At 36.5% G+C, this 72,089-nt stretch overlaps 1 long non-coding RNA gene across 1 annotated transcript; it reads left to right on the top strand.

Annotated features, from left to right (window-relative positions):
• The first annotated feature begins 34,860 nt into the window (after positions 1-34,860).
• On the top strand, positions 34,861-39,112 carry LOC147652608 (uncharacterized). The gene is made up of 3 exons (XR_015288293.1): positions 34,861-34,955; positions 36,580-36,623; positions 38,545-39,112. It is a non-coding gene; the product is annotated as an uncharacterized LOC147652608 (long non-coding RNA).
• The last annotated feature ends 32,977 nt before the right edge of the window (positions 39,113-72,089 follow it).

Genomic DNA, 72,089 nt, shown 5'->3' with positions numbered 1-72,089 from the left:
AGAAACAAAGCTATTCTGGTTTTTCTTCCCCCCAAAGATGAGAGATTGGTTGGATGTGTTGCCTGTGAAGCTTGGTAGTACTAATTGTGGGTTACAAGTTGGGATGAAAGCAAACTGCAGGAAGGAATTCAAAATGTTCCTCAACTGCCCAGAGATTGCTCTGACTACATGGGTGTTTCCAGATATCTTTGCTGTCATTCCTACCGAGGGTTTTCCACTGGGCTGAAGAAAAATCATGAGTCACCAGACTGAGCGGAGTGATGAGTATGCTGAAATTCTTTGGAACTTATGAGGATGGAAAACATCCAAAACTTGTCCTTGTTCCATTCTTCTTTGCATTATCTATTTTTTCTACTAATTGTTTTATGTCACTTGCACAGAGAGACTTCTGAGTCAAGAATGATGTGAGTTGTCTTACCTCTGAATTACAGTCATGCTCATTTAATAACTTATGTATTAAAAGAGAAATTTTTATATCCCTCTACAGTAAATTTTGTACATTTCCTTTAAAAACTGGCAGAAAATCAGTAATGGTGAGGTGTTTTCCTTTTTAAAGCAGCACGTTTGAGAAGCAGGTGTCCATCTTTGCAATTCATTAAGTGACTTGCCATTTAGTTTGTACTGGAGATTATTTTGAATTTACTGATCAGATCTAGCTTTAAAATAATTTTCTTCTCTCTATTATGCAACTTAAGGGAAGATGAAACTTGATTTTCATATCCAGCTTTTCAAAGATTGTATAAACTACGTGACAAGCAAAGGGGCTTTTGCCATGTTGTAGAAACTTAGAAGGCTGCTGCACAAACACACAAATTTATGTTGTAAAGGTTTTTACTCTTTTTTTAAGAAAATATTTCAATTTTCAGGGGAAAATCTGGAAAAGCTGCATGATCTGGTACACAGTTTTCTTGTGCAAATATTTCCTTCTGATTAAAAATACTTAGAGTCAAAAACATTCGTATTTCTGCTACTGGTTTAGAAATACCAAGATACTAATGCCGACTGTACATAAATGCTGATTGTATTTAAACTTTCCTATCACTTAGACTGTAAAATCATTCCCTGGGCCAGAGGTTTGTGTAGGTAATATAAGTGGTGCTTGACACTGATACACATGTATATATTCAGAAAAATGCTGTCTGTTTTCTCACTTGTACATATTACAACATGCAGCAAGCATAATCAGGGCTTGTCAGCCTGACGTGATAGGGTGGATTAGCAGAAGTTATCCAGCTAAGGCTTGAGCATTTGTGTGCTAACTACAAAAATAGTCCCTGTATCAAGCTTTGAAAAGAACATATGTGGACATTCTTTTATTTCTACTTGTGGATGACAAAAATAAAGCTGGCTGGGACTGACAGAGGTAGTGACATCAAGGTGACATGTGAGGCTGTCAAGTGGGAAGTCAGTTTAAGACTAAAAATACAGGGCAGCTTCCATTGACTTAACTGGAGTGCACACTATAAGCAGGGAAGTTGTGCTCTGTCCCCAGTGTTTGCTAATAAAATTTGGGATAGGTAGTACTTTAAAGTTGCTCTGGATATCAGATTCGTAACAGTTTTAGAATAAAACAGCAGAAAGTGTTGTGTCCTTCAAATCTGACTCAAATCTAAGTTGTCTTTGTCATATCCTGCCTCTAATTTACCTAAGTTTAACATCCTAAAACTGATGGCTCTTAGGGAAGTTCACAGAAGAGTCAGTTCTGTCAAATTTAGACTTTTTCATATTTGCTATCCTGCTGTAGCTTTCTTAATCAGACAAACTTTTGCCTATCAAAAGGCTGAGTCCGCTAATACTATTTGAAGTTGCACCACAAACCTGTTATGTGGAACCTCAGCTGCTGGCACTGAGGGGCTGCCACTTGCCACTGGCTTCTATTGCTGTTTCTCCACAACTTGGATATTTAGATGCTTATATAAAGTAACTAGTAGCAGCTTTTCAGGGATTTTTGGCTATCATAGTACCAGAAATTGCAAAACATTGTAATAAATATTTTATTACAGACATTTAATGATTATGGTCTTTGTCTCCCCTTACTTTTTCAAAAAATCCCAAGGTTCCTTAACTGTTTCTTTGGATACTGTGTTTTACAGAAAGCTGTTTGTTGGCTGGCATTGTAAATGGAATACTGATTTGCTGCAGCTTCCATCCCTTACTAGTGCTCCTGCTGCTTTCCTCTTCTATCTTTAGAAACTTCCTTTTTAGACGATGGAAACAGGATAAAAAAATATACTTAGTTTGTTCATTCTCTTTCTTCAGGCTGCATCATATGTCCCATATTACGATGACTAATACGACAAATTATATGGCATTGAGACTGAAACAAAGGTACTTATAGGAATTGGAAATACACTTCTACAAATAATTTTTCATTACCTTTTAAACTAAAAGTTCTATAAAAATTCTTGAAGGTTCTTAGTATTCAGCAGACTGCAGTTAATGCATCTTTGTTCAGAGTTGTGTGGGATTTGGCCGCATGATTACAAACAGAATTAAGAGAGCAGCCTGTGTGTATGGGAACCTGATGAACCACCTCACTGTTTCTGTGATTTACTTAAACCACAGAGAAATACTTGGAGCTCCATGTAACTGCACAACAGTATTTTTAAGTGACTAAGGTATGTTAATAGAGTTTTCTGCTCCACTTCTGCAAAGCTAAGAGGACAACCATTACTGAATAACCACAGAAATGTTTTCTAAATTTGTTGTGGAGCTTATTTTACTTAGGCTCAGAAATGTAAGGGCCAAAGAGAAAAAGTTTCTCAGAAACAGCACTTGAAATATATAAAAATACTAATTCTGAGTTTGTTATATGCTGATCTCCAGTTCTTTCTGAACTCATTGCCATAGTCTTTATAAAAGGATAAGCTTTTATAACCATGACTCATTCAGGTAGAAGTTAATTACTTGTGACTTTTGTGAGCAAGTATGAACAAAGGCGAGTAGAACAGGCACAGTCTTATGCAATTTAGAAAGAACATTTCTCCACTTTCGTTTGAAAAGCTGTGTTACTAAAATTGTTACTGCCATTGAAGCTTTCCAGTGTGATGCCACCAAGACTGCAATATTTTCTCTTGCTAGCAGCCTAATCACTGCCAAACAGGAAATCACTTTGAAACAGGTGTTTGCTGTCCTTCTCATCCTTTCGTGTTGCTACTAGGGAATTACAGAGCGTGGGTCAAGCCAACTACTGTTCTGCTGCTCCAGTTGAGAAATAGCTGCTTCTAGCAATGCTAATTTTGGAAATTACCACTAGGGTTAGAAAATGCATCAGTGTTCTGCAGTTTATGAATACTTTTCAAATGGCTGAACCTCGTTAAGAAGATATCATTTTTTGTTGGCTCTTTTTCAGAGCTGTATCAACTTTCCCGGCATTTCTTTCAGTATCACCTTTGGTTCAGTGTTTGGCTTTCTAGAAAACTTACCCAAACCTGTGCAGTTGCAGGGGTCTGCTAGGAATGTGCTGGAGCCCAAGCTGATGTGTGTCTTTAAACTCTATTGTGAAGTGAAAGTGGATTTTAATTCACTGCTAGCCTGCCATGTGTGGCCAAGAGACTGCATACATGTGGACCTTTGGAGCTGGGAAGTACTTGAGTTAGGAGGATCAGGTGCTCCCACTGCTGGCTCTAGTTAGCACAAAGCAGAGAGGAAACCCAAGAAAATTCACTGCTGATTACAGCTATTGTTGGACTCTGAGTCCCTGTCTCTGCTAATCCTGCTGCTGTGATTACAGTGTTTGCTCCTGCAAACATTTTTGGATCAGTAAAGTTACCTCTGCAGTAGTCTAGGGCAAACTCACCCTGTTGGCTCACACTCCTCGAGGTCTCACTTCTCTTGGACTCATTATAACATTCAGAGTCTTCTTTTTTATTTTTTCTTTTTTAGCAACAATATAAGATTTCTGACAGTTTGTGCCACATGCTGTCTCCCTGTGGAGTTTCTTTGCTCTTGAAGGTCATACATTCAAATAGTTTAACTGTATTTTGTTTTAGGGGATGAATACTTATGTTTGGATTATGTATTAATGTATGTTTCAAGACTCAATAAATGTAATTATATGTTTCAGGCTATGCATTTCTCCCTACCTAGAGAGGCAAGGAAGTTCAGACTGTGCTCCTCTAATGGACAACATTAAAAATGTGAGGACTAGGAGCTAAAGACAGTCACTCTTGATTAAATATGCACTGGTCATTGTAGGATACTGGAGAACAGTTATGGAAAAGATACATGCTGGATTCATTCATATGGTTTCTACTTATGTTCAGAATTATAAAGGTTAATTGTGTGTGGCTATAATTTGCATTATTTCAGTGCAGTCACATGTTGATCAGTACCATTTCAATAAAAATATTTTAAAGAAATCTCTGCATGCAGTAGAGATGATAGATGGAGACACAAATAAAGTCCTGCACAATCTCAAGTTTTAAGTGATTTATCTTGCTAAAGGCTGCATACTTAGTGCAGCTAACCACTTTGCTTAGATTGATACAGTTGTTGTTTTAGAGCTTGTCCAAATAGCCTTTTATGCTGCAATCAAGTAATAGATGCAAGATTGACAAGTTACAAAGAAAAGGAGCTTTCAGTCAACAAACAGACTAAAATCCATTATTTTGGTGTGTACACTGTGTCCTGGACCTGTAAACACATCTTCATTGATCCCATAGAAAGATAGAAATATCTCCTCTTGTATAGTTCAATCAAGACCCTTTTCACAGAGGCAAAGTGCAAACAATATTGAAAAAGCAGAAAAAGACTGACATTACAGTCAAACAGTAAATAATGGTTGTGCTCAGGAAGCCTATCTATAACATTTCAAACTGCTGTCAGCTCAGATGAAATGTATAACCTCTCTATTACAACCTTAAGAAAGATCAAAACACAGGTACTGTACATTCCCTTTACTGTCATACCCTTTTTACCAACTGACTAAATCAATAAGAAAAATAATCTTTTTTTCCAGTTTTGCATGTTTGTGGGGTATCTAAGATATGAAAAATCATTGGGAAAAATACTTGCTTGCTGAATTTCTCTTTAATTGTAGTGTCTGACAAAAAAAAATCAAGCATTTTTAGCTCAGTTTCATATGGTTTAGCAAAGGCATATAAAACAGATTACCTGATAAGGCACTGTTCTTTTCATTGTTTTGTTTAATATATTTTATCATCTATATTAAGCTTATATTTAAAATTATATGTTTGGACAGAATCTAATTATGAAATTAATAAAAGGCATATTCTATTAATGTGATTTTTTGTGATCTAGAAATCACACACAATGAGTTAACAGCAAGTGCATCTTCCTGGCAAATGACTAGTTTAGCCACCCCTTTCACTCCTCATCCCCAAATCCCATTTAAATCTTTATTTGAAACCTTAAGTGGAATTGAAATCTAGGATAAGCTTTGGTGTCTCTCAGCAGTGGCAGTGAATTTTGTACATACTGCACAAGGTGGTGCTCATAACTGTAAGGTTCTGCCCACGGATTAAACATGGTCTATAAAAATATTAATTTGGTATTTAAAGTTAATATTGCTCATCTCATCTTGAACTGTAATCTAGACAGTGTGAAGCTGGTCCTCACCTTCTTGAGCACTGAAAAGAGGCCTTTGTATAATGAATAATTACAGCCCCTGGCTAAGGTCACTGGAAATCTGTCCTACAGGAAACTTGTGCAAATGCAAGGAATTATGATATCTTTCAGAAACACTCTTTTTTGAATTGGATTGGAAGGCAATAGCCATTGCTGGCTGACATCTTAGCAGGTACTGCAGGGGACTGTGATTACTGTGCTTTATTAACTGACCTTTGTAGAGGGATTGAAGGCACCTTTACTTTGCAAGAACGTGGTAAAAATTTGTTTGGTAATATTTGGTAAGGAAGTAATAATAGCATTTGCTTGGGCCAAGTAGTCTAAATCCACTTGGCTGGTGTTATGGAATGACAGAGTGCTTGAGGTTGGAAAGGACTTCAGGAGGTCATTTAGTAAAGCCTCCCAGCCCAAGCAGGGCCATCTAGAGCTGGACCAGGACATGTCCAGATGTTTCTTTAATATCTCCAAGATAAGAGATGCATCCACAATCCCCCTGGGCAACCTGTGCCTGTGATCAGGCATCCTCAGAGTGAAAAACTGTTTCCTGATGTTTAGGAGATACATTTGGTATTTCAGCTTGTGCACATTGCTCTGGTCTTTTCACCAGTCATTATAATTTTTCATTATCTTTTATTGCATTGTTGCTTGCTTTCTACCTAGAAAGGGGGTATCTTACAAGTCAAGTCCCTTTTTTTATTAATTCCTTTTTGTTTCACAATCTAAGTGATGCAACTGTTGAAGGAAATTTCAAATTAACATTGTGGTGAAATCCTGGCTACATTGACATTGAGAGCAATGAGACTGCTGCCAAGGCTGCAGCAGGACTGAAAAACCTTTGAATCACCAGATCCTTCCTGCTTATCATTTACTCAACAATGTCTGACTTCCTCACAGGACAGGGGATATTGTGACCCTAGATTAAATTTTTAATATATCCAAATATTTAAAGTCCTTCCAATAGAGCAAAAGGCAACAATTATTTTGTATTATTATTGTAAATAAAAGATAAAATAGATAAAAGCATTTTCATTATGACAATTTGTAGGGAAAAAATTATAGGAAAATGATAGTGTATGTTACATACTGCAGCTGTTTAAAGTGAAGGGGGGTGGGAGTGAGAAATTTGCCATTAGGCAGCAGAAAGCTAGATGAATAAATGAGTGGATGATTAAATAACAACATCAAGAGTCCTGAGCACAAATATGGGTGGATGCCTTCCCAGGCGTTGTATGAATTACTAGATGTGGTGGTGTGGCCTGTGCCAGGGAGCAGTCAGAGCAGGCTGCACGTGAAGACTGTGTCTAATTAGGGCTGAACTTTGCACTAAAGTTTCCTGTTTCCTGTTTATTCGTGGGTGGGTTGTAACAGCTCACTCTTCTGTTCATTAGTAACTCTGATTGTTAAATTTGTTCGTTTTCCCCAGCACCTCTCTACTGAAGGCAGTTCAGATAAAGGGAAATTTCCATGAAGTATAATTTCTGCAGTTGCTTGCACAGTAAAACTCTGGCTATTAAATTAACAGAGTTAATAGGTCCTGGCAACATCTACCGAAAAATTTTATGGAAAAATTTGGGTAATTAATACTTTAGAGCTTTAAAATAGATTTTGGGGGAAAAGAGAAAACCAAACATTTTCAAGGTTAGGACAACTCACAATGTAGCAAACGCCTGCTTATGATGTGATATCTCTGGTAGATGTAAGACCTAAACTGAAGACCCTCTTCTAAATTAATCTGCCCAGCTTGCCTACATTCCATGTAGGTGCAGCAGTAAAATGAATCTTTAATTTTTTACAAAATTGAGCTAGTTGGCAAAGTTTTGTCCTGCTCAGATATACATCAGGATAGTTAAAGAACTTACCTAGAAAATAGGACCCTAAGATTAATCAAAGGCTTAAACAAGTAACTCCCATACCTACAGGGATGTAATGCACACTCTTACTGATATTTGGAACTTAGTGATCTTTCCCTCATTGTTTTTGTTTCTTTGTGGATTTGCCTTTATTTCCACAAAAATCCTTCAAAATTGTTACTTTTTTCTTGTAGAATGTGGAGGGAGAACTGTTAAACCAGAAAAAAATGTTTGTCCAAATCTCAGGCTATAGATCCAGTTAATAAGAACCATGAGGTCTAGAACTGGTATATGACTTTGAGAGTCATGCTCTGCTTGCTTATTTGTTGCCTTATCCTTCCATAAAAATAAACCAGTGAGGAGACTTTTCAGCCATGATTGAACACTGGATAAAAATACCAGAAGTGATGGAAATCCTAACTGGATATTTAAGATGACAATAGCTTTAGTTAGCAAGACTTGACCTCCAAAGTGTCAGATGTGAATTACGTGCCCTAAAATACTTTATGTCAAATTCTGAAATACAAATTTTGAATCAATATCTGCTTGTTTCACATTTCCATTACTCTTCGTTCATGGTAAGTCTGCTATTGTAGGACATGCCAGGGTTAAACTGAAAAAAATAAATCCTGATTGAGGCCTAATTCAGGTTCAGCAGCAGTGTCCTTTATACTTTAGTTAAGATAGTCTTATTAGAAACTGTTAATTTTTTCATTTTCTTTACATGGCCATTAAAATTAACTGTGTGCTGGAATTTGGTTTTGTAGAACTGATTGAATAACAAAGATTCACCATTTTGGATTCTAAAGGGGAAGAGACTGTTCTTAGTTATTTTCTTTTCTTTTATTGCTAAATACATGTACTGTGTTAAAACACCTTAATTTGTTTTCATTTTATACTCTGTGTCTGGGATCCTCTTTCCTCCTCCTTTTAGGCTGTTCCTCAGAAAGAACTCTACAGGTAACCTTTCTAGAAAGGCAGGAGAGTACCAAGTAAAGTCTATCATCAGGATCTAGAAATATATATGATGTTTGATTCTATCTCCTCTAGATAGGTGTCAAGGCCTTCCTTCAAAAAAGTAATCAGGGATTGGTTTTCCTTTAAAAATAACAAGAATGGAGGCATTAGCACTTCTTAAAGCAGTAGTGCAGGGGAAACATGAACAGGGAGCAGTGGGTGTCTTGGTTGTTCCATAACCTGACAGAATTTACAGCCAAGAACCAGCAGGTTACTCAGGGAGAGATGGTTCCTGAAAGTCAGGGGAGATACTTCAGCTGATATCAGTGGGATTTATACCTAGAACCTAAAGAAACTATTCCACACCCTGGCTGCACTGAATGAAGAACAGCTTCTGAGCACTCAATATTTATCAGTCCTGCCTATACCCCACCAAAGTAGATTCCCCAAATAAAATGCCTATTGGTGTGACAGTAAAATATGAATAGGAAAAATAAAGTTATCAAATAAAGTTTTTTCCCATCTGTAATGAGGGTATTATCTGGGATTATTAAAATACTTTTAGACTACATTGAAAAAGAATAAAAATTAAATTGCTGAATGACCATATGTATAAGACTGTAGATATTAGTTGATTTTGCTTGAGAAACAGTTGGTTTGCAAGCACTTATAGACTGATTTCCAATGAAATACCAAGAAGATCAGTGCAAAGTAATGATTTGGATACTGGATTCATTTTCTTTTTCAACTGTTTTTTGTCTTTGTGCTCAGGAAATTGTTTTTCTTATATAATATTGAATATTAACAATTTGTGAGTGTGTTTCCACAGAATGTGTGTCTAATCCACACCACAGGTAACTGTTAAGCATTCAGTTGGTGCACTGAGTGTAGAAACACTCTGAAAGTAAATGGAGGCAGCAGACACCCCAAAGTGTAATTCCATTCATCTGAGATCTGAACTGCCTTTTGGCAGTGCCCCTCAGTCTTCATTGACAAAATCGAGAGCCTCGGGACAAATGTACATCTAAATCCACCTAACTTGGGTGCTCCAGTTAAACACTGAATGTTAAGTGGTATAAACCTGAGCACAGTGAATTGTGTAAATTCTCACTGATATTTAATTCAGTCCTGTCATAGACCAAGGTCATTATAATAATAAAAGTGAATTACAGTCATTTTTCCATAGACACCCATATCAGATAGCCTCAAGCAGGACTACATATAATAATTAAACAGATACTAACCAAAATAGCATATTCAGTTGGAAAAACAAGTAATGCAATGTATGAATATTGTTGCTGGCAACAAATCTTATGTGCATATTTATTTTTTAATTAAGGGAACAAGAAATACATACCATTTTTAACATGAAGGAGGTTTTTTGTTAATTCTGGCCTTTCAACAAATTATATTTTAAAATCAAATAATAGAAATTACTTCTAGCTCCTTTTCCTATTTTCTGTTATGATTTGTTTTTAATCAGCTAACACTAAACCTTCCTATATCTCAGCTTTCATTCACTTTTCTTCAGTAGCCTGTTCTTTACTGTTGTGTGACACAAGCCTAGATAATGGATTTGGGATTTTAGCAATGGACCAGAAATGTAAAATGCAGAGTATAGCATGTTCAACCTCTGGGAGAGAGACACCAACTTAAAATAATTGATAAACTATCTCTGCTGGGTGACCCTTGTTTGAGGTACACTCACTGCTGAGTTCTCACAGAGAGGGTGGATAGCTATGAAACAAAGTCCTTGAAAAATTGCTTGGATTTCATATGACACCCAAGAACAATATGACTTCCAATAGTCAGTTATGCAGTAAGAATTTTGTAGCTTGCTTTCTGTAAAAAATATCAATCATTTGTGATTGAAAAATGAATCTGTAAAGTTAACCTACTCTGTCAGATTTGATTTATTCAGAGGTAAACAACATTCCAAGAGGATTTAGTGAGCCTGTGTTTGGCAAAGGGGTATGTTCAGGTTGTGGCACTACATAGATTGAATGTCCAAACATTTAAAAACTCTTTTATCACTGGCCTGAATACAAAAACGACAGCCTTCATTTGGTGACCTTAGAATGTCCCTGCTATTTGTTATGGGCTTTCTGTATTTAGTTTAACCTTCCATCATGCTGGGGTTAAATAAATGACAAGTTGTTATTTTTCTGATTTTTAGATTAATATTGAGCCATTAAGCTATAAACATATTGAGCAAGATCTCAAGCCAGTGTAAATCAGTGTAGCTTCATTGTTTCCAGTGGAGCTTTGCTGAATTGCATCAGCTGAAGAGTTTGCTGGTTTTTGGAGCAGTGCTGTGTCTTGCTTTCATACGCAGCTTTTGGCTGGAATGTTTAATCTGTAAATCACAATATTGTCACTCTATTTCTTATCCTAAGCTCTGCCTGCTCATTCAAACATGTCTTTACTCTTGCTTACAGCTGTTCTCCCCTTCTCCTTTCCCTCACTTCTGTATATTTGGAAACCAAATAATAATATACTGATATTTTTGAACAGTAGAATTTCAGAGTGGTAACTCTATCTCTGCTTTTATAAACGTGGGCCACATTTAAAGAAAAAAAAAAAATCGAGGCCTGAGGTCAATTTCCCCACTGTATTTACAATTGAAATTACCATAAGCATGCAGGCAAATGGAGTGTCTGAATGCAAAACCAGCGAGATGGGTGTCTGCCTAAAACAGACGGGTGGTAATTACATGCAGAAATGTCACAGAGCAATTGCGCGCAGACCTGTAGCCTCCATTTCAGCTGCATTTAGCCTTTGAACTACTCCCCTTCCTTCACAGGCCACAGTGCACCCTTATGATATAACTTCTTGTCTCGAGGAAAACAAGCAGACGTGCAGATTCTGTCTTCTTTCATTGTTATGTTTATATTTGCAACAGGCAGGTGGTTGCTGTTACTGTCAGGAGAAAAGTAGCAAGAGAATTTACATAGAGACACACTTTTCCAAATCCCTAGCACAATGTGTTGCTGTGCTTGGTATCTTCAAGCTTTTAGGTACTGTTTCCAATTAACCTGGCGTTGCCTCAGATCACACAGAACCCTTTATACTCCTATTGTAGAAAAGTGTATGCCTGGACTGCTGCTCTGAAATTACAGCACATTTCCTCATGGTTCAGGGAGTTGTGGAAGTGGGATGTTTTTATCTGATGAGTGGTAGTGGTCTGTGGTTGTGCTAGCATAAAAGCAGTTTAAAAAAAAATTACATCTGAAAATAAAATGGTCTTTGAAAGCACAGATAAGGAAATACATCAATTATTGTAAAAATTTCTTCTTTTTTTCCTTCATGTAATTAATATCAAACTAGAAAGAGAGCAAGTTAAATTATTGTATTTCTGTTGTTTTTTAATGTTTTTACAATTGTGTTACAGTATTTTTGATAAATGATACAGGTTTATGCTAATTTTAATTTTATCAGATTTATAAGTCTGTCTTAATTTATAAACCAAATTTTCCTCAGAAAGACAAGTTACAAGCTTCTGGTTTCTTGTATTCCCTCCTTCCTTTCTTAACTGCAGTGCAAAACACAGTCTGAGCTCCTTTTTTGGTACTGTATATGACAAATGTCTAATATAAATCTGAATCTAAAAGGAAATACTAACCACCTGCATAACCAGAATTTTTTTTTTTTTAATGCTAAAGCCTTTCACAGTTTAAAAGGAACTCTAAAATTAAGTTGTTTTAAGGAAACTGAGGGGCATGGCTTTAGCACAGGTATATGGCAGGACAAATACTGCATACTTTTGACTACAATTCTGTGAACCTCAAAGAGTGCATGAAATAGATGGGTGCTTATGCTTGCATGTAGAATAATAAATATAAAAATCACACATTTATGAACCTTCTTACTTCTACAGCCTTTTCTCGAGACGATCTGGCTGTACATCTGCTCAAGCTCTGTTCAATAAGGAATCTGAGACACTGTATGGTTTACGTCGTCATCCAATAATGTGACAGTTCTTGGTCTGTGGACCTGCTGGAAAGGCTCCTTTTAGAAGTTAATTCCAATTAGAAGCAGGTGCCAGATATTTCTGTGCCACCTGCCTGGTTCTCTGTGTGACACACAAACTTACCTTTCTGTTTTCCCAGTCAAGGGACGTATTTTATTTATTTCAATTTTTTTTATTTATTTTATTTATTTTTCATCTGGTCTAAACACTCCACTCCTGAGCTGCCTACTTTGCAGCATGATGGACAGCACTCAATAGCCATTACTGTGCTCCTAAACCCCCCAGGTCAAAAATAAATAAAATACTTCAGAGAAAGCAAAATGTTTTTTGAGGAATTTCCATATACCACAGTTGGTCTTCTGTTCATGTGGGTCCCTAAAATGCCTTTATTCATGCAGCACAGTGCCAGGTGCTTTTGCCTAGAAGTGGCCAGACATGGATGGGTCTCATGGGTCAGTATGCTGCCTGGTTCTAGGGGCTGACCCCAGTTTCTTAAAAATATGCTTAGTTTCTACATTGGTACAGTGTCATGTTATGGTTTTTGTATTATCTGGGTAAGAAAATACATTTTTAAAAGTCACTAAGTCTTATTTTTATTTATTTAAATTTTTTTTTTGTTCTTTGGAGTGACAAAAAACATGCTTGCCATTAACATGACATACCTCAGTTCTGCCTGTTCAGAGTTTTCATCATTGATGGGAAAATACTGCATCTCAATGCACTTTTTATGAAAAATGTATGATAGGTTGAAGATGGATCCCATAAAAGCACAAAGCTTGTGACCTATGATACCATTGCTGTTCATATTCCTGGGCCTTTCATACGGGAAAATAAGAACTAAAAAGAGACATCAAAACTCAGTTTCAATGTGAGCTGGTTTATCCTGCAGTATTTCTCAAGAGGTAAATGGATACCATACTGATGTTTTCTGCCACTAAGCCCCTTTGTTCATTCTCACATGCAAAACTGCGCAGAGAAATTCACTTACTGTGTCATTTCCTTTGTCACCTTTAGTTCAGGTAGCTGGGTTGAGCTGAGAGGCTGTGCCACGCCAGGTACAGCTCGTGTTCCACCATCACACATGGCAAGGAGGCCTGCTGAGCTCGTGTCCCTGGGAGCACTAAGGAGCTGCCAGCCACTTGTCTTGGGAGCTTTTCCATATGGTCAGGAAGCTCATGGTAAGATACTTTCCTGTGATGACCTCCAGTCCCATTCAACCACTCTTTTCCAGCATGCAGTGATTTTCTTGTTATGAATATTCATTTCTTGCTCTTCAGTGTGTAAGTTTACATTTTGTTATGCTGGCATTTTGCATGGATGGAGCCAGCATACTGTGTCACCCTGACTGCTCACTGTGGCTTTCCTGATCTCTGTGTTACCTGCCACTTTTATCAACCTTGATTGTTTGTTTACTGCCATATGGTGGATGCAAATTTTAAATAGGGTCAAACCCAGTGTCAGTTTGGCATACTAGACACACCCTCATTTTCTGGTAATTCTTTGCTGAAAACCATCTGTGGGACCTGTCTGCTGCTCAGTTACTAGCCCACCTAACCACATAGCTTACGCTGCCTTAAACTCTCCTGTTTACTGGACAAAGCTGTTTAGTGGACAAAGTTCATTTGGTTTTATATCTATATCTAATCTACATCTAATCTATATCTAGCTATATAATCTATATCTATATCTAATCTACATCTATATCTAGCTATATCATCTATATAATCTATATCTATATCTATAACTAATCTACATCTATATCGAGCTATATCATCTACATAATCTATATCATCTATATCTATATCTATATCCATATCTATATCATCCATATCTCTATATCTATATCATCTATATCTATCAGCAATGTAATCTCTGTTCTTGTTTCTAACAGTTGTGTAAATGTCTCAAACCTTGTTGCCTTCTGAAAAAAAATGTATTTGTCTCCATTTTTTTTTTCCACTTTCCATCTATGTCCTCTGCTAATCACTTCAGAAAACAGTTTATGATTTCCACTGAATTTCTTATATAATATCTATTGATTAGAATATCAAATAAAATAAAAATGTATTTGAGGTCCCAAGTGGAGAAGATTCTCTGATAATACACATCTTAGAAGACACCAGAAATCATATTTGGGAGAGATGTTCATTTACTGATCCCAGTGCAGCTGATGTCTGCACTTCTGTTGATAGTAGAGTCAATGATAGAGAAATCCACAGAAAAGCGAGTTTCATTGCTTCAGATGATGAAGAACTGAATGGGATTTTGTCAATATTCACAAAAAAAATAAAGACATTCCATAAATTATTGCTTGGAATACCCTAAAGAAAAGGTAAAGCAAGTGTTATAGGAATGAAGGGTTCTGCAGAGAAAATTTTTCAAGTCAGTCTGGGAAGCAGAGATTGTTTGCCCACACTTGGCCCACAACTGACAGACTTAACAGATTCTTTTGCAAAGATATTGGTGGATCCATAGACAAGGGGATAACGTTATCTACAATAAACATAATCACATTCAGTTTATACAGTCTCTAACTACTGTGGTTGATGTTGCAAGTAGCCTACTTCTTTTAGTGCAGTATGAGTGCTATAAAGGTAGATGTATGAAGAAAAAGCTGTAAATTTTACAGTAGACAGAAAATTATTTTGCCCATAAACCAGATCAGGCCAACTAAAAGAACTGCTCCATATTTGAGGGAAAAAATGAACTAAGAACTGGTAAATAATCCTGGCTAAAGAGATTCAGTTGGCTAAACTTAGTAAAAAAATCTCTGGTTCATTTTAGAGTGCTGTTGCTTAGTTGCTGACTCTATCTATAAAACACTGTAAGAATCAGAAATGGAATTCAGGGTTCAGTATGAGAAATAACTACAAATTCAGATCCAAAGTCCAGTTATCTAAAATACAGCTACTACATTGTTTGGTATTACTGAGTTATTGTGAAAGTTTAGGTATCTTCATTTATAGTTAGGTTTATCACATAATCTGGAAATGTTCAAGGCAAGGTTGGATAGGGCTCTGAGCCCCCTGTCTAATGAAAGGTTTCCCTGCCCATGGCAGAGGGTTGGAACGAGATAATCCTTAAGGTCTCTTGCAGCCCAAGCCATATTATTATTTTATGATTCTACATGTGCATATACAGTGGTTTACTGTTTTCAACACAGTCCCTCATGGACAGTAATCTACATCACAAGGCCACTGCATATAATTTACCTAAATTAACAGTCTTTCATCAATGAGTTTGACTCAGACTTGATCTGTAGCAACAGAGGAGCTGAACTGCTTTCACTTCATCTCATTGCTGCTTTTTTAAAGTATAGTGTACCCTGACTGATGTTGAGGCCAGTGACGCAGCAGAGAAAATGCTATTACTCTGAGTTTGTCCATTTTCCCTTCCTCAGGTTTGAGGCTGGATGTGCAACCTTTCACCCTTACAGACTCTCTTAATGCTTAGGCATTGCATGTGTTGAGAAACGTGTAACCATGAATTTTCACTCTCTGCATTGCAGTTGTAAAACAGTAGTAGAATTCTGACTGGTACCCAAAGGCTGTGGGTTTTATAATTAATAGAATTGGTCAATGAACAGGATCCTCGTATTTCACTATTCAGTCTTCATTCACCATATCACTGTATATGTAGGAATGCATGAAGTGCAATAACAGTGCCAAACATTGACAGACCAGTATGTCATACACTCTACTAGATGGTTGCTACTGGCTGTGTCAGGTCTCAATCTCCCTCCTTCACACTTCCTTCAGCATCCCACCTTGCAGGCTGCAAACAGGACTCCAGAGCCTCCTTGCCTGCTTCATGTGTCTGGTGCAGGATGTGATGCTGGACAGGAGAGAGCAAATGGCCAGTGCTGTATCCCAGGCCTGTGTTTCTTAGCCATGCCCTGGGCTGACGCAGCATTGAGAGACATTGTCCCATATATTTGGGTGCAATAGCTCTCCTACAATTGCATTAATGAATAGGGCTCATTATGCCTCTCCTCATGTGACTTTTGCTCATATGTCTTGTGTCCTGCTCATGTGTCATGGGGTCCTCACACCTTGGCATGTTAGAGAGTTAAAAAGTCTGCTTCTGGTTTGTGGAAAACCATAGCTGTGCAACTTCCAAAACAGCACTGTAGAGTAACTTGCTACACCAGAGTGAGAGAAATCCTCAGGTTTCAACAGGAGATGGAACAGAAAAGGGAACTCAAGTGGCTGATCTGCTGCTGAGTTACAGCACAGATTACGAGCTCCTGAACATGTCTAATACAGCTCTGGTTAATACAACTCTGCTTGTTTGTCGTGTTACCTAGGGCAGTAACAGAACACATGTGGAGCCCCCAAACCTGCAGGCAGACCTGCAAATGCAACAGTAGATGACAGAGTGCTCACCCCACCACACTGCTCTGGGGATCCCTGCCAAATGCTAACATGCCTATCAAGGAAGCCATGCTGTAGTTTAAATGTTCTTCTCTTCAGGGCTGCTTGGTAAGAGACATGAGGAAGTTAACAGTGTTTTTAGCTGAAATAGCTTCCATAGAGAGTTTTGGTGGGGAATATAAAGGAAAATGCACATAGCAAATCATAACCATCATGGATAACCTATAGAGTATTAAATGTAAACGCCATATTTGCTGGGTACTGATTTTCACTCTTTTTTCCTCTTTCTTCTCTGTGTTAATACAATAGAATGGAATACAAGCTTTAAAAAAGTCTACTTTGGTTTGACTTTTATTTCAAAAGGAATTTCTTTTCTACTGTTTGGAAACTATGTATATTATGACTTTCAAAGTGCATTGCTTGGGGCACTAACATGCTCATTGGCTTCAGTAGCAACATGGCTCCAGTTTTATTTAGCTTGTGGTATTTGTCAGATTGTAGGCTTTGTTGGGGTTTTTTGCAGAATATGCAAAATGGATCAAAAGTGTGATTTGATCAAAGTAAAAATATTGTGCAGATCTTTGTGTGTGTAAAATAGATGTGGACTGACATCATCTGACTTTTCCCACACATAGAGCTCACCACCACTCCATAGCATATTTACAATACACTCCTTGATCAATATTGTAACAATTACAGAAAATGCATTGTAAATATAGTAGGGAAAGAGGCAACCAGAACATAAATTGAATGACTTTGTTTACTTGAATAGTCCCTGAGCAAATTGTAGTCCATGAGAAAAAAAAATCCATAATTTCAAACCATTTTGCACAATTGACAGCCCCAGGAGAGGAAAAGATTAAGGAACAGAAAGATTCCCTACCTTGGTAGTAGAAAAGACTCACTTGTTTTCCCTTTGCTTGCCATCATTAGCTTGGAGCTGCAGACTGTATTATTCAATTATTGTATATATCTGGTAAATTACTTTGAAATGTCGTGATGTTTCAAAGCACTGTACAAACTGGATTTTGTGTTGCACAAGACAGCTGCTTATTATTGTGGTTACCAAGTTTCTGTGTGGCAGGACCCAATGTTCAGTACTTAGAAAAAATTATAGTCTTAGACTGACACTCAGTCTCTTGGGTGCGTGGTATAAGGTAGGTGGTACTGGTGCATTCCACATGCTCTTGCAAATGGGAATCAGGATCTGAGGCATCTTGATTTTTCTAGTAACAGGACATTATAAAATAAATAGTCTATCATTTTCTTTATTCTGGTAGAGGTTTCTTCTAAAGCAGATCTATATTTTTTAATCAGCCCAGGGGTTATCTTTTTTAACATAAAAAAATAGGTTCTTTTCTTTCAGATGTACTATATTCTTCAGAAATTTCTGTTTCCAAATCTATAGGAACAAGTCTAACTATGCTCTAATAGAAAAAGGAAAGATTGATTACTTGTATAATAGAAAATTACTTTTGAACCTTCTACATTGTGTTGCTGTTGGAATATATATACAAGATCATAAAGATTTTTGGTGAGAATGTTCTGAACACTGAATGCATCTGAAGATGCGATTAAAATCTCAAACAATTTTGAAACAGTTAAATTCACATGTGCTAGGGCCTCCTCTTTGCATGTTTTGACAATAACAAAAAAATACAAAACACTTCATTGCTTAAAAATTTACATGATTTTCCTTGCTTGTAAGCAGTGCAAAATAAGCATGGGATAAATGTGTGTTGTGTGTCATAATATGCAGTAGAAATGACCACTTAGTACACATTCAGGGGTTACTGGGGTGAACACAGTGTAAAGGAGACTCAAATGGGAGAGAATGTTATTCATAACTGCATTTTTATGGGGAAAATGGAGGTAGGAACCTGCATACCCCCCCTGTTGTTCACTGCTCTTAACTTGCCAGTCCTATGTGCAAATTATTCAAGTCATCAAAAGGAGATGCAGAAGAAAAAAGTAGCTTGAATGACCAGTCACACTGAAGAATGCACTGAAAGAGTCAAAACTAACACATTGCAAATAATCTGTAACCAGATATTAATTTAAATTTAAAAATAGCTAAAGATGAGAAAGTGGGTAGCATAAACCAGCTGCTTCTTTAGGGCTAATATGAAAGTCTGTGTTGCACTGATTATCCACAGTAAATAGTTCAAGCCAGGTCTCATTTTTACATCTCTTTAGTGCTTTCTGGCCCAGACAATTCCATAAGGTAGCCATGTCATGTGATACGTGGCAATGATGCATTATCAGAGTATTTCTGTAGCAAGAGCAGACAAATGCAGCCACAAAGGATTTTTCTCTTCTTTTAGAGAAGCTCGGTGGCTACAGTGCTGTGACCTCAGCTTTGAAAAAACAAACAGAAAAGATCTCAATTTTTTCCTGGTGTTGGGCAATTCATGGAGATTCCCTTCATGCCTGAATCATTGCATTTAGCTGAGAGAGAACACCTAAATTAGATGTCCAAAGCAAAGTCTAATGAATCTAGGACAAAATCCTCATATCATTTCAATATTTTGGAAGAAATTTTCACACCTGGCAGGTTTTTTAAAATGAAAGTGCACAAGTCAGATGCACTGGCCTCAGATTGGCTATACAAGTTCATAGCAGCTGAGAATCTGGACCTTTGTATGACAAAAATGGAATTAGATTAAGTTCATTATTCTAAATGTCACTTTTATAATAAAAAAAAAAGAACTTGACAGTGACTGCATGACAAAACCTGCTATGAAAGGGTAATGAGGGGTAAAAGACAAAGGAAGTCTAAATAAGTCCTTTTACCACAAAACCAGAGAATAATAAGCAGAAATTTTAATGGATGTAGGGGAGAAAGAGAAATCTATATTGGGCACTTTTTTCTGCCCAGAAAAGACTTATTTAATTTAACAGAGATTAAACCCAATAGGTTTCTATGCAGTCTGTGTAGGATTCCATGTAACTATTGCAAGGAAAACTACCTCTTTAATACATAGCCTCTAAATTGACAACAGTCACTCATCTGAGTGGTAGTTTTGCTTTGCCTGCACATGGCTCCTCTGACTTTTAAAAGTATAATCACAGAGGTGATCAAAAATTTACTTCAGTACAGATAGGCTTCTTCAGCTAGTTTTACTCTCACTAGAGTAGTTCACATTAGCTAAGAAGCAATAACTTCACTTTTTTTCCACAGGGTAGCCACTAAAATAAATATTATATGGTTTTGGTAGGCCAGAATGTATCCCATTACTCTAGGTGATTGTAAATTTTTTTTTCCTTTTAATGAAGAATGTCCTATCACCTAGCTGTTATCCTCCACCCCTGGCAGTTGTGTTATTGTTTATTGTTACACTGTCTCATATCATCTGTAGGAGACTGTGAATAGTGCCTGAATAAAATACTTTCAATGATATTCAACATTAGAATTTCTCTCACTACTTCATTCCTTAAAAATATTATTAATGAAACCTACAATAAGATTCCACACTATTGTGGCAAACAGAGAAAATAGTTGTTTTAGATACCTTGGTAAAAGTGAAGGAGGTTTGTATATGGTTATTTATTAAAACATGCCCCCAACAATAGCTTAACAATACTTGTACATTGTTAAGAGAAAAATGGGGAAATTTAGGTAAGTGGAATATTATTTTCTGTGATTTGTATTTATGAGTTCTATATAGCTTCCATCACCCTGTGGGAAAGTCATCTTAGATTAGTGGACTACTAAGCACCAATGTACAAAAAGGGCAACATGGATTCTCCTTTGAAAAATAATGACTCTTATGATGAGTTTTTTATTTTAAGCCAGATGCTCCAAGTCATGGGCAATATATTGCTTTTTGTAATGCCTATGGCATGGTTTGCATATAACATAGATTGAAAAGCCTGCCATATAGTTCTGATGAGCCCAACCTACAAATCGGTTTTCCAGAAATGAGAATTAATAGAACAAGCAATAACATCCTAATTTCTACATGACAGCTAGAGTAACACTTAAAAACATTCTGCATTACAGATAAATACACCGTTCATTTTCACAAATGGAGTCTGTTTCAATTCTCAGCTGTTGGATGATGATTTGACTTGGAGCAAAGGCAGCATAATTGGGTAACAGCTGAAATGTGCTTCATTGTAAAGGGTTGAAAGATCCATTGCTGGATTTTCAGGAGTGTGAATTACAATTCCAATAATATCAGAAGCAACTAATTCTATTCTTCAGAAGTGAGGACATAAAAGAAATTTTAGGTTTTCTTATTTCAAGCTTTAATTGAGGCCTAGGTTGTAACTCATTTTCATCCCTGAATGGGTGGTAAAAACATACACAGTAGGTAATTCACACTACCTCAAAAACTGTTAGTGCCATAAGAAGACTAATCAGGGTAAGCTTCCAGTAGCAAATTATCAGCTACAAATTAAAACCTCGCCGCCTGTCTGCTAAAAGCAACCTTTCCCCCCCACCCCAACATATTTGTCTGATTAGTAACTGTTGGATTACTACAGGATATGAAGAATAGGGGGTGATCTGAGAAAACCTTCAAAACATCATGTTTCATAAGTGAACAGGGAACAGTTTTAAGCTCTTATGTTTGTTTTACTGCCTCATTTATGGCATTTTGAAAACCTACTGGTTTTTTTCAATGACACACTTGAAAATACATCAAGGAAGCAAGATTGATATATTTTTTATTTAATTTGCAAAGCATCATTCTAGGCTATAAACTAAGGGAAAATGTGTATACATTTGGAAAAGCAGCCATACTGCTGTGGATATTTATTTAGGTAGTGACCTATCCCATCCTCCGTGTGAGTTCTTTGCCCTTTCCAGAGACATATTAAACCAAAAGAGTACTGTCTATCATTAGAAGCCCTGAATTCCCTGAAATTTTCAGGCAGCTATCATGTCTAGCAGAGTTTCATTCCCTTTGAGGTAAATCACTGGATTTGTTTAGTGCCTGAATCTACATTTCTAGTTTTCTGTTGTGGTTGTACTAGCAATCTGGTTTTAAATTAGATTTGAAGTCAAAAGTAGGTATAATTCCTCACTCCCAAAAATAAGGGAATGAAATGTACTGGAGCAAGAAGTGATCAGGTTACAGATAGGGTCTCATGTAATATGAAATATTCTCATTTTGATCTTACACCTCTGAATATCTTTCCTGAAAGCATCTTTTTAAACAAAAAAGGGACGGGGGAACATGATTATTTAAAAGTTCTCTTTGGGGATAGTCTGACTATTTTCTTTTCTAGCTTGTGAGTTATTTAAAAGTGCTAGAAATATTTGCATTGTGCACTGAGAGAGCAGCTTTTCTGATATTGAGGATGGAAGATTTTACAAATCACAAGAGGCTTGCTCTCTGCCTTAATCTCTCCACACAGAGTCAATTTACAGTGGTCTTGGGGTTTTTTGTGTTTTGTTTTTTGTGGGTTTTTTTTCCTTTTTTTTTTTTTTTTTGGTATGGGCATTTAAGTTAGAAGCCCAGTGATCCCTGAAAGAAAGGATTTTCTGCACTCTGCAAGCCCCTTATTTGTGGATTGCTACATATCTAGTGTGAACAAACAACTTACAGTCAGAAAATAGCATGAATATCCTTCCCAAATTCCCATTTTATGCTCTGGATTCTGTTTCATAGACCTGAATTCCACAAAGTGCTTAAGCCTGCGTATAACTCCAAATGTTTGCACTTTAACATGGGGCTGTGTGCTGTGCCTTTCTAGAGCTATTCATTATGAGCCTTTCTGGACTCCAGAGATATAAGGAACATAGCTTGTAGTTTCTGTGTGTTGGGTGAATTCTTACCAGTGGCCAGTGGGACAGCAATGTAAGCAGATAGAGCACCATTTTTAGGGAGGGTGTTTTTCATCTGAAGTTAGGTCATGTGATAAAATTGTAAATTTCACCCTTTGTCCAAAGCCTATTCAGAAAAGAAGTAGTGATTATTTATGTATTTGTCATGCATGAATGCTTTTTGTTACATATTTTATATTTTCAAGTGCTTCATGTTGCTTCTGATGGGGGGAAAAAATAAAATCAAAAATCCAGGATACGACTTATTGTTCTGCTTGGTTCCTCTTTGTCTGGGAGCAGGTAGTGCTGTGCAATTCCATGACAGTGAAGTATAGGAAGTGTTTAATCAAGTCAGAGAGTACCTGAGCCAAATTAAATGAACCTGTTATGCTTCTATACTTCCAGATGCTTCTCTTAATTATGCTTCCTAAGTGCTAGGACTTTTCATCAAACTAGTCATCATCTTGCATCAGAGCCTGGCTGAGTCCTAGACAACCAAAGCAAAACACAATACTTTTATTTTTGAGGTTCCTGACTGTTCCTCAAATGTGTTAAGATATACATGAATGCTCATTAAATCTACTAAGATAACTGTTTGATGCGTTACTCAATAGATGAAACATAAAACTGTTCTTTAAAAAATCAGCAAAATTGCTCAGAGGAACAACAAATTCATACATCAGCCCATTCTTTATGTTCTAAAGTGCAATTTACAGGACTGAACTAAAGCAAATGTCATACCTTTAATTTCATAAAAAAAGTTATGTACAAGTCTATTATTCAAAATAATCACATAACTGGGAAATTCACTGAACAGCTACCTTTCTGCTCAGCAGGGTGCCATTTTATAGACTTTAAAATTCACTAAGTTCAAGGAGCTTTCGTTCTCAATAATACATGTGCTAAATATGTCACATTAAAAGTGCTTTTGGCATGTAAATGATCCGTTTTCACATAGAAATGCTTTTAAAAGAATCTGAGCTCACTTTTTTGGAAATTATAAGTGCATTGAATTTCATTGTCCTACAGAACCATGTAGAGTTGATCGAAGTGAACTACAATGACAAACCAACCCTTGTCAGCCCTTATATTTATGTATCATTTGAGCTGTCAGAAGTATATTTAGTTGCATTTTCTTATACATATTTTCTACTCAGTTCAAAAAAATAAAAAAGAAAAAAAATGGTGTGAGGAGGGGCCTGTGGGTTTGCTTTTCTAGGCCTAAGTGCTCACAAGCACTTCTGTGTATCAAAAGTTAACATTTCACTGGAAGACTTGCAACACGTTAAACTGATTACCTAAGCGAGTTAATTTTTTTCTTAGAACTCAGCAGTGCTTCTACTACTGCTTTAATGTTGAAAGATAAGGCAAATGTTTTACAGGTGATTTAGGATGCTTATCCTCCAAAGAGCGAATTCGGAATTCTTATGCATAATATGAATAAAACTGAAAGCATAATCTCTGTCTCTCACTGCTTCATTATACTGCTGCATACTGAACAAATACTCCATACTCTGTATACTGCAAAAGTGAGTTTCTTTCATGATGAGTTGATTGTAGCTACCCCCATTCCCTGTGTCTCCATGTAAGGGACCATGATAGTGTCAGGAACATCCTCCTTTTAAAAATCTTTTGTTCTTTCTTGTTAGATTAAGCAAAGCAACTTGAATGCTGTTTGGAAGTCATTACAGGACTGTTCTGGTTGCCTATAATACAGTACATGGCTCCAGGGTTCTCACAGACAGGTGTTTAAGAAAACAAACTGTCAGAATGTTCACTTCTTATTTTAAATACAGAAGCCAGAATCTGTGAGAAAAAAAAAAAAAAAATTAAACAAGAAAGACTTGGTTTCAGAGAAAAACAAAAATAGAAAGGAAACATATGTATCCATAGCTGGAACTCCAAAGCAGAAAGCTGTACCTCTGGGCTGGGTGTAGGATTCCAATTAACTTGGTTTTAACAAGCGAGGTGTACCTTGATTATATATTAACATGCACTGGTGAACATTTCTCCATTACAGTTGTGTGCAATTCACAGTGCAAATAGAGTAAAAATGGGGGAAAGTGATGTGGCATAAAGAAAAGGCAAAGGCTAAGTATCTGTGTTTGGTACATCTGAAATTTACATTTTCAATTAATTCTTTTCTGTATTGATAATGTAATATCAATCGTTTTACCATTTTGATTATTGGACGATACAGGAACTGAAATATTTTTCTGTCTCCTGAGCCAATACAAGATGAAGAGGCATTTAGACTTATATTTCTCCTCTTTCTTGGACACGTTTCTTGTACATTATGTTTTATCTAAAATTCATCCAAACTGGGAATATTGGTTGATCCTTTGAACATGGAATAACTGACAGAAAGAGCTTCAAAAGCATTCAAGCAAAATACTCCAACCCAGTAGTGGCTGCCTATCAACTGGTTATAAGCAGCCATCTGCTCCAGACAGTGCCTCTGGAGAAGCAACTGGCCAAGTTGTCCTGGAAGTTGTCTATTTGACTGTGGCAATGTTTTTGCTACGTGTCCGTAGACATTTTAAGCTTTTAGGGCCCTCAGATTAGCCACTGTAAGTTTTTTGTACCCAGCACCAGATTGCTAGATTTCTACTGCTTTTGTAATACCTATTTAATAATGAAGAAAAGCATTGTACTGAAGTATCAAATATTTGTTTTACCGTCTTTCAGCTTTGTGTAATTATTTCAACATCTGTCGTGACCTTGTCTTACAGATACTAAGCCCCAGTAAGACAGGAAAAGGACAATAACCTACTTAATCCTGGTTTTCCATAAAAAAAAATGCCTAATCAAAGTTTAGGATCTGAGCCTGAAGTGATGGTGTCCACATACTCCTACCTCTTAAAATAGATAAGCTTCTACTGAAAGAAATGCTTTACAATGTCCATTCCAGAAATGAGACGTGAAGAATGACCTCAGAATATGTCTAAATATATTCATAACACAAATACCTTCTAAAATATCCTGAAATATGAATTTCTTTAAAAATGCTACTTCTATATGTGAAGTATTTATAAATTCTAGTTCTCAACAGCTATAACTCAGTATGGGCTGTTCCTTAGATCTCATATATAATCTCATACACCCTATGGAAGTGTCATACAGAAAAAATAATAGGAGTCTACAGACATTGCATTTACTACCTAGAAATCAATGTAAAAGCTGGTAGTCTTCAGTAAAGAACTAGATCTGTTTGTCTATATTTTAATCCTTGGCATAATATTTTATCACAAATCCTGTTTCATTTTTTTTTAATTTCATGAAGGTAAGTAGTTTATAAAATTATAGATTTTAATTTTAAATAAATTCTATAGGACTTTTTTATAAGCATTTGGTAATCCAATGCAAACTTGGTGCCAGGAAAAAGAGCTTTCAGACATTTCTGGCTTCATACAAATTCTAACTTTGTGTCTGGCATTCAAAGCCATTTATGGGGATTTTTGAATTACTGACATTTTTAGGCCTTTAGATGTTGTGGATGCAACACTGAAAGTACTGATTTACTTTTTAACTTTCTGCAGTATATTTTAATGAAAAAGAAAGTGAATAACATTGCTTAACTTTGAACATAAAAGAAATCTCGGTCTCATTAAGTCAACAGTAATGCTCTCCTTAACTTCAAAGGAGACCATGATTTCATCCAACATATCTAACAGTTCCGTAAAACACACAATGAAAATCACTTTACGGTATTGGCAGTCAGAGTAGGCATTTTGTATGCATCTCAGTAAAGAAAAGGCACAAGCATTCTCTCTTATTTACTAATGCATGACAGCTAAAAATTAAAAGAGCAGAGGAATTTTTTGAGAGACATTGTGTTAGAACTCAGGGAATATTAAGTGTGCACCGCATCCATTTCAAATGAGACTTAAAATCTACGCTGTGAAATCACAATTATGTTATTCTGAGTACTCCCTTATTTGCTGGCTATGAAGTGCATTGCATGATTCTCTTAGTGGGAGAACAATGTTCAGGGCATGTGGGTGAAATACACACACCAGCACAAGCAACCCAATGTGCTCAAAGCAGAAAGTACTCCAGTAGAGGTTCCATAAGTGTACAGTAAATCCAGTCACCTAAAATTGAGTGTTAATGCATATTCTGTTAGTCATCTTCTTATGCTAACGGTAAAGCAAGTCTAAAGGCATACCTTGAAAAAAAAAAACCTGCAGGAAAAGAGGAGATTGGACAGATGCCTTATAGTGAATTTTAACATGGATATGTGTAATTACTTTAGTGTATAACTTCACTTAAATTTGAAGTGGGAAAAAGGACTCCAGAGGAATAATTTCAAGGCTGTAGGAGAAATGTGTAGAATTTTTTTTGTATTATGTAGAAACAAAGAAGAAAACTCATCCAAAAGCTAATGTTTTTTGTCATTGACTCTAATGGTATCACGGTCATTGTCAAGAGTAGCTTTCTAATAATGTAGGCATAGTTTGAGAGAATTAATTGAATTCATAGTGTTGCTGACCTTCTGTAACAAAATTTTATGACTGCTCATGTGTCTGAAGGTCTTAATTACAGATAAACACTTTCCATTTCATAAGAAGATGTTTCCAAACCTCTGGTGAATTATAGTAGTCTTTATCTGGCAATATTTTCCACTCTGAAAACTGCTGTATGTTTGGCTACAATTTGATTTCTTCAGCTGAGTCCTTATATTGGTAATTTTTTCCAACCTTCCCTTTGCAAAGCAAAAGAGATCTAACACTTCCACATTCCTACCTTAACACCAGAGGAGTCATCTGCTTAGGAAAAGCTGAAAAGCTTTTTTATTCTCTCCTCTAAGAGCACGACTGATAACAGGTATGTAAGAGTGGTGTGGGATGATGATACAATATATCAACCCCCTGAATCTTATAAAAACTAAAAAAAGAAGTATTGCAAATGCTGATGGACAATTTTGTGTCTGACTTCGTCAGCCAGTCTCGGTTCTTCATTGGCAGAGCATGTCAACAAATGTGTCATTACTGCATTCCCCCCAGCTGTGTTAGCCCACACTGGTTCTGCAGCTCCTCACTTGTATGCCCATCTTTAATCTCCTTATCTATATCTAGCTCATTTATTCTGGGGAGGAATTTTCAAGGATTCTCTTTCTCAGCTGTTAGTTATCACAGTTGGTCTAAGCCATGCTTTCTGCTTACATGAGCACCACTAAGGCTTTTTCAGGTTGTTTAAACCACTGCTGCATCATCCTGAAGCGTGGCTCAAGCTACCACACCTCTGTCTTCACATGGGACACAACAAATGGTGAGATTTGGTTATTGTGTCAGAGATGGTGAAAGTCAGGAGCAGAGTCCACATTCTTTCTTCTGTTGAGTTACTCACCTCTGGCTCAGCTCACTATGAATTAGTATTTGATGTTCAAGATTCAGGGGCACTTCTAGGACAGACTGAGAATCACTGAAATTAAGCATTTTTAAAGCTTTTTGAAATTTTACAATAAGAATATTAAAAGAAAATAAAAAGGTTCTGAGAAACATATGTATCTCCTGATGGCATTAAAAGGCAGTAAGTCTGCAAAATAGAGCATAAGGAAACAAAAAGGCCACCATTACGCATGGGCGCATAATTAATGGTGTATTCCACTCTTCATTGAAGAAGGGGATGAAAGAATAACTTATTTTCTTAAAATAACAGAACTCACCTTTCGAGGAGAAAATTGATTTTATGAACTTTACAATATGCATTCAACAATACTGCAGAAAATTGGTGCTTCAATAAATTGTGCTATTGTTTGTAAAGAGTCTTGTACGTGCCTGTGTCATAGAGAAATTCTTTGTAATTCTTTAAGTGATTGTAATAACCCTGTTTATTCTGGGATTTGAAGAGTTTAGAACTGCTGTGTGGAAAGCCTGCAGCATTCTGTGAAATCACTATTTGGCACAGCAGCTATTCACTTGGACCACAGCTTCCTCCAGGTTCTCATTTCATACTCTTGGCAATGGGAATACTAATCTCTGACTGGCATCCAAGGGCACTACTGCAATACAACTGCTAGTACCAGTTAGGCAGGGTCTGGCTGTATGTCCACAAGCATCAATGACTTCATTCTAGATGACAGTCATGCTTCCCATTCCCTCAAGCTGATATTGATCCTCTTCTAGATGTTCCTGTCTCCACCATGAAAGATCATCTGCTCACAGCACAGTCATGCTACTGCAGCTGAAATACAAGTGCAGTACTCATGGTTTGGGACACTTTAATATACTCTGATTTGTTTGGCAATTATGGATGCTCAGTGGCCTGTTGATGGTTATAGAAGGTTTATAGTCATCTCTGAGGGAAAATCATATATTCATCACTGAGATCCACTAACTGAGGGGCAGTGAAGTCTACACACACACACCACAATAAACAATTTCCTCTCCTGAATTAGGAAATTGCTGTAGATTAGAACCACCTCACACATAAGAACTCAGACCATTAGTTTTGGGTATAACAGTACCTGACTATATGTCCCACATTACTTGCATTACTTGAGAAGCATCATAACACACTTCAGAAACAACAGACTTTGTCAAGCTTGCTGCTCCCACTGAATCTGAGTAATTCCCATAGTAAAGAAATTCAGGCTATATTGTCTTTCTCTCTGAAAAGTTTTATTAGCAACTGTTTATTAGGAAGCAAAAGCTGGACTCCATCTCAGCAATGTCAAATTTTAGTAATATTGAAGTTAATCCATGTGTACACCATAAGGAAATAGTGAGATACCTAATGGGAGCTCAAACACACCCTTTAAATGTAGATGTAGTTTCACATTTTAAGATTCGTCATTTTGTTGTTGCAAAGTTAAAAATGTGTTTTGAATATATTTTGAGCAAGAGTGTGAAAAATAAGATATTACCTAATGTTTTTGTTTGCTATGCAACTCCTTCCCTACACACACATTCAATTATTAAGAGCACTAAACATTTTCTGGTGCTCCTGTTTTGCAGTACAGGCTTTGCCTGCTTTCTGTTTGCTGCTTACAACATAATGACATCTGCTGGAAGAGGTCACTACTAAAAAGGTGTTACCAAGTGAGAGAGAAGTTGAAATCCAATCTGGATAAACGTATGTTTGAATCTTTACCAGTTATCACCTAAGTGTGTATTTACAGCTGATAGAGAAGTAGGTGAAAACACTATAAAATAGTACTACCTAAAATGTATTTTTAAGGTGATATTTAAAATCATAAGGGGAAAAAAAAAAAGGGCAAGCCTTTGCTGAACTTAGAGGGATAAAGGGATAGGGATGAATTCCAAAATACCATTATATTGATTTGACTCATTTGGGAATAGAGCTGATCAGTAAAATAATTTTCTTTCATATGAAACATCTTGTGAAACCCAGTACCACTTCAGCCTTCTTCAGGACTTCTGTGGACCTTGTATGATTTCTGAGAATTTCTCTCAGGTCTGGAACAGGCAGTTTCTATATTACCTAGAAATATGAAGCAAAACTAGTTAATGATCTGTTTGTTATTGTCAGTGCTGCGACCCTTCCCATCTCAGTTACACATCTGCCAATGAATTTACATCAGATGACATTCTGTCTGGTTAGCTGACCAAATGTGTTTGGTCCACAAACAGTTTGAGACACTCTGGAAAGGAAAACCACTGCTTTCACCAGGGAGAGCCTGTGGTGGTGCAGCCCACATACCTGATGTGAAGGCTGTCTGGGGTGGCCTTGGAGTGACTGTAAAATACCACTAACTTGCAGTTTATAGGAAAATGAATAATTAGTCTTAGGCTCAGAAAAAAAAAAATTAAATATGGTGCAAATCTGAAGTTTTGTTTCTCGGTTTTTAGTTTTGTTAGCTATGACATAGATGTACTTCTTGACTTGCACAAAAACTGTAGTTTGCTGCCATTTCTTTCCCTTCTTTTCCAGTCCTGTTTTTAACTATAATTTTACCACTCATGTGGAAGAACTGTCCTTTAATATTTAAGCATCATAGATGTGTAATTTCCATGCCTAAAATCTCCAACAGATTAAAGTAAAAAGGAATGAGTAAAGATATAGGCTGCATTTTAGGTACCATCTCAAGTTAGAAAATAAAGTTACTCCCTTTATAACTAATATACTACCATACCAGTTCCTCATATGGTTTATTCTCTCTGCCTTTGAAAGAACTGCATATTCCCTGTTTCTTTCTTCATGTCAATCTACATCAGTGATCTATTCAACTGACAAGTACTGATCTAGGTCTCTGAAAGCTTCAGTCTCCATGCTGAGGTATGTCATGTTCTTTAATCAAGCCAGGTCTAAGCAAAGGACTTTTTTGGTGGACAGGCAGCCTGCAGTAGACACCAACCACTCACTTCCCTTTGTTGCCTCAATCTCTGGTTCTTATGCACAGGCTTTTGACTTGTTCATGTCTGCTCTTCAGAGACCTCTCCACACTCAGTCCACCTCAACATAGAGGGAGGTCAATCCCTCTGCCTCTCCTTCCTCCCCTGTCTCTTCTGAAAAGCCTGTAACCATCAATAGCACACTCCTGTCATGGGATTCATCCCACCAAGTTTCAGGAATGGCAAGAAGAACACAGCTTTCCAGTAGCACTTTGCTTTCCAGCTCCTGCTGTTCATTGCCCACGCAGCATGCACTGGTTTAAAAGCACCTCAACTGGGTTGTAGGCCAAGTCACTGTTCTGGAGGGACACATCTTAATTCCTTTGAGACAATTTTCTGGTGTTTCCCTGTTGGCTTTCATTTCCTTAGGAGTCCTTGGTTTTTCCCCATAAGACTGTGAGAGTGTTCCAGAGTGCTTAGCACAATTCAGAGTCAGCAAGTGGAAGATGCACTTCAGTTGGGTTATAGATTTCACCCCCAAAAACATGCTGCCCCTTGGCCCATCTCTGATGAGCTTTGTTTTATCCCCTTCCCACTTCATACCTAGATTAAAACCCTCTCAATCAGCCCTGACAACTCACAGGCTAAAATAGTTTTATCCCTTTTAGACAGATGAACTCCATCTGGCTCCAGCATTCCCAGTACTGTACAAACCACACTGAGAGCAAAGGCTCTTCCCAAGGCTCCTTTAACACTTCTGACTCCATGTTGCCAATCAACATTAGGATAATTGGATGTTAAAGGGTTGAAAAAATCAGCAAAATACAAGCAGGATGGATCCACATTCAAAAAAAAAGAGTGAATTTAACAGCAGAGCTGCAGATAAAATTTTAGAGGTCAAAAATACACAGAAGAACAATAAACACCTCAGTGATACAGGAAACAGTATAATGAACAGAATAAACATTGTACTAGCAGTTGAAGAGTAGTAAACACTGCTGAGATATTAATCAAGAGGGAATGTGGTTTATGGCTGAATTTGCCTTGAGACAGAATAAGTTATAAACCCATTTGTATAATATATTTTTGTTTCTAATATTTTCATAGTCACCAAAATGAATATTTAATAAAATAATTAAAGACTTACCCCTCTTGATGTGGTAAGAAACTAAGAAACAGAGTCCCATCACTAATAGTTCATCTTTGTGGGAATACTTATCATTATTTTGACATGAAGTCTGAATTATTATTGAAAGCAAATAGAGAAACAAGGTCTCAAAGCTCTTGGATTTTTCTTTTATTGCTGTCATTGCCACTGCATACTCTGTGGCAACATAAGAGTGGATAAATTAAGACTCACAGAATCAGATAATCTCTAATGTTCCTTATGAGAACATCTTTTTCTTTATGAAACTATGTAAAGGATACATTTAATTTCCTGTAGCTCTTATAGACTTCAGATTCTTTGATGCCCTAGATTTGGAGGGATTTAACTGGCTAAAAAACTAGATGCTTTGATTCTGTACTTCCTTTTCTACTCCTTATCAGTCATTTACAGAAGTTTTACCCCAAAGACTTGTTTTTATTTAGGTAGAAATGTACACCACTAAGAAAAAAAAAAAAAATGAAAAAAAAAAAATAAAACCACCAAGAAAAAAACCCAAAACTTGATACCAAACAGCAAAACAGGACTTTTTCCCTCTTACAGAATTCAGGGACAGGAAGTCTCTGAAACAATGCTTAAATAATACTGACCCTCAGCAGCACACACACAGCTGGCTGTATTTAAAGAGCTGCAGGAAATGAATCATCATCTAACTAAAGCTAGGCATTTCCAAAGGCCAGGGAATGGAAAGTCTTTCCATAGTGGAAGTTATCACTATGAAGGTCAGGTAGCAGAACATTCTGTAAACTGGCCTTCATCTTTTTACTTTAGGAACCACCTAAATTATTTTTAAGCCACCTAGAGATGCCACCAAATCCTTTGTGTAATCCTTGTAAATGGTCTAAAATATATTGCAGAAATGAAGCCTGGTCATCTAAAAGAGTTGCTGGTGAGAGATGAGAGTTATGCAGATTTTACAAATCAAAAGAAGAATGAAGCAACAAAAAATTACTACCACTTAGAGGCAAGAATATAGTGTTTAAATAAATAATCCAGGTTCTACATATGTACTTCATAAATGACACAGATGGACACTTAACCTCCAGTCTAGAGGTCTAGCCTTCAAAACACAGGACATAACTTTCATCAGAGCTTATCCTCCCTTTCCTAACTGGGCAGTAAAGATGCCAAAAATATAATGCCATGTTTGTGATTTTTGTTCGCAGCTCCTTAAAAACCTCTAAAGTTAGTGGAAGAAATAACCAGTGTTCGAGACAAGAAGGAGTCTTTTCTCTTTTTAATTTTGGAGAAAGTCACCTCAAATTCATGGTCATTTGTATTACAAAAATAAACATGCCAGTACACATTTGGAAGTCCATATCACTATTTTCTTCCCAATAAGACAGTGTGTTCAATGGAGTATAATACTTGACAGTCGTTAGCAAGCAGAGAAGTCCATTTTTCTTTACCAGTAATATCCTTTCACCTCATTATAAAACAAGAGTTCTCATACCAAAATCGAAGACTTGTCAACGGAGGGGGGAAAATCATTTTTAATTACTGTGTGGATAAAGCTTCAGGATTATGAGAAATGGAAAAGTGTTATAATTGAAAGAATTATAGGCAATTCTTGAATTAAATCTTGTATTTTTAGTTGTTAATTTTCTGTGTGTTTCTATACAAAGAAAAATAAAAAAAAAAAGCATTGGTTAGTGGATGCATCAGATAGATTCTTCTGGAGTATTACCATGTATGTTCCAGCCCTAAAACAACCCTGTATTAAGTACTGCCTGTATTAAGCTGGACTTCAGCAAAGATTTAAGGATCAGACAGTAGCAAAATTCATTAAACAGAAAAGAGATACTCAATTTTGCTTACAAATCAAACTAATAATAGCAAACTATTTCCTTTAAATATATAGTTTGAATATTGGAACTGTAGTCTCTATGCTTAGGCATTAGTCCTTAGATCATCTGATAAGATATACAATATAGAATAAAATGAGAATTAATGTCAGGTAAAGTTATAGAAGGGCAAAATCAGTTGAAAGATAATTGGTTCTAAATGTGTTTTTTTTCTTACGATAAAAGTGTGTTTACTAAATGGAATGTCATTCTTCCTTTTGTCTTTTAAGGAAAAAATTATTCAACATTACTAGAGTACTTACTAATTGAAGAAATTAAAATCAGTAATTAACAATAGTGTACTTAAAGCAGCAGAAGTACAAAATTGCCATTAGTTTCTCAGTATCAACATCCACATTTTATTATGTTTCATTAGTACTTTATCTTAGTCAGCTCACTGTTCTTTCTTCAGAGAAGTCTATAGCATAAACTAAATGGGCCACATTAATATGCAATTTCCACCTGAGACAGTGCAAATGCAGTATAGATAGCCATGCCTGGGTGCATTTTCACTAGTAGCTGCTGGGCATAATTTAATCCTTTTTAATAATTTTATAGATATAACCTTTTACTCAATTGCTCACTCTGTTACATTAATTATTAGTAAGTGAAAATATAATTTAAACATAGGTCCATAATCTATGATACATTTTTTTAATATTTCTTTCTTGAGGAGCCCTATGTAATAACAATAACAAGATTTTTAAAATATTTTGGTGTACGGCTTAGCAATAAATATTACAATGAAAGACAAATATAAAGTGGGATTTATAGAGGAAAATTAAATTAGTTTTCTAATATATGCATATAATAATATAATGCATTAAGGAAAAATGGTATACCAAAGTTCTCAAAACTTAAACAACAGACTGTTTTAACATTTGAATTTCTAAAATTCAGGTTTTACAGTGCTGAGATATCCCATCTGCACATTGCATACAGAAAACACAGCCTTCCTCCAGATAGAAAAGGCTTTTATTGTATTGAAGGCTGTGTCCACACCTCTCTGTAATGATTTTCACCTGCTTGCACTCAGGAGCCAGGACCTTTAAACTCCACAAAACCATGGAGCTGGAGCCATGCAGTGGCTATTTTTAGGCATTGTGCTGTTTGTTGCATTTTCCCTTTTATTAGCTTGTAAGACACTTACAGCTTTTGGCTTCTCTGCTTATTGGTTTTGTTTTCATTTCTTAGTTCAGGAGATCTGACAGTCTTTCTTATGAGTTCAAAATATTTTACTTTATTTCTTGGAGAACAGAAGACTTGAGGAAAAGTGAACAATATTTTCAAACATAGCCTTTAAGTTTGGATATTGAGTTAAAAAAATATCTAAACAGAGAGATCTTATACGTGATTTTTTCATAGGCATTTATCCAATTCAGCTTCAGGTTATTAGGAACAAGTAGGCAGTTTGTATGTCTGAACAGAAATGCCGTCTTGAAACCAGAAATGAAAAATTAGAGAGAATTTAAAAAATGTTCTGCCATTTTATTTGAAGAGGTTCCCCTACTTTTACTGATTTGAAATCAGTATATGTATTTCATCTAATTAGTATTTCATGTCAAAAACATGAGAGTGATCTGAATCCAGGTATCTTCCGAGGGAAAAACACTCATCCCATTCTCCATGAGAAGAGGGAATGAAATCTAGGTCTTCTACTACCCAGCCTCCAGCAACTAAGATCTTAAAAATGAGGCATTGCAGCCTTCTTTCCTGTGCATATATTAAGAGAATCAGACGTGTAAAAGCAAGTCAGGCTAAGTCAAACTGCAAGAAAACTTATGGAATAAAATCCTTTTGGGAGCTCAGTCAGAGAGAAGCATTGATTTCTGAATCTGAGCTGGGCTTGCTTGAATAAAATCATTATGATTCAAAACTACCTAAATATGCAGATGTGAAACTGGCATCCAGGTTTTGATTTTAGGATCCTAACAATAACTTCTATTATACTTTTCCATTAGCTGAGCAGGGCTTTGGGGGATCATGACTTAGTCACGTACCTGTCAGTTCTGCTTGCATCCTTGTTTCTTTGAGGTTCTTAAGCTTACAGAAGAAACAGTAAAAGGTTCTGTTAAAATGAGACATGCTCACTAAACAGTCACTAAAAACCCTGGGAAATTATATTATAAAGACTAGTTAATGCAACTGTTCATTTAAAGAGATGAGTGGGAAAGTTCAGCTATTTTGCAGTTATAAAGTTTATAGAAAGATAATGAAAAGAATCTTCTTTGGTAGGCAAATTCCTTCTTTGAACTTGTTCTGGACATTCTAAGTGGAAAATAACTTCACACCTGCTATGCCTGCTGTGCTTGTCTTGGGTCAGGAACAGTCTCTCTGTCATTGGAGAAAATATACTGCTTGGAAATGTGGATGGATGGATGGATGGATGGATGGATGGATGGATGGATGGATGGATGGATGGATGGACGGGAGCTATTGAAGTCTTTATTAGCTAAAAACTTGCAGGAATGGAAGAGTCAAGAAAAATAAGAATTAACTAATTTAGAACGTTTAGTGAAAGTAAGTCCTGCTGCTGAAAATACCCTGCTTGAGCATTTTAGAGCCAAAATTGAGACTCAGTGAGAAGCAGATAGGAGCTCAGAATCTTTGCCTCTGGTAATTACATGCACCAATCTGTCGATATGTGTATATTCCTTAATTTGTGTTTGCATTTATTAAATACATCTGTTGAATTAAATCATATTTAATCTGCTAATTATCTCTTTTATCCTTTTGTAACTAATTCTGTTTTCTCTTTAAGGTGAGGTTTAGAGCTGTGCAGGTGACTCAATATCTTCATTCTTGGTGAGTCTCCATTCCCATGTCTCATTCAGTTGATTGTTTTCTTCCTTTAATCAAATTGGTAAGGTACTTCGAAAATTATAATTGCTCTTTACAACACTCCTTCAGAAGAGAAAAAAATTGCAGAGAAATAGATATATTCATATAAGTGCTTCAAGGCCAAGAGGAGAACTCATGCATGTCTGGCTCCTGGAGTCAAACAGCATCATCAACTGAATGAAAATTTGACTGCAAACAAATTATAAAGTAAATAAATACCTGCTGAAAGGTTTGCAATGATGGCAAGGTGCAAAATAAAATGAGTCATCTTTTCAGCAGTACAAGCACGATTCATTTTCATGCCTTTAGATAAGGGTTGAAATGCTTCCTGTTTTAAAAAAATAACTTTGCATCATTTAGTTGTGTAGCATAAAGGTGTTGGTCTCTTTGCTGCTGATGGGGAAGATGCTCAAGTGGTGACCTGCTAGATAAATCCTTGTTGATAAGAGAGTGGAAGAGAAAACCCTTTTCTGTGATTTTTACCTGTTGATATGCTAAAAAAACAGGGTTGTTGTGGTATCATTGTGCAATTCCTATTTTGTTGACTTTAAATCTTAAAACTATGGTCAGAGTAGTAAACAATGTAATTTCAAGCATGAAGACGATGAAATATTATGAGTATTCTTCTAAGATACCTGGTAAAATTGCAGTGATCTCCAATGATGACTTTTTAAAAGTAAATTTCATCTTGAGATCTTCTGAGTTCTGAGGACAGCTTTGGGCTGTATAGCGCAGGAAGCTGAGCTCTCATCTATATGGAACCAGTCTGGTCTGTATGCATTACTAGATATTTGGGGGCAGTACAATCATATGTTATGAATAAAAAGATATGCACCTAATCAAAGTGAGTAAAAGATTCCCAGCTGGGCAGTAACAAGCTTGATTTAATCATGTGACACTTCTGGGCATTCCTTTTATAACCTCACCAGATTTGAACAATAGCATCACCTGCACAGGCTAGAGATTTACACCTGGCCAAGTGGGATTTATATCATTTGGTATGTTTTTTCAGTGTATTTTCACGAGTTTACAAGTGATACATATACCAATGTTATGTACAAAACCTCTGCACCTATGTAAGCAGTGACTCCTTAGGGAGAGATTACTGGTTGCTAAGCTTGAAAGATGAAATTCCTTTATTTTCTGTAGAAGAAAACCTGTCTCTAAGGACATGATCTCTGTGCTATGGGAAATTAAAATTCGTGTTTACTCTGACTAGTCTGACTCCACTGATGGAGTTCAGGAGATACCACCTTGCCACACAATTCTTTGTTGCCCTGAACCTCACGCTCTGTTTTAATCAGACCAATTTAGTAAAATAAGTAGCTACCAAGTGCCGCTCATCATTTTTCTATTTTAACGGCACCTCAAGGTTGAATGACAGCCCATATTGATATGTGTCTTAATATTCTAGAAAAAATTCAGATGCAGTCTGGGTAAAGGACAGCCTTCATGACCTTTATTACCCTTGATAAAGGCCATCAAGGATGTTCTTTATTGGATAATCTTTGAGCTTTGCATATATATCAAGCAAAAAAAAGAAGTGCAGTGTTTAAAGCAAGATATTCGCATTTATCTTTGGGCACTGGAAAAGAAATATAAGAAATTAGATATACAACATCTCTCCAAATTATCAGCTGCATCCTAACCAATAATGCATCTTGACTTTTCTACTATTGTTATTTTATTAGGGTATTTTCTCAAATAGTTTAGTATTGTGAAAGGGTATTTGTTTAAAATTGTCTCTATTCACACAGAGAGATACCATCTTTTTGCCTGTGGACTGAATAAGCATTCAGCAGCCTTTCAGTAATGTTTTTATTCCAAATGAAACAAATTAAAATAACCTTTTTCCAATAGCTAACCTAAACTTTCCCTGACTCAGCTTCATGCCATTTCCTAAAGTCTTGCCACTGGTCAGGAGACTGCAGAGATTGGTGTCTTCCCCTCCTTTTCCCCTCATGAGGAAGCTGCAGCTGAAATGGGTTCTCCCCTCAGTTTCCTCCAGGCTGAACAGAACAAGTGACCTCAGCCACTCCTCACAAGGCTTATAAGGACAAGATAACAGTGAAAGCACAAAGTTTTGCCTATGAAGCAATATTTCCCCCACACTCTACCTTGTGAATATTTAGCTCCAGGGCAACTACATCTTGACTTCTCAGATCAGAATCCGCTTTATTTGATTTATATAAAGACTCTTCATTAATGCTGCACATGAAAAACTAGGATATGATGTTTATTATTAGTATTAGTATTATTGCTGCTCTATAAGACAATGTTCTGTAAACAGATTTGTTCTTTTACACTTGTAATTTTTCAAATGTGTTTTATTGACTCAGCTATGTAAACTTTTCTGTCACTCCACTTTTGTAGCTGGATCTTTGGCTTATAACCAACTATTTATTTATCTACACAAAAGCATACAGAATAAATATTCCTAAACCACACATAAAGTTTTGCTCACATTACTATTTTATTGTAAATCTGTAAACATTTTATATAGAAATTAAATTTTTTTATGGAATTCAAGTAAAACTCTTTAAGATTTTATCGTAAAAGAGATTTCCACTTCAGTTATGCACTTCTATAAATAGTTATTTCTAATAAGGTAATATCTATTGCAATATTTACAACAGAGATACTGGCATAGCCAGCCTATCTGATATATGAATGTTTCTTCCAGGAGAATATGGTTTGTTAGCAAAGTATAGCAGCCTTTAGAAGAATTTAGCTACATATTGGCATTTAATATTCATCAAGTTACCGAAAATTTTAGTAAGCTTTGTTTCATTTTCATGCACTTTGAATAACATTTTCATGATCAAAGTTTCACCAGCAGGAAGTTAGGGGGACGATTTGTCTTTTTGTCTCTCAGTAAGGAAAGCCCATGAAACAAAATTATCTGGGTTTGCATAATACAAGGTGCAGTTGTTTACACTTATGAGAAAAATGTATCTTTTCATGCTCTTACAAACAGTGAAAACAGATTTATTAGGTTCAATTCTCTGAAAACTTCATATTAAATTAAAATCAGTGTTTTGAAGATGTACAAGACACATCCTTTGCTTTCCATTAAGAAATATATTAATTGCTCTTAAAAAAACACAAAAGTTTCAGAAGCTTGGTAATACTCAAGTGTCAACTAAATCAGCTTGCAATTCCTTTCCACCACACTTTAATACCTAATTAAAGCCGAACTAAAAATATATATTTGATGCCATGTACCCAAATGTTTAAGTGATCTATACACACAAGGGGCATCTGGTTTTTCTTACTATCACCTACAAAATTGGTGTGATTTGTCCAAAAGGCAAGGAAGACATTTGCAATGAAAAATTATTGGATGTGCAGTGAACCATATAGTCATTGAAGGGTTGTGGAGAAGTCATTTGGTTAAAACTCTCACTCAAAACAGGGCTGAGGGCAGCATTAATTTGGGTAAATTATTAGGCATTGCCTAATGAATCCAGATAATCTCCACAGCCTCTCTGGGCTGAGGAACTGTGGTGAGCCCAGAAAAGCATCACCAAGATGGTCAGGGCCTAGAGAATGTGTCCTTTTAGGAGTGGGAGAGAGAGCTGGTCTGTTGGTGAAGAAGGACAGTCTAAGAAGCACTCTACAGCCACTTTAAGGGGAGTTTTACAAACATCACAGTATCAAATACCTCTTCATAGGGGCACGTGGTGCAACACTAGGCAGCATCCTCAGGGAGGTCCAGCTAGAAAATTTCTTGATCTTTGGGAGGCTGATGAAGAAAATTACTCAAAAAATATTGAAAATTTAATTGCATTTTTTTAATATTACATTTTAAATTTGTTTCAGGTTTTATTTATTCTTCTGGTCTTAACATTTTATGCTGTTTCTCTGCAATGAAATTAATTTATGCTGTTATTTTTTTGAAAATTCAAATTAACTTCGTGGTGGAGAGCTTGAATCCTCCAAGCATAGTGAATATATCTGAATGCTCTTATGGGTGATGAAAAATAATAAAAGTTGTCTTCAAATTATCTTCAAATTTCAAATCCAGTTTCTATTAATATAAACCATGTTTCCTCCATAAAATATTTCTTTGAGGGTAGGTTAAGAATTATGCTGAAGATTGGAGGGAGTCAACACCATTTGCATTTGCAATACCATTTTCATGTAGTGACTCTTCAGGTTATTGCTATATAGAGAGTTATAGAACTCTCTGAACAACACTGTTCCCATTTCTGGTGAATGGTAATTAACCTTCAGGTTATGAACTCACACAAAATATGCTAAGATTATTGTTATCCAAATAAAATACCAAAGCACAATAAAGTTTCAGGGAAGGGGATCCAAGCTGTTCACTGTGGACAAAAAATATATTTTATTCCTTTTTCAAAGCTTCTGTACTGTAATCTTAGACTTCAGCAGTTTAATTGTTCATATACAGGGATGGAGTGTGAACTAATGTGTGAAAAAAGCAGGAGTGTGAGGATAGGGTTTTTGCAGGTATTCTGCACTGGATTCACCTCTGTGCTGTTAAACTGATTCATTCTTCTACAAGGGGGAATGATAATGACTTCCTTATTATGTATGCAGAGACAAATGAATGCATCCATAGCATTTACACATATGAGGTGGGACCACAATGTGCACAGCCACCCATGCATTTTTTCCCTCCAGTGTGACCACTGACTTGCTAACCAGTGGTCCCATCCCACCTCTGCCTTCCTCCTGTGCTGTTCTGTCCTTGGTGGGCAATGCCAGCCCCATGGGCACTATGTGACACATTTTAAGGGTTGTTGCACACTCTGAGCTATTTCTGCAACAAATGATCACAAAACTGTGCAGCACAGATGATTTTTTTGATTGTGACAAATGCCTTGAAACTTCTATTTAAACTGTCTCATGAAGTATGAACTTCTAACCTTAACCATATCCTGATGATAAAAGAACTTTATTCATTTACATTATCAAGTACATGAAATTTGAAATCAGAATGTTACCTAAGTAAATTTGTTGAGTCAACGTACCACTTGCTGGATATAGTAAAATGTAACTTATGGTTGGTTTAGAAGACTTTTGTGCAAATATTTGAGCATTGTAGGTTTTAATGATTTCTTATTTTATCTTAGTCCTGATCTCTCATAGACACATCATGGTGGGGTTCCAAGTATTCTGCAACTCACTTTCAATACCCAGATCCTAGCTCCAAAGTCTTGCAATCAAAAAAGGGGAGGAAGAGAAGGGAAGAGAGAGGAAGAGCAACCACAAATGACAAAGTTACATGTGGGTCTCTGGTGGCATCAGTACAGAAATGAAAAGAATCATGCCCTGTGTGATACAATTTTTCCTCTATGAAACAAAGGTGACATATGAACATACTGCTGAGGTCACCTTTGTCCTCTTCCTTCTCTCTCTTCTTCTTAGGTTCACATTTCCCTTTCTTGTCTCATTCCCTATTTTTCAGCTTGGACATCTTTCACTTTGTCTTGTCTTCCATTCATTTTCCCTGCTCCCTTGTACACTTCAAGTCTAATTTGTTTGCAGTCATCCAAAGAACAAGTGCTCTGCTCAGACATTATCCAGAGACCCCTAAGCTCTTGCAGACCCTGTCAACTCCAGAGCTCAAAGAAATAGAGGCATTTCAGCACAGGTCTGCACTTGGAGTAGTGCAGTGATAGCAGGATTGATTAGACCAAGAGACAGACTACATTAAAGCTGCCATTTTGGTTTTGTGAGCTGGGATATCAGTGCTGGGGAGAGATGCACTGTGGCACCTAAGGTACTAGACTGCTTAAAGCAGACCTCATGATTCTTGTTCATTTGCAGTGCTGTGTGATGAAGATAGATGCTTTGGGAGCATTCTGAATGGTATCAGATTTTTTTAGGGCATCAGAATTTAGAAAAACAAACATCACTTGTTCTATTTCTAAGAGTGAAATCCAGTCACTCTTACTGTGCTCAGTATATTTCCCAAGTAAGAAAAGCAATGTAGTGCATGTTGTGTTGAAGAAGCCTAGATCATCAGAGGAACTCTGAAAGACAGAGGAAGGACAGAGAAATTCTGCTGCTCTTTGAGAGGAGTGTTGTGGAAAAATCCCAGGTGACACAGAGAGAGCAAGAGTCCATTTTGCCGTTCTTTGAGTTCTTATTCCTGAGTACTTCTGTAGCTTTCCAATAAACTTCCCTGCTTCACCTGTAGCTGGGGGTTTTGTGCACGGCACAGGTGATATAAGAGAGTAAGGAGGCGTTGTTGACAGCCTGTGAAGAGAATTAGGGCTCATCTCTTCAGAAGTCTTGCAACTGGTTTGGACTAATTGCAAACTCAGATAAGAAGAGTTACTCATTCCTATACATTTTATTTCCCTTCTCCCTTCACCAGACTATGGCTGCTGAAGTTTTATTTCAGCCACAGAATATTGGTAAAAAGTATAGGTTATGTTGGAAAGATTGATACCCAGGAAAGAAGTGTCTGTGAATCCCTGAAGGAACCCATTATTTAGAGGATTTGTGATACTAAAAAGAGAGGTCTGTCTGGATCTTTTGTTATGTGGGCCATCCTTAGAAATTGGAAAAGAAGTTTAAATTCAGACAGCAGTACCTCATTGCAAATACTGTGACATATAAATATTTATTTATGATTTACTAAATATTGTCATATTTTGGTGGCATTTCCTGGGTTCAGTTAAAATGCTGACATAAAATCAAGAGGGTAGATTCAATTTTAATTTTTTAGTTTGCTGGCAAGATGCAAGGAGAAAAAAATCATCAGAAAGAAAATGCAGACTTTCAGACTGGTTTTACACCTTATAAAACTGGGAGATTGGAGACTGAAAAGCAACTACAAAATTACCATTAAACACTTACTGGATAACAAGGTGGATGTTTTTGTCTCCTGTGGAAGTAGGAAGATTTTCTGTCCCCACTGTTGGCTCTTAGAGTTAGGACTGAGAATTAATTGTGGGGCTTTTAAGCTTTGTGCTTGTTTTGCCTTGTAATGAACACAATTGCAACTAGGCCTTTTTCTTACTTATTTATAGTCCGTGAGTTGCAGTTGCTCTAAACATACCTAAAGTTAGTGTTAGCCTAAAGGTTTTTCTTCAGGCATGTTAAATCAAGAGAAGTATTACAGCCCTGTCACGAGGAAGGGTGTCTGCCTCTCCACAGTTAAAGCAAATAGACATTGTTGGTAGCAGAATGTGCATGTAAAGACAAACTTGTTTGTCACAGCCTAATCAGCACTTGTGGGTGACATTCCTGACAATATTGCTGCAGGTTAAGTAGCTTTAGTGCTACCTTTTCCTTAATATCTTCTGTGAGAAATTTTTGTTGATCTTTGGGAGTTCACCTGCTGCATATGACTTCAACATTTTACCAATTTTTTTCTCTTCATTTATCCTGTTTTTATGGAGTCAAACATTCAGACACTTGTGGTTTTACAAACTTGGGACCAAATACCTGGGGGTTTTTGCATAAAAATTATGATTTGCTCAGTGCAATCAGGATTTCTATAAATTAAACATGGGTAAAACTTACGTACATAAGGGTTTAAGTAGTTGACTTTTGGCAGTTAACCCTTTACATTGTTTTGCATCAGATTTGACTCATTAAAATATTTCAGGAAAAATTCACTGTCCAAAACCACCCATATAATGAGCAGTCCTTTTTTCAAATATCCAATGAGTGTTCAGCTTGTTTCTTTTGTTCAGAATTCAGAGTCTGCTTGTACTGCCAGACTACCCATGTGTAGCATTCTTCAGGATGTTTTTAGTGAGTGGCAGCAGCATTTAGTTGCCTTTGCTGGCTGTTGAACGAGGCTAAACATGTTAAATTAAGAAATAAATTAGAAAAGCTGAGTGGGTTTTTTTCACCTTGTTTTCCCTTTTCGCTTCTGCTACAGCTTTCCAAATTTTATGACCTTTAAAACAAGATGTACGTGTTAACACCTGTTTACGTGCTCCCACAAAGAGTCCAATAATCACTTCTTAACAATGAATGTGAGTTTTTGACTATCCCAGTGTGAATGTGAATATTAGGCTATGCTAAAAATAGTGTAATGAATCAACAACCACCACCTTTAACAGTCACCAGATAGGAGTTAGCTGAAGGACTGCTGGAGGGCAGGTCAGTGAACACAGGTAGCTATCTTGAATGGCTAAGTAGTAAAAAACTGAAGTATCAAAATAGTGTTTCTATTTTTCATCTTTCCTTCTTTTTGTAGATGTATTCTTATGCTAAGACAAAAGAAATTATCCAAAATGGCATTGGGAAAAAATAATTGTTACAAATATGTCTGGAGCAATGACTTCAGTATTACCTTACAATCTAATACGCATCTTTCTTCAAATAAGTTTCAAATTATTCTGCTGGTTATTCATGCATCTCTGTTGTCATCAGTGTAAGGCAAATCAACCTATCTGTTTCCACAGTGGCTCATCAATAGATTAAGAACAGAGAGGAGGGGCTTGCAGCTGCAGAGATCCAGGCAAGAATATCCATATGAGTTCTGAAATGTTCTGCCACACCACCCAGCCTGGTGGTGGACTGTGTTCCAGTTAATTTACCTCTCTGTGTGTCTGTGTCACTGCAGCTGAACATGGGCTGTCTGCAGGTGCTGAGAACACACCTGAAGTTCCTGCTTCCATGTGAACTAGGTGGTCTAGTGAGCTGCACCATCATTGTGGCAGCTTCCTCCAGCTGCATGGGAGAAGATGTTTCTGATAAAATTTCTGTAAGTTAGTTCCACATTTCATGTTCTTGGAGCTGACTTTTGAGAAGGGCTCAGGAGCAGCATAAGCAGGCACAGCTGGGCTGACCATAGGCCTATGCATTTTCCTTTTGTGAAATGACAAAATTCAGCTTTACACATCAAAATAAATTTGGCCAATGAGAAGAAAGAAGAAATTAAATCACTGAGTGTTATACTAATACTTTTAGGTTTCTTTTCTGTTAAGGGAATGACTCTTTTTTTACAGCAAAATGGGGAGAGAGGATTTGCCCTTCAAGTCAACCAAAAGTCTATTGCTTTAATTCCTCATTGCTGCCTTTTTTTGGCCTTCAGCATCAGTCACAGTGTTTACCAGTCAAAGTCCCAACCCATACACCAAATATCAATTCAAGAGCTACTTAATCTATGGAAAAGTAACTGAGACTGTCTTTGTATTTGACTGAAGCACTGTGGGGAACTAAGAACTGGATTGACAAATTAGACAAAAGATATTACTAATCCTATTCACTGTATACTGTTTAATATGTATGAAGAGGATTTATAACCAGTTCCTGAAGAGTTACTTTATCATTGGTTTCAAACTGTTTTGCAGGAGACTTTTTCCCTGTTTTTTGCTTCCAGAGTTTGCTTACCTATATCCTGTCTTCTGTTGACAAAGGATCACTTGCTAGGGAACTGGAGTAGTTTGTTGATCCTCCTGAGTATCATAGTAGGGCTCTTATAGCAATATTTAGTATCACCCTTTTCAAATTGTATTCATCTGACCAAATGTCAGCTTACTCACATGATCTCAAAATAAAAGACATTTTTATCTCAGGAGTGTTAAGTAAGCACAGGCAAAACTAAAACAGACTTCTGCTGTACATGATTTGGTGAAACAGTGAGGAGCTGTAAGCACTTACATTTACCAACTAAAAATCCAAGTACCAGTAAAAAGGAACAGAGGTTTTCTGATGCATAAACTTAAGAATGTGTTTGTAAAGAAGAGAAAGCAACCAGCAGATATGACCTGCTGAGTTTAACTCATTCCTGGGTTTATCCTGAGGTCATTGGACTAGCAATACAGCCATTGAAATAACTCAGAGCTGCTTAAAAAATGAGTCAAAAATTTTGTTCTGATCCAAAGCCAATTAAAGATAACAGAGAGGTGTTTTTCTTAAATTATTTTAATGATTTTGTTCATGCTCTACATTTTGCAAATGCACACAAGAAACAAAGGATGTTTCTATGGATGAACCTAAGAATCTTAAAAATCAAAGTCTAAGTGCAAGTCAGTGGGACCTAAGTTTCTAAATAATTTTGAACCTTTAATATGAGCAAACTCACTATCCAATTCTACCTAAAATGCTTAGAACTGCTTTTATCATTACATATCCAAGCAAAATTTAAATTGGTACCTGCCACAAAGTTCAGCCAGATGTTATAAAGTCATTAATGCAAACACACTATTCATAAAACATGTTGGGTTTTTTTTCCTTCCCCAAATCAATCATTAAACCAGAAATAATTTAGTTCCTAGCAAGCAGCCCCTACTTGCTTTATTGCATTGAAACCCAGTGTTATATACACTGTTGCCAAAAGAGTCCACTGTTCTGTGTACTTCACTGAGGCATTTCTCTCAATACCAGCAGAACATTAAATTTCAATACCAAATTTCCTCGGAGCTGCTCTATTTTGCTGAGGGAGCATCTCTATTTGACAATATACAAATGAAAGAATATGGGTTGTCTTGATGCTACTGTGAGTCAGCTCGAGAAACGAGAAGAATACTCTCCTTTTGTCTTGTGAAAAGCTTAGGTAAGCACGGCATATCATCCTTTCATTATGAAAGACTGAGAAATACTGAAAGTTTTTGTCTAACTGGGGTCTCTATACACACTTACATCCTTCATTGTTGTGTTTCCAAGATATGTGATAACATTTGAGGTTTCTTTTGTTTTCCTGATAACATTTTCATTGCAAATTTTTCATAATTTTTCTCCCTTTTCTGTTGTTTTTTTTTTTCCCCACCTTCATCTATTTCTTTTTAGATAATCTATCTGAATGAAGTGAAGAATTAAACTATATAATACAGCCTTATTATAGGCGGAACAAAATGAAGATGATCTGATGAGATAAATTGCTGAAGGTTAATAGCTTTTTAAAAATCAATCTTCCTTACAAAGGAAAAGGGTAAATGGCTTAGTGGATGAAGCCTTGGCCTCTCACCTTTCTGACCATAGTTCAAGTCTAAACTGTGAGGGTCCTGAGTTACATGCTTTATTGGGCTGAGATCAGTCTCTAGTGGGCAGGAGTCTGCATTACAAGATTCATGGGTGTATTTTTCCATGGGAGCAGCAGCAGCAGCACATGAAGCTGGCACAGGCTGCTCCATAATCTCCCTAAGCAGTGGGGCTGAGGGACCAGAGCTGGTGTCACGCTGCACAAAGCACAAGCACGCTGCAGCTGGCAGCCCTCTCAGCTGCCTACACCTCATGCCCTGCCTAGAGCCACACTTGCAGAGAACATCCACAGCTTTCTGCCAGCAATAAATAGAATGCTCTCCACTCAACAAACAAAAATTAGGTGACTTTTTTAATAATAATTAACAGATTACTAGAGAGCTTTAACAATCAGAATTGATCATTTTTCATATCAAGTTTAGGCAAAGAAGTAATTTATCTCAACTGTTATTCATAAGGAAGGCAAAAATTCAGAGGACAAAATAATTGAAGTGTCAATTAAGAAGTTTAAGTAAAAGTGGAGAAATTAAAAAAAAACCCCAACATTTCTAGCATAATTTATTAGCATGTTAATCAAGTTTTAATCAGATATTAGTCTGATAATTTATGTATTCCCATCAGTCATGTGCATGAAATGACTACTAAATAAGCTTCTTTCTGATTTAGTTTTAATAATATATTTTAATAGAAAAGCACACTGCATTCTGAGCAGCAAAATGAGCAATCCAGACTGTCTACTGAATAAATATACAAGGCACACACATAAAAAAAGCTTTCAGTTAAGGAAGCTGTTGCAAGTGTGATTTTTGTAAGCAAAGATATGCTCCCTTGAGACCCAACTAAAAGCAGAATTTCTTAATCTTATGGGAAATTTTATTTTCTAAGCCAAAACAATGTAGGAAATGCTTGTTATTTAAATGTGAAAGGAAAGTGTTTTGGTTCACCTGTTTGGCCTTTGCAGCAAGATACACAGAGTCTTGTGTGAAAGTATTCAGCTGTGGGTCTGTGTATTGTGAATGTTTTGAATAAGCTTAAAATCAGATATATAAAATGTCTGTTCTGGCTACTGACAACACTGGGCATGCTTGTGGGGATTAATAATTAATATGCAAATATAATTTGAAAGTAATGTGTATGCTAAGACTTAGGACTTGATTGTAGGTTAAAATGTGCATACATTCATGACACTCCCATACTCATCCCAGTGCTTTTTAATGATTATTGCTCACTGTTAATTCAAAACACCTGCAAGTCCCTTTGTTTTGATCAAAGCACTTTTTCTCCCTTGAGACTGATGGATGGCTTTGTAATTTGTGAGGTAATATGTTAAAGGTCAGGAGTTAATATGTCCTATGGAACTTGCTCTTCTACTTGCCTTCATCTCCCAGATAGGCTTATTTTTCTGTGTATCTGGAACCCCTGTTCATATATACACTAAATGTATGTGTGCTCACACTTAGGCATGTGTTTATGTGTGTGCATCTCAGCTAGTGCACATATATATAAATGCACGGAGTAACCTTTAAGAAAATTTCATGTAATGCTTCTTTTTGTGACAAGCTATTGCTGTTTGTACCAAGTATTATTCTTCTTCTTTTTAAAATTAAAATACCCACAAAACATGCATTTACTTTCAGCTATAGAAAATGCTAATAATGCTTTTAGAATGGTCTTTAAAAAGTCTAATTATATCATTTAAAAACGGAGAGACCAAAGGGCAAGCTAAATTCTCCTAACATAAATCAGACTTTTTTATTTCAATGACTTTAAAAACCTCAAATGCAGTAATTTTAATAGCAATGAAAGAATGAATAAGTCATAACTCCGCCTGATCACATAACTGTCTATAACTGTTATTAAATGCTCCAAAATAAGTGAACTCATTATGTTTCTGCACTGCTTTTAGCTAATCTAAGATTCTGCTCACTTAATCATGCAGAAAAGGCTTTAGCACAGTTTTAGACCCTCAGCAAGGTCACTTCAATGCCTTTTTTTTTTTTCTGTTCTGCACTGATCATTTAAGAACAGCACTTTGACCCGAAACTGATGATCTCTCATATAAGCTTGAATGCTTAACCCCGAAAGGGCTGTTTCAGATGTACATTTGCTCAGCCTATTGTCATATTTGCTGCAAACTGAGCCAGACTCTCTATTCAGGGAAGGAGGAAATGCCAATCAGAATTTGTAGATGTTGTGTGCATGATGAAAGTACATTTTATGATACCTTCAGAGACTTGGAGTGATTTTTAAAGCACATGCTCCAGCTACAGACTCTTTAATGAGTTTTAATTGGCTCTAGAAGTATGGCAATTGCATGCTGGCTTTTTACTATATGTTTCTCTCAGACAATATATAAATCTTATATGTATGTAGAATATATTCCCAAAAATATAATTCATTTAGGCATGATAACCCCTTTAGACAACTCTTGCCAAGAGTGAAACTGTAAACACATCCAAAAACTAGGGTACAAATGCCGTCCCTTCTTTCCTTCATGGTGCCTGTGCTATAAAGCAAAGTGCATTTTAATGTCAGTAAAGTGTCTCGAGAAATCAGGAGTAGAGGTGAAGTCCTACACCACTGTAGCTAATGCAAAAACTCTTTTATTGATTCAGTGGCAGCAGGCTTGGGCTTTGAATCGCAAATGAAGGCTGTAATTCTCAAACGCTAGTAAACGTGCTGAGCTTTACTCATCTGGTTTGTGCTGTTGATACCAGCAGGATGACTTCACCTGAGTAAAGCTGGAGAAAACTTAATCCCACAGGCATTTGTTTCCTGATGTGCACTTTCCTTTCCCTCCTCATCTGGGCACAGAGTCAGGAGGAGGAATAATGCAGCCATAGCACATGCAGTGTTTAGCAGGATGGTTCTAAAGGTAATGGTCATGCAGCAACATCGTCTTCTCTACACATGGTGAACAAAGTTGTCCTTTATGGTCCTAAAAGGCCTTTTCAAAATACTCTCTTCTTTTTCTTTGTTATACTTTAAAGGCAGAGTGTGTTTATAATGGTACATTAATGTATTTCCCCCACATCTTTTCTGAGTCTTAGCAATACAAAACCAGGGGTTTTTTTACCACATTTAATTACTAGTGAGAATAAGAATAATAGAAAATAAATCACAAGGACAGCATTCAAATTGCCCAGTGCAGTTTTTCCAGCTATCATGGAAAAGCTGTAGAGGTGCTCACCTGCAAAGGACTGGTCCCTACCCATCACTGGCCTCCCCCACACTGCTGTGAAATGAAATTTTCTTCTTTTCTACAGACATAAATGAAATTTTTTTCTTTTCTACAGCTATAAAACATACTCTGTGATTGTATAATTTCTGGCCATTCAGTGCTGCCTGGGGTTAGAGTTGTAAAATCTAGACTGTAGGTCTATTATGGTTCTTCCCCAGAGACAGTGTTTGTGGGGAGAAGCCCTCCCTGCCCTCCAGCGCTGTGATGGAGACTGGGAGCAGTGTGCAAAGCCATTTATAGCTCATGGCAGTGCGTTTGCTCTTCAGACTGCGTGAAGAACAGCAGGGACGTGTGAGGCGGTGCCATCACTCGCGCGGGCTGGGGGATGATGGGTGCAGGTACACAGGAGGTGTGCTTTCCAGCTGTGTGGAAGGACACTTTTCCCTCTACTGCCTCAAATCTTACGGCTCTCACTGCTCCTCTGGGCCCTGCACTGGCCATGCCTGCTTGGGAGGCACAAGTGATTGTTTGGAGATGGTCTGTGGTGTTAAACCATAAGATTTTCAAGTCACAGGCTCTTCAGTGTTTATGCTGTACCTGGTCCCAGGCCTACAGACACTACTGCAATGCACTTGATGTAAAGGCAACATAGGAATTCCTAGCAATTTCCTTTAGTAAATAATAAATTAATATTTTTGTATTTTCTGATAAGACCAGCATAAGAGTTACATCCTAAATATGCTACAACAGAGGAGCAGGTTCACAAGAGCAAAAAAAAACCTAAACAAAAAACTCAAAATACCCCACCAAACCAAATAAATAATGGAGCAACCCTTCAACTGGATATAGAATAATAAAATAATATTATATTTTAATATTGTTTGCTTGAAGAAAATTAATATTTAATTAAAATGTAAATTTAGGTCCATGCTATTTAGATAAATGCTTGAGCCTTGAATTGGTGCTCCATTTCTCATTTTAGATAAGAAAGTGTACAAACAAAGGTTTGAGGGAGACAATATGCCTCAAGAAGAGGAAGGAATTTGCCCAGTTCCCATTGGAGAGGTGTTGTAGTCAGAGACCTATTTTTCTGCTGCTTTTGTCATGTCCATTCAGGAACTTCAGAAAACGTGTTTAGTGAATTGTGTAACCAGGGCTGTGCAGGGCCCTTTGCTGTTGTTGTGCCCTGTCCCATATTCTGTCTGTGAAATAAGGCCACTGAAGCACTCAAACAAGTCAGATTCATACTGCCCCATTCTGCATATGATAAATTATTGTGACACCATGGTACAGCCACTGGGCAGTGCCACAGAATCACTGCTGCAAGGAGAATCTCTTCTATTTTTTAGATCTCTGCTCTCATCTACACAGGCTAGCTTTTCACTGGGAAAACAAAATCCAGATGCTTAGAAGCAAAAAAAGACACATCTTGGACTGAATAAATAAAGGCTAAATATTACTACTAGAATGGCAAATGAAGAGATTTTCTACAGGCAAGCACAAAGAAAAATCCCCTTCTAAGCATTTTGGAATATAAGCAGTATCTGCACTTGAATCAGAATTGCATAAATGTGATCCACATTCTTAATTCACTATATCTAAATCCCAAAATCGAATAAGTGTGTGTGTGTGTGTGTGTGTGTGTGTGTGTGTGTGATGTTAATGGGGGAGGAGGAATTCTACCACATTTCATTTCTGTATTTTGCCTCTTGAGTCCACCTGAGATTTAGGAAATGCTTTAAGACCAGCCCATAAGCAGTTCTGCTAGCGAAATTACCACATTCACATGGTAATGATTTATGAGGACATAGCATTATTTATGCATAATTGCGTAAGTGCTGTGTATTAGCAATCATGTTTATAACCCCCAATGTTTAGCACATTTTACCATGAATTATAATGCATGTGAAATACTGTGAAGTTGTTTTAAAATATTATAAAGTATTTCCTCCTAATAAACATGTTTGCAAATATCCAGACTAGCCTGTGAATTAAAGCAGGGTGAGAGGCATGAATCTGTATTTATTAAAGTCAATGTGATTCCAAAAGGAATCACATCAAATTCTAAAACCTTTTTTTTTGGTCCCCTGAAGCATTGACCAACTATGGAACTGAAACTGATTAAACCAAAATTATCATTACATAAAAATATCCAGCTATGTGAAATTCTGACTCTAGTTAGCCACTTGCAACTTTTTTTCTGCAAATTTCATTCAGTGTTAGAGCACCAGACCTGCATAAACTGCTCATAGGGTTATAGAACAGAGGCTATGCAGGATTTTTTAATGGTATTTTCCATTTTTCATCTTCAACAGTAATTCTTTTTATTTACTATTTCTAGCCAGATATTTTTCTTGCTATAGTATATCATAAAGAGTTATAATTTGAAGGTTTTATTTTCCATAGGGAATCTTTTTTTTCCATAGGGATGCAATTCTAAGCAAATTTCAATTTTAGAAAACACATTTTTTTCACATCTGCCAGCAACACAGACCTCGGACATCCATTTTTGCAAATATTTTGTGTGAATTATAAGGAAATTTGTTGATTCAAGATTTTTCTGTGGGAATCACTAAAACAACATTAAATGGATTTCTTTATTGTGGTTCATGTTTTGTTTCTCAATAACATCAAAACCATCTCCAGACCTCATGTATTCAGTGTCAACCTAGCATGAAAACAAAGAAACAGTTCAGGGCCCCTGATAAACAGCTGAGTTAAATAATTTTAAGTTTGTAGTGTTTTATAACCTGGAGGTTCCTCATCTAAAGGGCCTGCTGGTGCACATCCCAGGTTCCTGAGGGATGTGGCTGAAGTTTTTGCCAAGCTTCTGTCCACCATACCTGAAAAGTCATGGTGATAAGGCAAAGCTGTTGGTGACTGGAAAGAAGGAATCATTGCTTCCATTTTTAAAATGGAGAGAAAGGGAGATCTGGGGGACTGCACATGAATGAGCCTCATTTCACTGCCTGGGAAGATTTTGGAGTAGGTTCTCCTAGAAGATACGCTAAGGCACATAAAACAAGGACATGATCCATGGCAGCCAGCACAGCTTTACTAAGGGCAAATTGTGCCCGACCAATCTGGTGGCCTTCTGTGATGGAGTGACAGCAATGATCATCACAAGGGAAGACTAAAAGATGTCATTTATCTAAACTCCTGTAAGGTCTTACATATAATCCCACATGACATTTTTCTCTCTAAATTGGAAAGACATGGATTTGACAGATGGACTATTCAGTGCACAAGGAATTGGCTGGGTGGACGGTCAATGTCTCTGTGTCCAGGTGGAGGCCAGTGACAAGTGGGACCCCTCAGGGCTCTGTCTTGGGACCACTACTCTTCAATATCTTCATCAACAACATGGACAGTGAGATAAAGTGTACACCCAGTAAATCTGAGGGTGGCACGAAGCTGAGTGGTGCAGTTGACACAGCAGAAAACAGGATGCCATCCAGAGGCACCTGGACAAACTTGAGAAGTGAGCCCATCAGAACATCATGAAGTTCAACAAGTCCAAGTGCAAGGTCCTGCACCTGGTTGGGGAAATCCCAGATGTGAGTACACTGGGAGAAGGAGTTCTCATGGATGAAAATCTGGACATGAACCAACAGTGTGCACTCACAGCCCAGAAGACAAACAGCATCCTGGGCTGCACCAAAAGGTGAGCAGCCAGCAGTTTGAGGTGATTTTCCCTCTCTACCCTGCCTTTGTGAGACACTACCTGAAGTGCTGCATCCAGCCCTGGGGTTCTCAACACAAGGACACTGACCTATTGGAGTGAGCACAGAGGAAGGCCACGAAGATCATCAGAGGGATGGAGCCCGTCTTTCACAAATACAGGCTGAGAGAGCTGTGCAGACTGGAGAAGTGAAGGGTCCAGGGAGACCTCATTGTAATCTTAAGGGGACTGATAAAAAGGAGGGAGAGGGGTTTTTGGTACAAACAGATGGGCACAGGACAAGGGGCAGTGGTTTTAAGCTGAAGGAGGACAGGTTTAGATTAGATATTAAAAGGAAATTTTTACTCTGAGGAGAATGAGGAAATGGAACAAGTAGCCCAGAGAAGCTGTGGATGCTCTATCCCTGGAAGTGTTTGAGGCCAGGTTGAATGAGGCCCTGATATAGTGAATGGCATTCCTGCCAAAGGAAGGGAGGTGGAAACTAAATGATCTTTAAGGTCCCTTCCTACCCAAGCCATTCTACGATTCTGTGACACAACCTGCTCTCATATATAGAGACACAACATAAAATTCATGTAGTATATAGTATGAACGTATCTGAAAAATCAGTCAAATTATCAAGAAAGAAAAAAGAAACATGCTTCCATAGTGCCCTGGAGATTGCTAGGTGTATCTTCATTCTACCAGCTTCAGTTAAAGGGAGGAAAATTCATAGAGGTACCTGGGGGGCAGAAGCCATTAATCTTTGTACTTAGATTAAAAAAATAATAATTAAAGAGTAAGCTGTATACTTAAAAATTAAATAAAATCATGGTTTTTTCTAAGCAGCAGTATTTTGATGAATTCTTATTAAGTTAATTTTATATTAATTATAAATAAATCTATTGACCCCCTAAAAATATTTCTTTCAAAATCACACATATGTTCTACAGTGGTACACAAAAGGAGCATTGCAAATAACCCTCTCAAATAATGTGGAATATTTTTTCCAAAACCTGAAATGAGAAGAAATCTTAATTTTTGCCTTTTCTAATGGTGTATTCCTGTGCAGGGAGGAGAGGAGACACAGCTGGTTGTTCTTTAGTATGTCACCTTTGGACAGTGATTGCTCTTATGCTGAGATTATTTCAGCTGGTCAGAGCATGGTGTCAACAATGCCAAGGTTATGGCCTGGATCCTCTTATTGGCCATTCTCTTATGAGCTGGACTCAATTGTCTTTGCAGGTCCTTACCAACTCCTGAATATTCTATAGAATATATTCTATATTAACATATTAATATATAAATATATTAATATAGAATTAATATATTTATATTAATTCTATATTAATATATTAATTACCAATATCCTGAATATTCAATATTCTATATTCTATATTCTATATTCTATATTCTATATTCTATATTCTATATTCTATATTCTTATCCTGACTGGTCCTTTCACCAGTCAAGAGTCTAAAAGGGATTTGGAGATCACTCCATAGAGTCAGGATGCTGTAGTGCCTAAAAGCAAGTCTGTAGTGCTCAGACAGCATTAAACTCCTTGAGTTGGCTTAGCATCACCCCGAGGTTACTTTTGAGCTGAGATATTTAATCAGAACTAACTCTGAGCTCTTCTGTTACCTCTTTGCCTAAATGCTGCTATAAGCAGCATAGCCAAGATGACCTTCTGCCAGGCAAACCAGGAAAGAGAAAAACACATCTCAATAGTTCTAGCCAGTGTAATGCAAAACAGCTTTTAGATCACTATAATCTGTCTTTTGGACTGGACAAATATGAGCGTGGCTTGAGTTCTAGAGATATTTGAAGGTCAACTGTACATCATTAGTCCATTTGCAAATGATGGCTTTTCCTATTCTGAAAGGAAAGCAGTGCTACTTCTGCATCTGTGAGAAAAAGGATGAATGAATTCTGCCCTTCAAGCAGCAAGTAGTCCTTATACAATAAATGTATGGGTGGCAGTTTTAGATCTGGAAAATTTTGAGACCACGCAGTTAGTATGGCATTCTTTCCCCCCCTACTTTGAAAAAAGAGAGGGAGTAGGAGAATCCACTTATCTTCTTCAAGCCCATTTTGATCATCAAATATCATTGAAACAACTGGCTGATCATAGTAGACATAAAGGAAAAAAGGAATTATTAATACAAGTCTCTGACCAATGATGGTGTCAAATCCATAACTTCATAGAATTTGGGATGAACACTAGAGAAAAAGCAAGCCTAGAGGGTTTTCTATGTTTAATTTCAAAGCAGACTGAATTTTCTAGCTTCCAGTCATTTTATTGAACTTCCACTTACATTTCTGTATTTTGGTAAAACAGAAGTTATTCAAGTACTTGCAACCACAAGAGTGTGAAGAGACCTAGGATCAATGTAGATTAAAGCTTATGTGAAATTTATGAAGACTCATTGACCCAAAGTCCAGGTCCTCAGTTTTGAGGCTGGCTAAGGATCTTCACTGAAATGTCTTTCATATTACAGATCGTAGGAATTATTCTTCACTAGTGTAAAGATCATTATTATCTTCTCAGATATATACTATTTTTATCCACATTATTAGTGTGTCAGAAGAAAAGGCAATATAGGGGTTTTGCCTATAGGTAGATGATTATCCACTGAACAAGCATGCTGTAGATGATTATCCATTGAACAAGCATGCTGTTAAATCAGATCATTTACTGCTTTTCTGGGGGAGGAATGGGGGTGTTCTTTTCCGACACCAAAATTAAATTAACCATAGACTCTAAGCATATTGATAAAGCCCTTCACTCATCAGGAAAATATGTTAGGCCACTTGAAATATTATAGGTGAAGATATTGTAATCCTCAACATCTCATCACCAATCAGTCTCCAAATTCCTTGATGATTAAACTGACTGCAGGTAAAAAAAATAGTTGAGTGTCCTCTCTTCGGCCGATCCTTATTTGACTTTTGCCATTTGTCCAAGAATGACCACTAGAATGAGAAAATTTTCATCAAGGGGCTTTGACAGTATTACCAAACTTTGAAATGAGCCCATCTGCATGCTTCTGTCTCTGGTCTCTGAAAATTTGTAATGAATTTATCTTACAGAAAACCTTTATTGATCTTCTGAGATGTATTTATTTCAATTTCAGTTCTTGCAATATATTTGCTTATTTGGATGAATTTACCAAAGTAGACAGAAGAAGCTCTTTGCTTCTCAAATGTGTCATTGATTTTTTTTTTTTCAATGGATAAGTAATTTCTAACTCAGAAACTGTTTCCACAGAAATAAAATATTTTCGAAGGTCTATTTTACTTCACAGCAAATGCATTTACCTCTGCTGGTGTGGTCACAGTGCTACCAGACTAATTTAGGTCATGTAGTGGAAAGTAGACTCAATCATTTTCAAGGGGACAACAGACACCCCCAAAATATTCCAGGTCAACCAAGATAGCAATATCCTGTCTTCTGGAAATAGTGCCCCCCTCGTGTTCAAGAAAGGTCACATTTGATATCAATACAAGTTAAAACATGGTAAAAAAAAGATTAATACAATCTACTACGAATAAATGGTGCTTTTTTTTAAAAAAAAATATTATTTTGCATGTTTTATATGCAGCTATTTTGTTAGAAAAAGTGACCAACAGGGCATCACACAGCCCATGCTGTGAACCAGATTCACAGAAGGTTATTTTACGTGTGCCTTGCAAAGGTGCTAACCTAAGGAGCAGTTTTCTCACATGTGCCATGCTTTCAAGGAAAAGGCGGTATCAAATGATTCTTGGGAGGGTTTTTCCTTCTTGCTTCCCCACTAACAGATTTTTTTAGCAAAGTATAATGTTTTTCAGATATACATGATAAAAAGCATGGATAGGGATTCTCTTTAACAGGTAGAAATTAGTTGTTTCTCTATCCATACATTTTGGCACATAAATCAGCTATTTTCAGCAACTGTTGGGAACATAAAATTCTCTCCTTTTCTTCCTCTCCCCGCTCCTCTCTGTGGCAGGAGAAAGGCCAGTTTCCTTTACACATCCATTGCTTGTTAAATTCATCCATTCTTATAGGCTGGGCTCTAGTGTCCTTAGACATAATATCTTAATGTGCATATGTTTTTAAGCAATGACTTGCCTATCTTAATAACATCACTAACTCAATTTGTTCTTAGAAATATATGGAGACCAAATACTAATGTAATAGAAAGTGGAATTAAAAATAGGGTGCCAGAAATACGTTCCATTGTTAGCTTAAGGAAGTCCTGGTTTTGTCATGCTTTCTCCTCCTCTCTCCCCTGCCCACCTCACCAGAATTGTCAGCTGTTTCAGAACAGTGTTATTCCCTTTGTGAGGTACTAATGACCTTTTCTTGATTTTGAAACTTACCAGGAGTTAAGCAACTCGTGGATGCACATGTGCAGCTGCTCATAAGATCAGTTCTCTCCAGTGAAACGCATTGTAATTTTATGCAGTGTTTAATCATTATTCCTATTTTGCAAGAATATCAATAAAATGTGTTGTAATGTTTAAATAAAAGACATTCTCAACCAAATGATCATAGAAAGCATGTTTAAAAAGATGTCAGCTTACATTTATACAAGTGATAGGAGCAATCCACACCAACTGGATGCAAACCACACAGATGGCTAGCAAGTTAGAGTATTTACAAACGCCTTGGATATTTTAACATTCACACTCTTTCTACCTGCCACAGCAAATTTGAACTAGATTTTCCAGCTGCTGTCAGATCCAAATGCAAGAGTGTCCTTCATTACAAGCACCCCTACCAGGAATCCTTGGCAGTATATGTCTATCTTCCCTGTGTATTCTCTCCCCTGTAGCTTGCAATTAGTTGATAGAGTATAAAAGGAAGGACTGCAGACTGATAGAAGTGCAGATGCTTTGCCTTGCCTGGTGTAGTATGAGGGGTTTTAGAAGCAAGCTGGATGTCAAAAATGGAGACAACCCCCACCCTCCCCCTTGCTTAAAGGAACCAAAAACATTCAGGAAACTGTGCATGTTCAGCTTCAGGCATGTAATTTTGTAATAGACTACAGTGATGAGTAACAGCTTGTATTTCGGTGTGGCAGAGGTAGTGTAATACAATGTTTGAAAACATGGTTTTCTCAGTCCCATCCTAAATCACCACCTTCCCCTACACTGCTTTGCATTTCCTGCAACCTTTTTGATTAGGCAGTTCTTTCTTCCTACTTTAAATACCCATTACAGCAACTTAAAGGGTGACACCTAAGCTAGGCCTATGACTGTTTTTTTATAGTCACAGGTATATATGAGTGCCTTAACAGCTGTGATTGTCTGGGTTCTGAGAGGAGCCTTACTTTCAACCAAAACAAGTTTGTTGACTTCACTACTTTTGTAAACAATTCCTCCAACAACTCCGTTACTTCTGACACATATCATCAGAACCTTTTGCTGCTGGCAAACTATCAGGAATGAAACATCAGGAAACATACTATAACATTCATCTAAATGAATCTCTCATGCCTAAATGGGTAATATTGAAACATAAATATTTTTGCATTTGGGAGACTTTCCCTTGAGAAAACCATACATAAAATAGAAGCTCTATGAGTAATGAGTGACAGTTTCCTAAAAGTTAATATTTTCTTTAATCTATTTCCATAACGGGAGAAGAGAAGAAAATACAGTGCTAAGCATAAGGTGTGCTTTTGGGATTAGAGAAACAATCTCTGCTTGGATGTATATCTCAGACCACAGGGAACAATACGCACACCGCAAACGCATTTTTATTTCATTTCATCAAATATAGAGGTGTCTTAAATATTTTTTCTTTGTTATTAAAAGGATTGAGGGTTCCTTACTTTTTTTTTTCTTTTTTTCTTTTTTTCTTTTTTTTTAATAAAGAAAAGTAAGACTGCCCTTAATGCTGGACTAGACTCTGTGATTGTCATGTAAGGTAATGAAACCATTAAATGCACAGTATTAAGAAGAGACAAGATGCAATTAGCCAAGAAATTACTCTGATCTCAGTGACATTTTCAAAAAATCATAATACAATATACATTGCAGGACATGATTGACAGTCTAATCCAGTTTTGATGGAACGTAGTCCACATACTGAAAGTAAAGCAGTACACGGCCAGATAAAGCTCACAGCTGTGAATCCCTGATATGTCCTTACAGTCTTGTCACCCAGGAAATTCCTCAGGTTTAAAAGATGATGAAAGTATCGACCATTAATGACAGGATCATCTCCTACCCTGAAATAAAATGTACTAATCCCTTTTGCTAGGTCTATGAATTCCTAATATAAATTATATAAACTGTAGTAATTCATCTCTGTTAGCACAGTTGTGTTTGGAAATTGTACAGCAGTCTTTGCCCTATTTGAAATGCCAGATGAAAGCAAGACATGTTCGTTTAAGCTGCAGCATAAAGTAATTTAACACAGGGGACAGAATAACTTCTGGATAATGAGCAGTATATATGTAAAAGAAGGAAGTTCTGAAGTTCTAAAGTGGCCTGATGGATTTATGCCTGATCTTAGAAAGAGGCCAAAAATGTAAATATAGGAAGTATGGTTAAATGCAGGTGCTTTGTTAGACATTTGTAAGATGATTTAATGATTGAGTCATACAAAATACATCCTCTAACTTCAAAGAGACATACAATGGTCATTTATGTCTTACAAATAATTTGGATGGTAACCTATCCATCATTTTAAAATAAGTAATGTGGATCATACTGGATTATACCGCAAGAGGGAAAAATAAAAAAATTAATCTGAAGTGACATTTACAAACACATTTGAATTTCTGTAATCCATTTTTGATAGTACATGGGCTGCACGTGTCCATCAAACTGGATTTGCAACCATGTGCTCGTGTGTCATTGACACCTACAGCACTGGCTAGACAAACAGTCATTGATGAAGTCAGATAGGAAACCATCTAAAGGGCATTTGAGGCATCTGCAAATATTGCAAACACAAGGCTAGATCTCGGATACTTTTCACATAAGTAATGACAGTACAAAAATACAAGGCTATTAAAAGAAATATCTGGGATCCATGGACGTAAAGTAAAATTCTTCAATAACAGTGTTTACTGGTTTTGAGAGTAAATCCAGTAGAGAGGGAATATTGCTAACGAATAATATTTTCAAAAACCCATATTTGTTCTAGAGGTAATTTTTCAAAAGGATTCCATGTCTCGTAGCCTTTCAACATTGTACCTCTGACAAAACCCTGCAGTAGAAATCATTGCACTGCAGATGCACACAAAGCAGAGACCAATGTTTTAAGGGCTCTGAGAACACTTTAGGAAGCAGAACATAAGAGAGTCAATTCTTTTATGTCTGGCTAACATTGCTTTTGCCAGTTATGTTCAAAATCATTGCAGTGAGATCAAAAGCTAACACTATACTTAAGTTTCCACAACTTGTGGGATTAAAGATATCCCACAGGTATGATGGACTACAGCTGATTCAAACTCTTCAAATTTCAGCAGTTTTCAGCATAGCTTGAAATATGAACCAAACCAAAACTGATCGCATGCCACTCTCAAAACACTTCAGAGAATCCAAAAAACCCTCCAAAAAGCAGCAGAAATCTAATAGTCATTTGAAATGTTCAAATAAAAATCCAATAGATAATGTCAGACCAAAAACCAGAACTCAACTTTGAACATCTACCCATGCTTACATGCAAAGAGGTGACTAATGGATTATGCCACTTTGTGAGTCAGACTTAGAGAAATACTGCATTTCCGTCCTGAGGATTTGATTTGTTCAAGCTGGGTAATACTAGAGATGAATACAACTGGGTTTGTAAGCAGCTTATATTAAATTCAGGGGTTTGTTTGGGCTTTCTTTAAAGTTTACTAAAAGCTGCAATTTTATACTAAGTTCTATTTAAAATGTGTTTGAATCCCAAATAGCCTCTGGATAATTTTCATTTGTCTATGTTCTGTTTAGACCATTCAACACAGACATATTTTTTTTATTATCTTATCTATCAAGACCTTGAACATTTGGAAATACTATTGACATGAAGCAGAATTAGAAAGCACAAAATACAGCATTTAATGACAAGACTTTATTGCAATAGTGTACATACAAGAATACACTTTAGATTACTATCATAACTAATATATTGCAATGCTGATAAGAAAATGGCAGAAAAAGAGTGCTTCATGCATTAGCAGCTTGAAACTAGGAATGTGATGATTATCTTGGATTTCACTAAATATGCTAGCAATCAAGGGCCGTCAGCAGCTCCTAAGAGGATCTCTGCACACCACAGCATCTGATCCTAGTCCAGAAACACTGTAAGTTAGAAAAGTGTATTATAAAGCAGGGCTGCTTATATTGCTCACAGTATCTTCCATAAGTCTACCATGAGTTACTTCTTAAAGCTCAGCAAGGCTTCCTCAGGGAAGATTTTTCTGTTTCTGTTCTGAGTCAGATACTGTGCAATCTTTACTCACTGTTATAAATTAGCTATGAATGTGTCTTGCCTACACAGCTTCATGTCAGTAGGTTCTGTCTTTCCCCTTTCTTTAAAATGAACAAAAATTGAAGTGTATTTCATTCCAAGTCAAGGGAAAATGAAAGAACACCTGTACTTCAAGGTCTAGTTTTTCTTGTAATATGGGTTTTTCCAAGTAGAGAGGCAGAGGAATGAAAAAGAATGTCTTGTGGTTTGTATAGTAGGTGCTTTTATGTTCAACAACAGTACAATTGTATTCTTTGTTTTTAAGTATAACTGTCTTTATTTCAGGTAAATGAAGATTATCGGCCCAAATTGTTTCAAATTGTTTTTGATTACCTATGCTATAATCTTTAGATGAGCAGATATTCAGAGCTGCCTTTTTCTTTTCCCATGTGCACAGTGTGATCATGGCTTTCTATTTTTATTATTACTTAGGGAATATAATAAGAGAGGATAACTTTGATTTTAACTGTTTCAAAAGTAAACAAATATGTTGAGCTTTTTAAAAATAACAAATATATTGACATTTTTGGACGTTTTCCTAGGTTTCAGTACTTTGCCATTTATATTCAATTTTTAGGCAATCAGCTTCAATTCTGGCATAGTAATTTATTAGAGAATCCAGATTCCTTTGAGAAAAATCAAAACTGTTGATGCCAGCAGACTCAACATGAGACTATAATGCAAATGCAGTTAGTTTGCTGTATGAGCATTTAAAGGGAGAGAAGAGGAAGAAGCTGTGAAAAAACGGAATATTTTAGTGTGCTATATGCTAATCGTGCCAACTTTGTTTTTCATGTTTGTCTTGGTTATATTAGATTTTTAATACATATAATACTGTATCTTGTGATAAATGCTAAAGGTCTTTTAAATATAATCATACACACTGCGAGTTAAATGATTGATTGCCATTTTGCATGTGTAATTTCAACATCAGCTACACTAGTTATCCTTTTTTTATTTTTCTGGTTTTATTAGTCTTGTGTGACCTGTTCTTATTTCTGCAGCAAAATCACAACAGCTAAAGCCATTATTTGTAAGCCATTTTTATAAGACCTACATTTCTGACATTAATAGTTTGATAATAAAGAAAACTATAGGTGTTGCAACCATCAGTGGTGAAGTAAACTAATTTTCTCTAAGGCTAAATAAAGGATAATGAGAAATGTTGTCTATACTTAATTCAGAAGGTAATGCCCAGTGTTTCCATTTGGTCCAAACTTCTAAGTAGCTCCAAATGCTATTTTTTTGCTTAAAAACAAAAAATTATGTATTTACTGTGTTCTGAGCCATCAGTGATGCTACATATACTACTACAGACTTGTTGATGTGATATTTAAGGTGGGAAAAAGACTAATGATGGTCTCTGGCCAAACATAGATAATAATAATTCACAGGGTATAGTGCCTGACATTTTCACAGCTCTGTATAGTCACATGAAAAGCATTAGAAAAATATGAAAAGAATAAATCACTCTCAGTCTAAAAGGATTCTGTGTGCTTCTACAATTAAAAGAGCATAGTGCAAGACCTGAATACTGCGTTTGGAGGACACGGGGTGGGGAGGGGGGAACCTTGTTCACTTGAAGACAATGTTCAATATTTTTCAAGATTTGAAATCACTTTTTGGCACATCTGTTATGGCTAATTAATTGCTTTAATTTGCTTTAAGTTGTGTACTTGAAGATGAATAGTGCACGATAACAAGGCTAGGCTTTGTGAGAAGACCTTTGGTAGTCTATACAGTGTGCGGCCTCATTACAGAGCTAGTTATCTGCAGGAAGTCTGACATTGAAAGGTACTACACGTCCCATAACACCCTCCCTTAACTGTGATGATTGTAGTTTCTTCCTAAAAGTGATGATTAGGAGAGAGAAAAACAAAACTGAAAGCTGTATGAATATTTCATGTAAATGTAAGCAGGCACTTACTGGACGCAGACCTTGATTGATGCCAGAGTGCCTCTAAATGCCTTGACATTGAAGGGTTTAGACTTCCCTTTCCACAATGACTGCTTCCAGAGCTGCAGTTAATAGAGGAATATAGCTGTATGTCACTGAAGAGCTCTTTATTACTGGCTGATATTAAACTAGACCACAAGCCTTGAGTACGTGGATCTAGATACAAGAGTTAGTGGATATCTAAATGGGAGAAGATAGTTAAGGTTTCTCCCTCTGTCTCCTGTTCTGTAGCTCAATTGCTTGCATCAATTTAAAATTCCCTCCTCTGCAGAAGTGGATCAGCAACATATGAGAAATCAGCCATGAACTGTTTTAGAGTACCTCTGTTCAACAAAGCACCAAATGGAAATGTCTAAACAGTTTCTTACAAGGAGGATAGTGTTTTTCAAACATATTGAAATTAATCTAATTATCCAGATTAAAAAAAATTAAAATTTAATTTTTTCCTATCAAGGATTTTGAAATGCTGTTGAAACATTGATCAAAGAGAAAAATATCTATTCTTTCAAGGGTTGGTTTATCTTTTGCTTTCATAGGGACACAAATATTTCTGTGCATGTGCTATGTAAAAGCCAAATTCTGTCATACATTTGAAGTGGCCTCTTGAAAAGAGAATGGCCTTTTAAAACAGAATAGTAATGTATGCAAATAGTTTAGAAGCTGAAATCAGTGTTGTAAAGTAATAGTTTTTCAAAATCAGTCAAATGAAGGAGCCATATTTTGAAAGTTGACAGTGAGATGTTTAAGGTTGGTGTGAAATGATGATTGTAATATGTGTTTACCAAGTTTTATTAATAGACAAATCACCCTTTGAAAATAGCTCTGTGACTACCATACAATTTCATCAGAATTATGGACAACATTTTGCAAATACTTATTTTTTTAAACCTGATTCATAAAACTCTTTATTTCCAGCTCTGCTGCATTTAGGCAGAAATTTTAATCTATATGTTAGTAAAGGAAATGGAATGATTCCTCACCAGGAAATATCCACCCTTCTGTTTTACACATTAAAAGGCACTTCTGTTTATAGCACCCATCTCAAATCCAGGACACCATCAACGGGAAGACTGTGGGATCACATTTTCATTCCCCACAAAAGTTCCCTCAGGTGCATAAAGGACTGAACTGGCCCTCCCAAGCATCCACACAGGGGTGTGTTCCTAAAGCTCTGTTCTTCCATTAAGTTCCTTCTTCAGGTGGTTTGAAAAAAGAAACACCTAAGCTGGTTTTGTCCAGTATTATCACAAAAGCTTGATTAAGTTTTTCATAGAGACTTTTCACCTAATTGCTAATTATACCAGCAGAAGAAAAGAAGTGGGGCTTTATTTTTTTTTCTTTCTTTTTTTAATCATCGCTGCATATCATCTCCTTTGTGCTAGATTTGGGCATTTTCACTTAACTTGTGTTTTGACATGAGATGTCCAGTAGTTACAAATAAAATCGAATTAAAATTAAATTTGTTTCTTCTTTTGACACACTGTAAAAAAAATAAAGCAATAATGAAATAGTTTGAGTTTCTTTTAAATTAATGTGTGGGACCTTGGCTGTTTATAAGATATTAAATTACATGTAAACAGATTTTTAGCTGCCTTCATCATATTGATCACATCTAGATATGATTTCTTCTGAAATAAATGACCTGCATTCATTTCTATTGAAGAAACAAGGACTTTCATCTATTGGTCTAGCAGCAACTGGCTTAGTTATATTTTCCAAATATATATTTTCCAAATTCTCACAAATTTGCCTTTTACTTTAGGACTTTCTGTATTACCTAAAGAAGAATGTGAAGAGAAGTGAAGGGTATCTTTAAGGTAAAGTTGTAGGAGATGCCACATGGCAGCCACTGCAATGTGATTTCTATTTTACAAAAATAAGTTTAAGTGGCTGATAGTTGTGTCCTAGTCAACAAGGTTCTGAGCACTTTCCAGCTGGGAGTAGTCCTTACATGCCTGCTCATGTCCACATCTGATTTTGTGTGTTACTGAGCTGACTATATATTTTAAGAACATTAAAGCCCATATGCACACTTATGCCCATATAAAAATGTCATACAACACTGATTTTAAGGTTGTGCAGGTGGATCATGACCACAGAGTGAACTAACAGAGCGAAAGTGAGCCTTGGTAATGCTACAGCCTGACTGTTTCTGAGTAGTGTAGTATGCCAGTATTTTTTATGCACTAGTGAGAGGGAAGACAAGACCAGGAATACAAAGCTGCATGGAAGGACTTGAAAAACAACAAGTTAATGAATCCTGGATCACTTTGTTATTAAAAATAAATGCAGATTTAATCTTAACATTTCATAATCAGTCATGCATCTGACTTTAATAAAACTGTATACTTGGACTCACACCTCTGTGCACTAAAACTAAGGCTCTAATTACCTACCTACAGAGGCAGCCTGTTCCCGTGTGTCTTGAGCAAATGAGTGAAGTCACTCCTGCTACCTGCTGGAACGACAGGTAGATGGTTATGCAGGCAAAAGCAGTAGAATTTTGATGCCACTGTTAGATATTTATGAAAAGAGATGCATTGAATTTTATCTCAGTAGATCAATTTTCAGGACAGAGTTCCTAACAGTGTATTCATAGGCTGGGTACAAAACCAATTTTATCTGCTTCACTGGTGTGTGAACTGTATAAGGAAAGACATCTCTTTACTCTCTGATAGCTTATCTTCCCTGGTGACCATTTATGCGTGCTCTTGTAAATATACATATTTTACAGAAAAAGCTCTTTAAACTATCCTTCGAGATGACCTTGAAATAGAAGCATTTGAATCTTCCAGGAAATTAACAGCAAAGTCTCTTTTGATAATGACTGGTAGGGTGGGAAATGCCACTCAAAACAGAAGTAATAATCAGTGCTGCAAGCTATTAATATTACAAGTCTAGGACAGAATAAGATTTTTACAAAGAAACACACACACAAAAAAAAAAAAAAAGTATACCTATTCTTCCATCCCTGAAAAGTTTCTTAAGAACTAATAGATTTTTCGAAAATAATTGTTTGGCAAAGGCTACTGTTTAAAAATATTTAAAGTAAACAACAGGAAAAATAACCAGTGGGGTTTTCTTGTCTTCCTGGGCACATAAATACTAACTAAACTTAGTTTATGAATAGAGAAAATAATGACACTTTTCTTTTTGATACATTGAAAGCATGAAAATATTTATCATGGCAACATAAGGAATTTCTTATTATATCTTAGTGTGTAGTTCATTATCTTTATTTTATTCCCTTTTTTTCCAGTTTTTTCCCCTCACTTTTCCACCAAGCAAAGTTTCTTACAGATTAATCCCTCCAATTAAAATTAGGTTCATACATTGTAAACATGTATGTGAAGTGAACATTGATATCACCTCGCTTATATCCACTGCCCTGACTTATAAATAAATCCATATATTCTCCTTTTATCTATACATAAACAGACTTACAACTCCATGCCCAAATTCCCTCACACAGATGCACACTATAAAAATACTCTTCTCTATAAATGTCTTCAGGCATACGCACTTTTGTCCCTAACAAATGTATGCTTTGCATGTGCACGTGCACATTTCACAGAGCACGCTTTCCTGTCTTCCTCGCCAGCCCACATCAAATGCCTCTAGTTGCTTTTTCTCATGCTGTCTCTTCAAAGATGCCTATATAAAAATTCTCTCATTTCTCTGTGTCTATAGCTTGTACTATTCATAGAAATATTCACTTTCTGTACACAAGCACACACAGTCCTTGCAGCATTCATTATGTACATGTGCAATCTTTTGTAGTAGCAGCTTGATTAACCATGGACTCATGTTAAAATTTTATAGGTAGAACTTTGAACCACACCTCTACAATAGAAGGTATTCCCTTTTAACTTCACTAACAGTGTCAAAAAAACTCATGAACAGTTTAGCAAATGCACAGGAAAGAAACTAAAAGATAATAGACACAACAATAAATCACTTGTTGTTTTGAATTTTTGAATTGACACCATTTCTGTGAATTTTACTCATTATTAACATTTTTGAAAAGATGAGAAATCAAAGGGAAGTTGAGCAGTGACTTTGGGACAGGCACCCCAAGAGGAACATAGAAATAATGCTTGAAGTTGTGGGAGAGACAAAACTTCGACTGGAACTCGAACTTGCCAAAGATGCCAGGAATAACAAAGAAGCATTTGTACGTGAGCAGCAAGCTGAGGTACAAGATGTGGGTCCACAGCTGAACAAGTTAGTATAAGCTGACAGGTCAATTAAATATGATACAGAAAAAGCTGAAATACTAAATGTTTCTGTGCTTTGGTGCTCAAGGGTAAAGTTAGCCCCCAATTCTCAGTGCCAAGAAGTAGCAACAAAGCAAACGTGAACAAGAGAGTAAAGAGAGCTAAGAGTTAACTGCGGCTTTTGAACATATGAAAGTTTATGGGACATGATGAGATGGGTCTGAGGGTGCTCTGAAAGTTGACCAAAAACACAGCAAAGTCCCTATGTTTCACATTTCAAAGGTCATGGAGAACAGGTCAAGTGCTCAGTGACTGGAAAAGCACAAATACACAACACCTCCCAAAAAGGAGATCTGGGAAACAACAGAGTCAGCCTCACCTCAGTCCCAGGACACATTATAAAATAGGCTCTCATAGAAGCTGTTGCCATAAACAAGAAACACAAGACAATTGGGAAGATACAGCATGGGCTGGTCAGTGGGAAATGATTGATCAACTGATTGCCATCAGTGATGGAGGAGCTTGCTCGGTGGATGAGGGCAGAGCAGAGATTGCCATCTGACTTAATTCCTGCAATATAATTGACACAGCTTCCATAATTCATTTAGAAAACTACACTAGCAAATGGGTCCTAGTCTATAAGGATATATGTCTATCACACAAAAGGGACTGCTAGTAACCATTTAAGAAAGGAAGTAAAATCCATGAGTTTGTCTCACATATGCCATCACTGATATATTGCATCTACCTAAACAATTTGTTAAACTTTTCTAAATGTTTTCTTTTTTAATCTTATTTTTAATGAAAAGCTGTGGATTTTTCATGCAACTCATGAATATAAATATGAACAAATGTACTAATCATAAAGAAAATATTGGGGGAAGAACACCAGATATTTTTGATTGTTTTTATCAACAAAACTAGCTATTAATCACATGGTAATATTTTTCTTTTTGGTAAAAAATATCTAAGGTAGAGTTGATAGGAATCCATCAAATTTAATTATGATTTGGTTGGAAAGGCTTCTTTAGATGGGGATAAGACACAACAATTCATAATAACCAATAATTCAGTTATTTGAAGAGTAAGGAACTCGTATAGAAGTTCAAGTCAGTTGTGCCAAATCGGTCAGAACAAGGACTTTTACTCCTATGCATGCACCAAATACATTTACAATTGTTTAACTAGAAATAAATAAGATTTTGTTTCAGACGTGTTTTTAACTACAATAGCTCCACATGAAAGGTAATGGTAGCTCCTTCTCAAAGGGTAGGCAAAAAGCAATCCTAATGTGAAAACAAAGGCACCTAGGGGAATGTGAGTTTAGGCTGTGATGTCTGTTCTACTCTGACTCTTGTTCAATTACAAATACCCTTTCTACTGATTACATTTCTTCACTCCAAAATACTTATTAAAATCACCTTTCTTGCTTACTTTACATCACTGTTTTTCAAATTTCTGAAGTAAAATCCTCACTTTGGCTATTTCAATGACAAAGCTCATTGACCTTCAATGAAAACCAGATTTTGGCTGCATTTGTTCTAATGGTTGTACACTGGGTTCTATAAGCTTTCAGAAATGTTTTGATGCTGATGCCAGACTAGGCTTACACTGTGTAAAGTGTAGAATTTCAGTCAGCTTAACTCAAAACACTTAAGAACTAATAATCATTGGAGCCACATTCAAACAAAAGTAGAGTGTCTCTAGATCTAGCTAGAGTGTATGAGTTATTTTTGCCTCTAGAACTAAATTTTGAAATATTTTGTATTTATATTAAATATGAAAGCCCTTATTAAAAAGTCTAAATCCTTTGTGACATTCAGAAAAATATTAAGTTTGCATAACCAAAAACAATGAACATCGCTTTAAAATATTAAAAAATACTGCTTTTTGACATCTCTGTTTTGAGATAGCATCAACAAATATTCAGGTATAGAGGCAGAGCAGGTTTTCTTCATTAACAGTTGCATGGATTATCATAGACTGCCATTGCTATGTTATTTGGAAATTTGTTTTTAATCCAGCAGCACCATATTGCTAATGATTGAAACATCTACCAGCGGCATCTTTTCTAACAGCAGAGAAATGCCATGAAATTGATTTTAATTAGCCTTTGGAAAAAAAGGAATTATGTAGAATTCAAAATCCATTGTTCAAGTCATATGCCAGCCAAGCTGTGTAAGAGGTTTATACAGCTAACTGGACATTAGGGACCTGTGTTTGTGTTCAGAAATGCACTAACCATTTAATAGAAAAATGTAAGGGATATGTTCACTCACAGAATATCTATCTAGGTAGAGATTTAATTATGATTATAATTGTAACCAAGAAATAGACAAAAACAGAGGCCAAATTCTGTTCTCCAGAGCAAAGTTCAAAAGGACTATAGGGATTTTTTTCAGAGAAGAACACTTATCTGCATCATATGTTAAATATGGCTGCATCACTGCATGTGAGCATTCTATGAAAATATGGTTGAGATATTCCTAAAATCAAGTCCATTCTCTGCTGAAAAATAAAAATTGCAAAGCAAGTTGTTGACTGATATATCATGCCAGATCCAGAAACCAAAGCCAGATGCTTTATGTATTTTAAATTTTTAGTAGCCTATGAGGAAAACAAGCAAATCCCCACACAAATGCTTCTCTTTGGCTAAATGACATGCATTTTTAGGTACTAAAATGTTGACATCAAAAGCTGAATAGTCATTGACTTTTCCTTGCTGACCTACAGGTATATGGATAATCTGATCACAAGGAGTACAACATTAAGAATTCTGACATACACAACAGAGCCTAAAGAATTTTAATATTCCAAGTGAAGATTTCAAAAAACTTCTTTTAAAAATACAAGACAGTACAACTGTTTAAATGAAGAAAATGTTCTGAATTGCAATAGGAGAGCCAACTTAGTAAGATTTTTCTTATTGAAATGTCATTGTTATTTAGGAGAATACTGAATTTATTGCACTTACGTTTAAACAACTATTTCCACTTCTGATGGTTGAGAAACTCTGATCCCTGTATTTTTTCTGAA

Source organism: Cyanistes caeruleus, chromosome 6 (genome assembly GCF_971803275.1).
Source record: "Cyanistes caeruleus chromosome 6, bCyaCae1.hap1.1, whole genome shotgun sequence".
Taxonomy (NCBI): domain Eukaryota; kingdom Metazoa; phylum Chordata; class Aves; order Passeriformes; family Paridae; genus Cyanistes; species Cyanistes caeruleus.
This window is presented reverse-complemented; position numbering and strand designations above follow the sequence as displayed.